The sequence below is a fragment of the Camellia sinensis genome, chromosome 7 (genome assembly GCF_055761805.1).
Source record: "Camellia sinensis isolate YWXY chromosome 7, ASM5576180v1, whole genome shotgun sequence".
Taxonomy (NCBI): Eukaryota; Viridiplantae; Streptophyta; class Magnoliopsida; order Ericales; family Theaceae; genus Camellia; species Camellia sinensis.
Window position 1 is genome coordinate 68531161 of NC_138967.1, and position 72089 is coordinate 68603249.

At 41.2% G+C, this 72089-nt stretch overlaps 2 protein-coding genes across 4 annotated transcripts; one reads left to right on the forward strand and one right to left on the reverse strand.

Moving 5' to 3' along the window:
• The first annotated feature begins 544 nt into the window (after nucleotides 1-544).
• LOC114277690 (uncharacterized) lies at nucleotides 545-16129 on the forward strand. 3 transcript variants are annotated; one of them, XM_028219621.2, is made up of 5 exons: nucleotides 545-3675; nucleotides 12470-12510; nucleotides 12601-12776; nucleotides 12861-12929; nucleotides 15634-16129. In XM_028219621.2, the coding sequence occupies exons 1-3, from the start codon at nucleotides 685-687 to the stop codon at nucleotides 12623-12625; spliced, it is 3057 nt and encodes a 1018-aa protein (XP_028075422.2). In that variant the 5' UTR covers nucleotides 545-684; the 3' UTR covers nucleotides 12626-12776; nucleotides 12861-12929; nucleotides 15634-16129. The 3 variants fall into 3 exon arrangements, with proteins under 3 accessions (XP_028075422.2, XP_028075423.2, XP_082734238.1); XM_028219622.2 differs by having other exon boundaries at nucleotides 12872-12929; XM_082878112.1 differs by lacking the exon at nucleotides 15634-16129 and adding an exon at nucleotides 13333-13489.
• A 51898-nt stretch (nucleotides 16130-68027) lies between these two features.
• Nucleotides 68028-68777, reverse strand: LOC145795873 (uncharacterized). Its single transcript, XM_082880801.1, has 2 exons — nucleotides 68438-68777; nucleotides 68028-68266 (listed from the first exon to the last, which is right to left on the reverse strand). The coding sequence occupies exons 1-2, from the start codon at nucleotides 68775-68777 to the stop codon at nucleotides 68028-68030; spliced, it is 579 nt and encodes a 192-aa protein (XP_082736927.1).
• Between the last annotated feature and the right edge of the window lie 3312 nt (nucleotides 68778-72089).

Here is a 72089-nt window from a genome sequence, read left to right on the forward strand (position 1 = left end):
TTTTCAGTGAATATTTTTAAAATTTTAAACATTTTTTTTTTTACTTTTTTAGATGTACCTTAATTAGATACATCTAAAAAATAAAAAATTTGTGAAAAAATATTTTAAAAAATTAACAAATGCATAAAAATACGAAAATATACTAAATTTTCGTTTTTTTTTTTTTTTGTATTTTTGATATTTATTGAATTTTTAAAAGATTTTTTCACAAAAATTATACTTTTTATGTGTATTTATGTTAAGTGTGTCTAAAAATTTTAAAAAATTACTTAAAATATTAAAAAAATTTAATAAAAACAAAAAAAATATAAAAAGCAATAAAGTAGAATTTTCTAAAAACTGTTTTTAGAAAAACGAAATCAAACAAGCTATTTTTTTTAAGTCTCCTAATAAAATTCTCCCCAAGTAAATCCACAATAATGTGATATTTATTATTCACTCAATTATGTAATAATTTACCACATCCTTATAAATAAATTTAAGAATCTCAATTGTGGGGGTGTCTAACAATTCTCTTCAAAACCCTCTCACAATTCTCACAATCATGGGTTTATGAGTTTTTAGACATTTTGGCTGTAATTTGTAAATAGCGACTCCCATTTCTTTGTGCTCATGCCACTCTACAAGTAATCTCCTACTTCACAAAACCCCTTACACACCCATTTCAAATTTCTCAAGCAGAGAATGAGCAAACTGGGACTTAGAGTCGCTCTCTCCCGATCAATTCCACACTCTCTTCGACTCGTTCTTCCCAAATCACATCCACCACAACCTCACCTTTCTCGCCCATTCCAAGTCTCCACTCAAAATTTCTTCTATAGCTTCAATAGACTCATCAACACTTCTTCCCCTGACGACCTCGATGGATTAATCGATCCCGACCTCAATTTTCCGGGAAACTCCAGCTCTTTCCCAGATAGTTCGCGGGTCGAATCGGAATTTGCCTTTCTGCGCGACTCGTTGGTGGACTCTGGTGCTGAATGTAGCTCTTCAGAGGACAAATTTGGGTCTGGTATGTACTCTAATGACGCTTTATTGATTTCGAATGCTATTAAGAACAGTGATGATGGGTTTGGGGATAAAACCCACAAGTTTCTTAGGCAGTTTAGACAGAAATTGAATGAGTCTTTGGTGGTTGATGTGTTGAAACTTCTACAGAATGCTGAAATGGGTGTGAAGTTTTTCATATGGGCTGGTCGGCAGATTGGTTATAGTCACAGTCTGTCTGTATATAATGCATTATTAGATGTATTAGGATGTGATGAGAATGATAGAGTGCCGGATTGTTTTCTTCGAGAAATTAAGGATGATGATAAGGAGGTGCTTAGGAAGTTGCTTAATGTGTTGATTCGGAAATGTTGCCGGAATGGGTTGTGGAATTTAGCATTGGAAGAGCTAGGGAGGCTTAAGGATTTCGGATACAAGCCATCACAAGCTACTTATAATGCTTTAATTCAGGTGTTTTTAAAAGCAGATAAATTGGATACAGCATATTTGGTTCATCGGGAGATGTCAAATTCAGATAGTCGCATGGATTGTCAAACGTTGGGTTCCTTTGTGTATTCTCTTTGCAGAGCAGGTAAGTGGAGAGAAGCACTAGATTTGATTGAAAAGGAAGAGTTTGTTCCCGATACGGTAATTTATACACATATGATATCTGGGTTATGTGAAGCTTCGCTTTTTGAAGAAGCTATGGATTTCTTGAATAGGATGCGGTCTAGTTCTTGCATTCCTAATGTTGTAACATTCAGGATATTGCTTTGTGGTTGTTTGAATAAAAAACAGCTTGGTAGGTGTAAGAGAATACTTAAAATGATGATGACAGAAGGTTGTTATCCAAGTCCTAAAATATTTAATTCTCTTGTTCATGCTTACTGCAGAGCTGGAGACTATTCCTATGCCTATAAGTTGCTCAATAAAATGGTAAATTGTGGTTGCCAACCAGGTTATGTGGTTTATAATATATTAATCGGTGGTATATGTGGCAATATGGAGTTACCAAGTGAAGGTGTTCTAGAATTGGCTGAAAATGCTTACCGTGAAATGCTTGCTGCCGGGATTGTACTAAATAAAGTCAATGTCAGCAATTTTGCACGGTGCCTTTGTGAGGCTGGTAAATTTGAGAAAGCATATAATGTTATTGGTGAGATGATGAGTAAGGGATTTATACCCGACTGTAATACATACTCCAAAGTTATTGGTTTTTTGTGTAATGCCTCAAAAGTAGAAAATGCTTTTCTATTGTTTGAAGAAATGAAACGGAAAGGTATTGTTCCAGATGTCTATACATATACAATATTAATTGATACTTTTTGTAAAGCTGGCCTTATTCAACAGGCTCGCAAATGGTTTGATGAAATGGTAAGGGATGGTTGTTCCCCTAATGTGGTGACTTATACCGCTCTTATCCATGCTTACCTTAAAGCAAGGAAGGTGTCCAATGCAAATGAGCTGTTTGAGAGGATGTTGTTGGAAGGTGTCATTCCAAATGTTGTCACATTCACTGCATTGATAGATGGTCACTGTAAAGCTGGAGACATTGAAAAAGCATGCAAGATTTATGCGAGAATGAGGGGAAGTGGGGAGATCTCTGATGTAGATATGTACTTTAGGATTGATAGTGACTCTCAGGAACCAAATATTGTTACATATGGAGCTTTGATTGATGGTTTGTGCAAAGCACACAAGGTTCAAGAAGCTCATCACTTATTAGCTGCAATGTCAGTTGAAGGATGTGAGCCAAATCACATTGTATATGATGCTCTTATTGATGGATTTTGCAAGGCTGGGAAGTTAGATCGAGCAGAAGAGGTTTTTGCTAAGATGTCACAACGTGGCTACAATCCAAATGTTTATACTTACAGCTCTTTGATTGACAGATTGTTTAAGGACAAACGGCTTGATCTTGCTTTAAAAGTCTTATCTAAAATGCTAGAAAATTCTTGCCCTCCCAATGTTATTATCTACACAGAGATGATTGATGGACTTTGTAAAGCTGGGAAGACTGATGAAGCCTATAAACTTATGATGATGATGGAAGAAAAGGGGTGCCGTCCGAATGTTGTGACTTATACCGCTATGATAGATGGCTTTGGTAAAGCAGGGAAAGTTGAGAAGTGCCTTGAACTCTTGAGAAAGATGGGTGCCAGTGGTTGTGCTCCAAATTATATCACTTATACGGTTTTAATAAATCATTGCTGTGCTGCTGGTCTTTTGGATGAGGCTCACCAACTCCTGGAGGAGATGAAGCAAACGTATTGGCCTAGGCATATTGCAAGCTATCGTAAGGTCATTGAAGGCTTCAACCGAGACTTCATCGTCAATCTTGGCCTTCTAGATGAGATAAGTGAAAATGACTCTGTTCCGGTTACTCCAGTTTACAGAATTCTGATTGATAGCTTTTGCAAGGCTGGAAAACTAGAGGTTGCACTTGAGCTGCATCGAGAAATTTCATCATCTTCATTACTTTTGTCTGCTGACAGGAATATTTATTCTTCTTTGATTGAGAGCCTTTCGCTTTCATGCAAGGTCGATAAGGCCTTTGAGTTATATGGGGAAATGATAAGGAGGGGTGGAGTACCAGATTTAACTGTCTTCTTTCACCTCATTAAAGGGCTTATTAAGGTACACAGGTGGGAGGAAGCATTTCAACTTTCAGACAGCCTATGCAATATGGTGCGTTGACTTTGACCCTTACCCATTTTAACAGATAGCCTATGTAATATGGTGCATTGACTTGGACCCTTATCTATGTCTCACTTTAAAGATGCATGCACAACTTCACTATCTAATGGGCGTTCAAAACTTCAAATACCAAGTCATAGTAATGCAAACTCCACTTAAATCAGCGTAACAGCATTCTATCCAAAATTCTGAACTTCACAGTATGTTTAAAATGTTCTTATTTATATAGGTTTGACAAATTTTATGTTGGGCATGTAACTGGTGGGGTTTGGGGACAATCTGCATATCTAAGTAGCTATAACCTTAAAACTTATCTTAGCTATTAATTGGCTTGGTCCTATTTGCTTATGCACTTTTAGCTTTGAACATAGGTGCATTGCCTCTTTTCTATGGTTATCAGTTTTAACTTTTTTATGCATCTAAAATTAAGGTTTTTTGGTATCCTGATCCGCACAAGTGCTTGAAACGCTAGCTTAAGAGTGACCTAGGTTTAACTATTTTACATGCTTAGAATTTAGGCTGCAATCTTAGACGTGGATAAGCCTAACCTTCTCATGATGATCCTATTTACATGGGAAATTAAGTCTATGATCCTCAGGAAATGAAACTATAGAAAATTAATAAATGGTAAAGAAGCCTAGGCTCAGGCTTAGCATGCCTATTGACAAGTATAGCTAGATATGTAATTAGGAATCCAAGAGTTCATGCTGAAGAAAAAAAAAGAAGAGCATTTCATAAAGGGAGCATAGTTTAAATTTAAATATTCAATTTAAAAGGCCACAAGGCATTGAAAGATGCAAGTAGATTGGTAGAATTCTGAGAATAGCTTAATCTGAAAATTATACGTTTATAAATCTGATGTGACACTGATTGAGGTAACAAAATTGAGAGAATTAATAAAGATGGTCTGGTGAGCCATTTGTAATGATGACCAGTTGTTGCCCTACAAAAGAATCAAAACGAAGTAGGATGAATGTGGCTCAAGAATGAAGGGACAATAAAAATAGTTGGAGTAGTAAGAAGGACATGGGCTTAAGATTTTTGAAGCAAATGTCGCTGTGCACAAATTGAGAAATAGGGCTTTTGTAGTTGACACAGCAGTGTAGCGGAAGGAATGACTAGCTATCGTTCTAGTAGACGAAGGGGAAGATATCGTTCTTCGGGCGGTAACAACTCAAATCCACGAGCAAAGATAAACAACCTTGTGTACAAGGAACATAGAGAAAACTCAACTATATTGATTAAAACTGATTTCCCACAAGGCTTACAAACATATTTATACTAGATAATAGAGACCCAACCTTTGATCTTCCCAACATAGAAATAAATACTAGAAACCCTCCCTTAGACGCTTGTGTCAAATACAAAGAACCTAATCTTTAGACTTAAAAATACTAGAAGCCCTCCCTTAGACGCTTGTGTCAAATACAAAGAACCTAATCTTTAGACTTAATAAATACTAGAAACCCTCCCTTAGACTCATGTCAAATACAAAGAACCTAACCTTTAGGCTTTTCCACTCATCAGTGGGGCGGATACGAATCTGATGGTAACCACTTTTCAAATCGATCTTTGAAAACACTTTTGATCCACTCAATTTATCCATCATATCATCTAACCTTGGTGTAGGAAACTTGTACTTCACTGTGATCTTGTTGATGGCTCTACTGTCAATGCACATCCTCCAACTCCCATCTTTCTTGGGAGTTAGTAAGGCTCGCACTGCACACGGACTCATACTCTCTGTGATCAGACCTTTCTGTAGCAAATCATTGACCTCGTCCTGCAAAATCTAAAACTCTTTCGTACTCATTCTGTAATGTGGCAGGTTTGGTAAGCTTGCTCCAGGTAGGGGTGTGCATGGGTCGGTTTGGCTCGGGTTTATCATTGGCCAGTCAGTCGAACCAACAACTTCAGGTTAGAGCATCAGCCACCCAGTATCGACCAAACTTTTGATCGAAATCGACCGAATAGAATAACTCGGTTTACCATGTCCATGCCATTACTTGATTTGTCCATCACCTCTCAGACGACATCACTGCTACTCATTGCAGTCGCAACTATCGCCGTTGTTGTTTACCTTGTCGACCAGTGCCATGAGAGAAGGGAGGGAAAAAAAAAAAAAGTGAAACAGAGATGAGGGAGAGAATGAGATGGGTTTGTCTCCCAAATGAAGAGAGAGAGAGAGAGAGAGAGAGAGAGAGAGAGATGGGTTTGTCTCCCAAATTAAGAGATAGAGAAGGGGGAGGTGGGTTAGAGAGGCAGGCGAAATGGTTGACAGAGAGAGATAGGTTTGTTTCCTAAATGAAGAGAGAGATGGATTTTTTTTATTATTTGAAGAGGGATGAAATGGTTGAGAGAGACAGAGAGAGGGAGATGAAGGTCTGAGGGAAAGAGAGATGTGACAGAAGACATGAGGATTGAGAATGAGGGAGACAATGGAGTAGATGAGAAGTCAAATCTCTATTGGGAAAAGTGTAAGTTTTGTATTGAAAAGATTAAAAAAAAATCTTGGCAAGACTCGACGGATAGAAATAATAGCTCTCTGCTTGTTTAATTTTTCTAGGCACGTCAGTCTTAGGCAACAATTAATATATATATATGCGGTCGGGTCGGTGATTTTTTTCCAATTAAATTCGATATCCGACTGAAAATCACAGAAAATTGATGATTTACACCCGTAGCCGACCGTAATATTGTTCGAAACACTTGTACCATAGACCCGTTGGACGGGTTGGGCTGGGTCCGCTGGTTATTTGGGTATATGCACACCCTTAGCTCTAGGAACAAAATCAATCTCATGTTGAATGTTCCGCATAGCAGGTAACTTTGCTAGCAACTTGTCTGGCACAAGTCCCTGAAATTTGGTAATTAACGGCTTAACTCGTTCTAGTATTGCAACGATAACTTTTTCTTGTTCTTCACCCTTGACCACTAAAGCGTAAACCAGCTGTGTCTCCTTAGCTTCTTTTGTAAAATCTGGTACTATGAGGAAAGAATTTGCTTTGGTTGGGGAGGCTGTTACTTGACTTGCACGCCCCATAGGAGCGAAGACGACTTTTACTTTATCCTTGTAAAAGGTGTAGGTATTCTCTTTCCCCCTATGCACGGTGTTCAAATCAAACTGCCACGGCCTTCCCAACAATATATGACACGCATCCATGTCAACCACATCGCACAAAACCTCATCTCTATAATTTGGACCAATAGAGAAAGGAATAACACATTATTCTGTTACCTTTGTTTCACTGACATCTTTGATCAAGCCAATACTATAGGGGGACGGATGTTTCTTTGTCGGATGCTTCAACTTGTCGACCATAGTCCTTGACACGATATTTTCGTTCTTGCCTCCATCAATGATCAAATCACAGACTTGCTGGTTGACCGTACAAGTTTTAAAGATATTGTGCCTCCGAACATCCTCTTTCCGCGGTGTGTACATCAAATGCTGCACAACTAGTGATACACCCTTATCTTGATGGGTCCACTCCACTGGACCTTCTTCTTTGAAATTGTCTTGCTCTTGTCCGCCTTCTTCTTCCTCATGCTCAACTACATTGGCAGTGTGGATAACAATTAGAATAGTGCCCAACTTCTCTGCAATGGTAACACTTATCACTTCGGGATGGAGCATAAGGGTCACTCTAATTTCTTGAACTACTTGCAATCATCTTTGCATTTGTCTGACCTTTCCATGGGGCCTTGTTTTGATTTTGAGAAGCTTGATTCTTACCCGCTTCAGTGACTGCCTTTACCTTACCCTGCTCAAACTGATTTTGTGCTGGTGAAGGGATGACTGTCCTGGTAGAGGGCTGATTTTGGAAAGCCCCCTCTTCTGGCCAATTGCAACTCGACCCTTGTTGCCAACTGAATGGCATCCAGCAATGTATGAACCGGTTGCATGTTAACCACATCCTGTAGATTCATATGCAATCCATCCACGAATCGCGCGACCAATTGTCCTTCCATTTCTAGTAAGTCGTTAATGGAGGAAAGTCGTTGGAATTTGGCAGAATATTCATGGACTGAGCTGGTACCTTATTGACACCACTGGTACTGATGGAACAGAACTTGATCATAATCTGGAGGAGGAAAACGCGCTCTCATCAATTGTTTTCATTCGGTGACAAGCTCGAATCTTATTCTTGCCTTACCACATCTTGGACAATTGCAATTGCTCCACGCAGAAGCACCACTTTTCAGTTTGTACGCGGCAAGTTTCACCTTCTTCTCTTCTTCGATAATCGATGAACCATTCAACTTCATTCAATCAATCCATGAAATCTTCAATGTTTAACTATCCATTGAAGGAAGGGAGGTCCATCCTTATGCGATAGTTACTGCTGTTATACTAGACAGCTTCTCTGGGATCCTCGTACATTGTGATATGCTCAAGATCATCATCTGTTGAATCACCATCGTAAATTGGGTTGTTCAACACGCCTAGGAGGAGCTCCTAAGCATCTTGGATTGTTGCCCACCCTTGACTCACGAGCTTGTTGGCCACGAGGTGCAATAGGATCCTCTTTTGTTGCTCTCTCGGCATTGAGATTCAATCCATTCAGAAGACCAAGAATCTGGTTCAACTGTAATTGTTGCCTGTCGATTGCACCCCACACAGCTTCAACCCCATCATTTTCATTGCTAGGTTTTGGTGCATTCTCACCATCATTGGGCATTGAGACAAGGGAGGACCTTGTTCTGATACCACTTGTGTTAAATACAAATTACTAAACTTGGAACTTTGAAGGATACTCTAATTAATTACTTCTTGGACTCTTAATTACTTCTTATTTGACTTGTGATAGTCCTCTTCAACAACCTGCTCTGCATCAGTAGTTGAGCTTAAAGAGCTAAAAGGTATATGACCATGGTTCACCATCCACAACTAAGATCTTTGGTTGTATACTTTGGATCTCTAATCTTAAACCAATATAACACCAACCACACCATTATGACATCCTATGTTACAAGGACTTGGGTGCGGGTGTCAGATATGGGTATGTGTCTAAGTGTCAAATTTGCATATTCCTAGAAAGTGAGGGTACGAGGACTTGGCTAAGAAGTGTCCAAAAAATAGATATGGATGTGGGGACACAACACATGAAATATTAATAGGATATTCTATGTTGTACCAACTACATAATGTATGCATCATGATCGATACCCAGGTAGTTAAAGTCTAACAAAAATACATAACTACAACAAAAGAAAAAAGTAGTTTATTATGAAATGAATGTAGGGCCTAGTCATATACCTGATTGCTTAGTGCTTGGAACCTCCCACAATTCACATGTTCACTATTTTAGTTGCATAATTCCTTATCACCATCAATTTAGGCACAAAATAAATAAATCACTGTATAAAATATAAATTAAGCAACAAACAAGAAAAGGATATGGATGCTTACTTAATCAAGTTTAAAATGTCTATGACTTTGATCACACCTATAATATTCTATATCATCATAGTTGTAGCATATTTTAAATTGTGAATGATGCCACAAATATAAACATTACTATAAAAATTACCTGCAAGTTGAGATGATCAAATTTAGATTTACAAAGTGATACTAAAGTTTTGTATGTCAACTATTCGTACAAGTTGACTGATCATCTCCCCCACAAAATGACAAAACAAATTATATATTTTATATAAACATCGATATATCAAAAGCCAAAAGATCAATTCAATCAAAGTGTAGCTAGTCCAAGTTAACCATCTAAGTCTTTGATTTGATGATCAATATCAGGCTGAACCTCCATTGCAGCTTGTGTTAGTTAATCTGATTCATCAACAAAAGTCACAAGCTCTAACTCAAGTTCATTGATGGAAAGTTTTGCGAGCTTAATTGGAGATCCATCAATGTCAAACCTATCTTCACCTACAACCATGCAAAAGTCAATCACTAACCTAGGAAAAAGTGTTTAATTATAAGAAGAAAACAAAATTAAAGAATTAGAAAACTTACATAAATCCTAATATTTTCAAGGCCCTTCCATGTACTCTTTTTTCTTTCTTGATAACCGCATAATGTTGCAATTGTCGAAGACTAGGTCTTTAGCTCTGCTACTTGCCAACCTATTTCTTTTCATTTTATGAATATGACCATGTGTGCTTCAATTTCTCTCACAACATGATGAGGATGCTGGTTGTGAACACAACTTAAATGCTAACCCTTGCAACAATGGTGTTGAAGCACCATGATTAGCCCACCAAGAAATTGGCTCCTTGTAAATTCTTGCTTCAATAACATGTGGCTTATTGAAATAGTCAAATCCACTTGAAAAAGCTCCATGTTCAACATAAATATTTCGGAGATGACTTGTATTTTTTTGAAACAGCTGTTCAAAACACTTACTTCGGTTAGTAGATACTTCATGTGGTGCGAATCGCCGAATTCCATCACTTCCACCTTGAAGCCAAGACTCATGATAATATTTAGGGACCAACGAATGAGCTATGCAATGCAGAGGTGTGTTGCTTTTGGTCCATCTATCTTCTAGAATTTCATGAATGGTGTCAAGGAAATCTGATTGTCCTATTAAGCATAATAAATTCTTTGACACCATTCATGAATTTGAAATAGGACAATCAGAACAATAAAAAGCAACACACCATTCAAAGAACTTATTATACACCATTCAAAAAATTTATTATGCTTAATAGGACAATCAGATTTCCTTGACACCATTCAAAGAACTTATTATACACCATTCAAAAAATTTATTATGCTTAATAGGACAATCAGATTTCCTTGACACCATTCATGAAATTTTAGAAGCTAGATGGACCAAAAGCAACACACCTCTGCATTGCATAGCTCATTCCTTGGTCCCTAAATATTATCACGAGTGTTGGCTTCAAGGTGGAAGTGATGGAATTCGGCGATTCACACCGCATGAAGTATCTACTCACCAAAGTAAGTGTTTTGAACCGCTGTTTCAAAAAAATACAAGTCGTCTCCGAAATGTTTATGTTGAATACGGAGCTTTTTCATGTGGATCTAACTATTTCAATAAGCCACATGTTATTGAAGCAAGAATTTACGAGGAGCCAATTTCTTGGTGGGCTAATCATGGTGCTTCAACATCATTGTTGCAAGGGTTTGCATTTAAATTATGTTCACAACCACCATCTTGATCATGTTGTGAGAGAAATTGGAGCACATATGGTCATATTCATAAAAAGAAAAGAAATAGGTTGGCAAGTTGCAGAGTTAATGATCTAGTCTTTGTACATTTCAACATTAGGCTCTTATCAAGAAAGAAAAAAGAGTACAAGGAAGGGCCTTCAAAATATTAGGACTTACATCAAAATATTGGGATTTATGTAAGTTTTCTAATTCATTAATTTTGTTTTCTTCTAATTATTAAACAATTTTTTTTCCCCCCCTGGGTAAGTGATTGACTTTTGCATGGTTGTAGGTGAAGATAGGTTTGACATTGATGGATCTCCAATTGAGCTTGCAGAACTTTCCATCAATGAACATGAGTTAATGATGAATCAGATTAACACACACAAGTTGCGATGGAGGTTCAGCCTGATGTTGGTCATCAAATCAAAGACTTAGATGGTTAACTTGCACTAGCTACATTGTGATTGAATTGATCTTTTGGCTTTTGATATATTGATGTTTATATAAAATATATAGTCTATTTTGTCATTTTGCAGTTGAGATGATCAGTCAACTTGTGTGAATAGTTGACATACAAAACTTTAGTATCATTTTGTATATCTAAATTTGATCATCTCAACTTGAAGGTAGTTTTTATAACAATGTTTATATTTGTGACATCATTCACAATTTATAATATGCTACAATTATGATGATATAGAATATTATAGGTGTGGTCAAAGTCATAGACATTTTAAACTTGATTAAGTAAGTAAGCATCCATATCCTTTTCTTGTCTGTTGATTAATTTATATTTTATACACAGTGATTTATTTATTTTGTGCCTAAATTGATGGTGATAAGGAATTATGCGGCTAAAATAGTGAACATGTGAATTGTGGGAGGTTCTAAGCACTAATCAACCAGCCAGATATGTGCCTAGGCCCTGCATTCATTTCATAATAAACTACTTTTTTTTCTTCTTCTGTAGTTATGTATTTTCGTTAAGACTTTAACTATCTAGGTATTGATCATGATGCATACATTATATAGTTAGTGCAACATAGAATATCCTATTAATGTTTCATGTGCTGTGTCCCCATATCCGTATCTATTTTTTGGACACCTTTTAGCTGAGTCCCCGTACCCTCACTTTTTAGGAATAGGCAAATTTGACACATACCCGTAGCCGACACCTGCACTCAATTCTGTGTAACATAGTTGGAACTCTTACTTCAGGTCTAGGTGTGTGCTGGTTTCAGTTTGCTTTCAGAAGTAGGACTTACCATAGTCTGCCAGTGCATATATTGAAGATGTTCTTCTATACTCTAATGTACTTGTCATATTCAAGTGGAGTGTTTCGAGCTCACCTTATACTGATAATGGTTTTAGATAAGAACTTTTGCTGTAGAAAGTGTATATTTTACATGTGCGCTTTGTATTATTTTCTTTTTAGAATTTGTCATTTGCATTGTGCATCAGAAGCTGTCATTTAAACGGTGGTTCTGCTGCCAATTTAATTTGATGCAATTTTTTATGTTGCCTGATTCACCGTCTAGTATGATTTTTTATTATTATTTTATTTTATTTTTAATTTTTTTTTTTTTCTGGTCTAATTTTATCGCTCTTTATAGTTTGAAACTTAGAAATTTTTCACTTGAGCAGGATATCTGTTGGCTCCCTATTGAAGATACATTCGAGGGAAGGTAGATCATACATACACACTACTATTTCATTATTGTGCTTGTATGTTCCCATGTGCCGCCGGGATGGATGAATCTGTTGAAATTCTCTAGGCATGCCTATCAAATACTCAACTGATGATAAATATCACATGCATGGAATTGGGCATTTAATTCTCAGTAGTCTTTTGTTCCCATCAAACAATACCAAAGTGAAGGAGATTTGTCTAGTGGGATTCTTGGCTTGAAGAATATAGATTCCATCCTTTGTTCTCAATATATGTGATCTGGTATGTCCTTTTTGACTCCTTATTCTTTTATGATATTAGTATTGCATCTAGTTTATTGCATGCAAACTTATTCTGTTGGTTTAGGGATGATGCAGGTTTTTTATGCTGTTTGATCTGAATTGTTTCCACCATTCCTTAATTGAGTATAACAAGGTTAGTTTTGTTATTTGTTCAATAAATAATAGATACAATGCTGTAGATTTACTTTGATAAATTATATTCCACTAAGCTTGCTTGGAAAATGTAGTTATGCTAATTAGCTTCTATGTTTAAAGTAATATTTGTTCCTCTTGCTTCTTTGGTATTCTATATAGGATTCAACTTAGGTTGGTAAAACTTTGAATTCATTTCCATTGATTTTTAATTAATTTCACAAGTGCTCAATTCTAGTTTTCAACAGATATGGTTCTTTCTAATGTTAGTTTTATATGATTCTCGTCCCATTTATCTATTTTACACGTTGCTTGAATGTTTGTTTCTTGTTTTATGATTTTATTGTTTCCCAACATTATACTGATATTGTTGTTGTTGCACATCTAAAAAAATCTTCTTTCAGTTTGAGTGGAAATAAGGATTGCCTGGCTTGTACAACAATTTTGTGGCTTTTTCATGGAACTCAATTGATTTCCTAGCTATTCAACTCGCAGTCACAAACGAGACAGAAGGATTTCTATTGGATGGTGTACTGGCTATTATTTTGTCAAAGGGATTAGGTATTCTATGTCAAGTTTTGAATAGTGATTTTATCCGAGCTGAGGATGCAAAAAGACTGAAGCATAGGTTGGAAAGGATATGGGTTGAGGCAGTGAAAACTGAAAAGCAAATGATGGCCTTAGATAATTAATAGAGCAGGTCCATCTTTTGTTGCATTGCTCTGTGGCATCTCATCTTTGGGGATTGATTTTCACTGTGTTTGGGTTGGGTTGGATGCAGCTGGGGTGTGTGGTGGCAGTTTTGTGTAGTGGGGGGGGAGGGGGGGGGGGGGGGGGGGGTGGGTTTCGGGTGGGGATGAGGTGTCGAAAAGCTTGGGATCTTGCGCCACTGTGTTTGATGTGGATGGTTTGGTTGGAGCATAATCGGCAAATTGTTCAAGGGGTACAGGTTTCGGTGCCTCTTTTGCAGAATAAATTTTTTGCTGATTATGCATAGTTGGGTGTCGGATAGTGTGAATCCGAATTTGTTTTCCTTTGTGGATTTCATTGATTTTTTGCATGTCAAGATGTAGGTGTGGGTTTGCTGATTGTATTTGTTTGCTATGCATTGTCTTGATGCCCTTTTCTAATAAATTTACTCTTTATTTATCAAAAAGAAAAAAATTAATAGAGCAAGTTGGACAAAAATGGATCCATGTAGTGGACCCAAGTAATTGGGTTTTGGACTTGTTGGGTTAAATTGAGTTGAGATGTCAACTTTTCGGTCATACTTGGATTTTGAAGTTTGCTACCTAATGCAATCCATAAGAGGCTCAAGAAGAAGAATTTTGTTTGAAAGAACCAAATTATAGGAAATTGGTTCTAGTTCAATATGGGGCTTCTTGGATTCAAGTCCAAGTTGCACTAAAAGTTGTATTTTCAACATTGGTTTTCGGCAAACATGGGCCAACGCATGTCGGACTCATGTCCAAACATGTTTTATTATGTTTCTTTGTATATTTTTAAATAGAAAATAATTTGTAGTTTGAACACATAGGACAAATGTGATTATTGCCTAGACACACATAAGACGTAGAGTGTTGGCACAAGTTTCAAGAAAATGGAAGCTAAATATAAAGGAATAAATACATTTTACACCTTGTCACTTTACGTTAAATCTCACTTTGGTTTGTATTCTTCCAATTGTGACAGTCAAAACTCGTAGTTTTGGACAAGTTGCAATGTGAATCATTGTTGTTCTGGTTTGGGATTAGGAGGGTTTTCTTGATCTAGTCCTAACACTATAAATTATTTTCAAAATTTTATTGAAAATTGGGTCCTCATTAGGTGGCAATCTATGAAGCACGAATACTCTACAAAAGGTGTCGTACGAGTATCGGATATGGATGCGCGTCTGATATAGCGAGATACGTATTGGATACGGCAAATAAATATTTGATATTTTTATTTATTTATTTATTTTGTAATTTTAGATATGGGAGGGATATGTGAAGGATACTTGAGGGATACGGCAGGATATGTGGGGATATGTGAGGGATATGCGAAATAAGTATCCAATTTTTTTTATATTTTAATACGCCAAATAATTATATAATTTTTTTTCTAATTTTTTTTTTTATATTTATATTTTTTCAATGGTCAATACTCTCTTCTTTTTTTTTTTTTTCTTTTTTTTTTCCTCTAATAGGCTACTTTATTTATTTATTTTTTCTTTTTCCCCCTACACTGTTTTAATATAAGTATTTCTTTACCAAATTTTTAATTTTAGGAACTTTAATGTTAGTATTTCTTTATTTAATAGGAATCTCTTTATTAATTTGCTTTAGGTTTTATTTTCATGCATATTACATTATGAAAATTATAAAAAATATATATTTTTTATTGTAAAACTTTTAGAAGTGATGTTTTCAAAACATGGGTTTAGGAAATAAGGTCAAAAACACTGGCGTTTAGAAAAGAAACTTTGTAATAGCTCGGGTTTGATAAAATTCCCAAGTCTCTTGTTTTTGAAAGCAATGTGGATTCATTTTAATTGAATTTTTAGATAATGGAAACATAAAAGCTTTCTTTTCAAGGGTGAAAGGGTATAGGCAAGCATGCCATTTCGTGGGGGTGTTTCTTTCATCATCCCAGAACTGTCCTGATTGCTGCAATTTGAATGTTTTCTTGTGGCATTCTTACTATACTTTTTTTTGATATCGTAGGTCCAAATCCTTCACTGCTGAATAACGCGAGAGGCACGGGGAGATCGGACATAGTTTACTCATCATAGCAAATCAATCGTGCAACTAGAAGAAATGACAGCAAGAGTAGACCAATCAACATCATCCCGTATTGAAGCAATAGCTGCACACAAAAGGTTTTAGGTTAAGACTCAAACAGAATATATAGAGTACTCGATGAAAAAATGTAAACTTTGCTGGGTAAGAGAAATGAGTGACCATTTTCGATATCTCAGATCAATTATTCATAAAGATGGAAAGAATGAAAAAGGTTGTGGCACATAAAATTAGAGTGAGATGGATGAAATGGAGGAGAGTTGTGTGACCTATGTATGGTACAAATGTTTGATAGTTAAAAAAAAATAATTGTCAAACAATGATTGTAAGTAAAACAAGAGTAGTGAGATGGATGAGTGGTGTTATTAGAAAAGATAGAAATAAAATGAAAAATTATTTGAGATCAAATGGACATTTGAATAGATGAGCTAAAAGGTATTTCTTGTGATAGTTGAGTTTTTTGTATGCTGGTGGGTATGTGTTAAATCTTCTTAGTTTAATTTAATCTTGATGTAGTTTTCCTAATATAAAAAAATCTTATACTTAATTGAGAATACAATTGTAAATAGAATCAATTGAACAAAACAATTTCATATAGGTGAACCAAATAACTGGGATAGAAATGAGTTGAGTTTGAACTTTGGCTTTTGGACAAATTACTACCCAGTCAACCTACACTCCTGTTCTGACCATAACCCACCTCCATTGAACAACCCATCAACACTATGAATTGCACACCAAATTTCAAATTCTATCAACCACAGCCACTAAATTCAATCACCACCAAATTTGCCATACCCATCTACAATTTTCCACAATAGATAACAACATAGGAAGAGTGAGTAAGACAGAGTTGAGTTGTTGGGGTCGGATTTTGCTGTTGATTCACTCTTCACCATGAGTAAGGATACATAGAATTTGACAACATCTAAGGTGGATAAAGAATTAATGGTGTCCAGATCTGAAAATCTATCATGAAGTCACTATGAGCTATGACTTGTCAACGCCAATCGCAACTCATCATCAATGGTTGCAACTTCATTTTTCCATCATTGATGATTGAAGCCTATTATCAACACCATCAACATTGACAGCACCCCATAGTAGATAGGGTAGGTTATTGAGGGTGGGAGAGGAGTGAGGAGTTGTGAGGGGAGGAAGAGGGAAGGGCAAAAGGAGGGGTGGGAATGGTTGGATAGGTTGTTGAGGGTGTGGAAGGGCGAAGAGAGGGTGGAGGTATGCCAGTTGTTGGGGGGATCAAGAGAGGGTTATGTGGTGGTAGTGATAGGGATTGGTGGCTGAGGGTGGAGTTGTGGGGTGTGGTGGCTGCAAAAGCCAACTAGGTTTGGAGATGGAGTAAAGAGATGAGATCAATTTGATATTTTTCACTTGGTATGAGAGGGTAATAAAGTAATTTTATTATTTTTGTTAGGCTTGTTAATAGACAAACTCACATGGAATGTGTAAATTTTTCTATGTAATTTTTTAAATGATAAAGATAATTTGTATTTTAAGCGAATTTTAAAAGAGTATTGATAATTTGCCGTTTTCTTTTTTATTGAACTAGTAATAGTACACGTGTGCTGCACGTAAATTGTTTTTGAGAGGTGAAAATACAAGTTAAAGTTATTGTTACCTTTGTGAGAGTTGAAAAATTGCATGTTAGGCATAATTTTTTCTTTTAAATATAAAAATTCTTAATATAAACTACTATTGCATGACATGTTTGTGATAAGGGAGAAAATAGAGAATAGTTTTTTTATTTTTACCTTTGTGGTCATCCAAAGTAACCATGTTTTGTTTGTTGTTTTCATCAAAATCTTCTTCCTTGTTTACTTCTTGTACTAGCACCATAGACGCCATTCTATTATTATCATTGTTCTTAGTGATCTTCGTAACAAAATATATATGTCTAGCTATGGGTGTTGAAATATGACCTTACAATTAGATCGGATCTCTTTCTCGAGATTTTGAGAACTAAGCCAAAGAGCAAGAGCACTAGACGAATCCAACACTTGCACATACAAAGATCAATACCAAAATCAGTAGTTGATCCACGTGGGGGCACTGTAACGATCAAGTCAGTAACAAATCTCTCGAAGATAATCAACTCAAATACAAAAACTCTTAAGCATATCTTAGACCCATGAGAGTGCCTACTTTATATAGTCAACTGTGCCCTCTTCCCTTACAATTCTTACTTCGTAGGACTCTCACCCCATTCAAGGATATCACTTATCTAGGACTTCTCTAATTCATAATACGATTAACTCTATCAAGAGTCCCAACCTATCCTAACAAAGAGTCTATCATCATCTAGGACTCTTAGTCATCATCCTATCATCTACGATTCAAGTGCGGTTTGACCACACCTTAGCTAGTCAGAACCACCCATGTGGCACCTCAACTAATCACCTAGGCCACGTGGACAACTTAAAATTATGTCCCTACAACTGCTCCTTAGGTTCTATTGCCTCGGCATACTGAGGTGATGAAACGTATAATGTTTAAACTTCCAATATGTCAGCTTAACAACATGCTGGATGTTACTCTGCCAATCGAGATCATGACTCGTCGGCTTCCGAATCAAAGGAACCCAAGCGCTTCAATCTACCAAACCCTAGGTCTGACATCCCAACTACCCCTGCCACATGGCACCCCATCACTGGCCCATCACATGTCGTTTCACTGCCATGAGTCTCTTCACCTTTGACATTAGTTGTAGACACCACATTTTTGACTAACCTTAAGAATTAGGAGCTCCTTTTTAAGCCCGCAATGATGAAGAAGAAATGTGCCAGAAGAAGAAATGTGCCAATCTTACAAGTTCTACGGCGAGAAGCCTAAGGATCAAGTTTTAAACCATCCAAAGGCCTGTTTTGGAAAAAATATTTTTCGACCAAAATGGAAACCTTCTTTCAAAAAACGAGTTTATTGGTGCAGTTTCAGACACTACCACAATGTTCTGAGGCTCATAGTTTCAAAGTCAAAGCCTTGTAATCTTTTAAACAAACTGAGCAAAGAATATAGGCCTAAATATTCTGAAATACCTATTTCTCCTTTCAAATAAGGCTAACCTTCTCTTGTTGATATGAAGATGTGCCTACTAACTGGCCGAACACCACATGGTGGCCGGCTACAAAAGCACTCGGCTGATCACCAATAAGAACAGCCAGTCGAATGTTCCGAGTACAAAACATTTTGAGAAATTTCAGCTTGTTTTGCCTACCTACCACAAATATCTCAAATATTTACACCTTGAGCTCACATATAGGGCTCGGCAGCTCATTTCAAAGGGTTGAAAATTTTGCCCAAAGCTTCTAAGAGCCTCTTGACCCTTCTCCCATATCCTACCTACCACCCTCTAACCTTGGACCTCCAAGCTCCATTGAAGTTTGATCCTAAGCACCTTGCTAAGACCTTTGGACATTAAAAAATACATCTAAAGTGGATTGATGGAGTTAAAAGGGAGTTTGTGAATCAAAGTGATACATCCTCTTAGGAGGAGAAATTCTTGCACCTTTAATCACTTTTCTCTTTTCATTTCTTCATTTTAAGTTTTGTTTTCATTATGTAATTGTTGTAAAGTTGTACTAGTCCTCATGGATGTGGATGGAGTAGCTTTAACCACCCATCCATTGAGTTGATAGCCTTAACTCTAATATCTAGTTGTCATGCACTTTGGACCCTTGTGGATGTGATTAGGAGTAGTTTTAGCCATCTATGCACAAGTTCAATAAGTAAAGTAGTTTTCTTTCTTGTTACTACATTTCGCCTCTTCTCATAGCTTATCTCTTAAGTATCTTCAACTTATGTGTTCCAACCTATCTTCAACTTATGGGTTGTTTCATAAGGTTGCTTGAGTGATTCTTGGGATTTGATGCTGAGAGAGTTATGTTATCTTCCTTTTGGGTGTTTTTTTTTTTTTTTTTTTTGATCAGCAAAGAAAAATTTCATTAAACAGCATGAAATTAAAAGTACAGGAAGATGAGATGCATCGAGAGAGATTCGAAAGTATAAAAATACCCCTACTACTGCTACTCGCATCCATACAACCAACCCCTAAGCCTCTCGATTTTTTAAAATTAAAAGTTAAGAAGAACTTAACTAAGAAATTTAAATACATGAATCCCCACAAAAAAACCCACAAAAACACCCAAAATAAACTAAAGAAACAAAACAAGACCCACAAACAGCTGGTAAAACAAACTAAATAACGAGAACTAAACTAAAACACCCAAGCAGCCCGAAGCCCTCCAACCAACGTCCAATCAGCAACCCACGTCTAATCTGCCAAGACCCACGGCTTAGCTACAACTCCCCATGCCCTAATTTAATATTTTGATTTACTGAACTAAACAGGGGTAAGGTTGAATAATGTTTGTGTTTTGTTAATATGGATTGTGTAATTGTGTTAATAACTAAAAGGGAGAATTAACCATGGTATTGGAATTATTTTGGATTAATCATGTTAAGTTGAGTTAGATTATGGCTTTGATATCCATGGATTTAGTTTTTTGAAATGAAGAGAATGGATCTTGTAGAAAGATTGGAGTATGGTAATTTGGAAAATGAGAGAATTGATTTTTGAAAAGAGAAAGAGATCATAACACTTTGTAAATTTAGAAATGAGCTTGAGGTTGGATTATGGATGTTTTATTTCCCTTTTGTTGTTGTTGGACTTAAGGTCTCATGGAAATTGAATTATTATATTACATGTATTAAGTACATGCATTTAGAGGTTTTGTCCTTGGTCATTGGTAGAGGATGACACTGTTGTGTTGAACACATTATGTGTATGTGTTACACTTGTGTTATTTGTGCTTTTAACATATTGTGACGGTTGGTAACGAATACTGTGCTTAGAATGAAAGGTACCACTACCTTTCAGCTTGCGCATGGAGAATTGGTTGCGCTTAGAATAAGAAGTACTAGTACCTTCTAGCTAGCGCCTGGAGGACTTGGCAGGGGTACCATTACCTTCCAGCCAGTGTCTGGTAAATTGGCATTTCGTTATGGAAAAGTGTATCCTTGGCTTATCGTGCTTAATGCAGGTAGATCAGAGTTTTGTTTATCATTGTTGTCTCAGGGTGTCTGTGTATATCAAGCGTTATGATGGTTATGGTTCAGGAAGGCCAAGTTGTTTTATATGTTGAGTAGGTAGTCGTTAGGTGTTTGTTGTTTTCATTTCCGTATTAGATGTTTATATGTACATGTGGGAGTATCAAATTAATTGTTAAAAATATTGTTTTAACTTGGGCTTAAGGCCTAGAAATGTGCTGAACGTATTGGAGACGGACGTAGATTATGTATTGAGTTTGTAAATAATGTGAAGAAAATCGATTTTTGTGAACATGTTTCAAAAACAAAACGGTTGTTATATGATCTTTTTGAAATGGAAAATGAGAAAGAAATGTGAATCGTCTGTATTGTTGAAAGAATTGGATGGTTTTGAAAAAAGTACTTATGTAAATATACTTTGATTACAAAACGTCACATTATTTATATAATATGAGTTGAAGCATTCATGATCATAACTATCCGTAAGTTGTTATTGTTTAGGATTATGTTGGGATCCCTACTGGATTTTATGTCCATCCCACGTTGCTAATCCCTTTTTAGGTGAATGTCGAGAAGTGGTTCAAAATCAAGGATCTTCTTTATCTGTTGGCCACGGGGCCTTTTGTTTGTTGGCGGAATGCCTTTGATGTAAAAGGGTTGAAGCATTTCTTTTATATGTAATGATGTAAGCCTACGAGCAGTGTATTTTAATTATAACTCATGTTGCATTCATTATGTATTTTGAATGAGAGAACCATTATTTATTTATCATTGTTAATGTTTAAAATTTCTGTACATTATATATGGATTTGTATTATAATAGTGGTTTTGCTAATGTTATCTGTGAAATAAAAAGTGGGGTGTTACAACTTGGTATCAAAGCGAGCCAAGTTTGAATACCTTGGGCTCGTGAAGATTGGTTTTTACCACAACGGGTTTGCTATGCTTGGTGAGGACATTTGCATATAGTTAGGATAAGTATTAGAACTTTATGTGTTGTATTTATGTGAGCATGGGGTCAAGTTTCCTGGATAGTGCTTGTAACCGGTGAACTTACTTTAAGGTCTTATTGGAAGCATGCTTGATCAACGTGGTTTCTGATAGGAATTCCTTGAGAGTTCCAGAGCGAGTAGTTATCTTGTGGACTTGATTCGAATATGTGATTAACTGTTTATATGTAATAGAATTGTGTGTTTGGGGACTAAGTGTGTCTTGTAGCCTAGCGGTGGTGAGTGTGCGCCTTGGGAAAGGCTATTGTGTTGTGCACTAAGTTTGGTTTTGTTTTTGGGTTTTATACGATGACTACACGAGGGAATAGAGGATGAATTAGGAGTAAGAGTGTCGGTAGGGACACAATGGTTCCTTTAGCACATGTTGTTGCAACATTGGTTGTCAACGAGAAAGTTGCATGCGAGATTATAAGAGCAGTGCATGAGGCTCTAACTCGTAATGAGGGGGACAACATGTGTACCCTCAAACTCACTAAGGAGTTTTTTTCGCTCCAATCCACTAGAGTTTTTTGGAGAGGCTAAGCCGCCGGAGGCGGAGGATTGGTGGGAATAGATTACTAAAACTCTTGATATGCTCAAAGTCGAAAATTAGGGGTTAATGATCTCTTTGGTACTTTTTAATAGAAGGGGGATGCGGGTTATTGGTGGAAGTATGCTAAGGACACTGTAGGTAACATGTGGGTTGTTTTTACTGAAGCCTTCTTGGCCAAGTACTTCCCTCATTCAGCTCAGGAAATGTTGAGGGAACAGTTTGTAGAGTTACGCCAGGACGTTATTCCTTTAGCACAATTTGAGATTAGGTTTACTAGTTTGTCGAGATTTACTCCAAAGTTGGTGGAAACAAAAGAGCGTCGTTGTTATGAGTTTGAGAGGCGGTTGCGTGATGATATCCAAGAGAAGGTAATGGGGTCTAGGTGGAAGAATTATTATGCTCTAGTTGAGGCGGCGGCCTATATGGAGTCTATGGTTAAGCGAGTTGGTCAGGATAAAGAGAAGGCCACTTCGACAACTCTTACGGTTCATAAGCACTTTAGGCTTAGTAAGAGGTGGAGGCGAGCGTAGGCTCAATCTCAAGCTCAGTCCTTGTCTTCATTGGGGGTTTCGAGCTCGTATGTTGGAAGGCCTAGTGAGATTCAGGCTTCAAGCCAATTTCAGAGTAGGAGGTCTACTGTTTGTTTTGATTGTGGTCATCTGGGCCATGTTAGACGTTTGTGCCCTTTACGTGTGAATTCTTCGGGTGTTTCAAAATCTAGTCGGACTCAGTCTCTTCAATCCAATCGAGGGTGGTATCGATACCAAAACCGGGCAAGCCAAGCTTCGAGAGCTTTGCGAGGGTCAACTTTTCAACCATCATAGTAGAGTATTACCTTGAGAGGGGCTTTTGTATTAGAGACCAGTGATATAATATTTGAACTTTTTGTTGTTGGCTGATGTGTTGTTGGGTGCTGAGTCATCATGATTATATGTTGTATATATATGTTGTTGTTGTTTGTTATTCCTCATGTGTTGGAGGCTTATGATGGATTTTGGGACTCTTTTATATATGTAATGAGAAGTCGTTAATGAGATTGATGATCCTAGTGGTGTTGTATACCTAATGTTAATTTGTGAGATGGTTATATGATGGCCTGTGATTTGTTTGGAAGTGGTTTGTTGAGAACAAGAAATTCGTGGGTTATTGTGATTGGTGTGGTGGTATCATAAGGGCTGAGTTATAAGATTTTAAATGTGTTGAGTCTAAGGGAATATGAGATTTTAGAGCTTTGTAGAATTGGTGAAGGTTATGTGAGAATGTCTGAGGGAGTGTAAGATTTGTATCTCGGGATAGTGAGAATGATACTAGTGTGTGTTGTTTAGTGTTTTGGGTTTTATTGGTTACTGAGTTCGTTGTGGTCCTATTGATTATAAGTAGGGAAGTGTTCATGTCATGGTTAGTTATGAGTTAGTATTTATGTGTGAGTGAAATGGTTCGTCGTGTTATTAGATATTGGGCAGAGTTTATGAGTGGGAGGAGAATTTCGTAGGTAGATGCTAGAAGTATTTCTTGGAATGAAGAATGTTTTGTGTTCTCGGGTAATGAGTGTAGCATTGGTGAGGTTTGTCTTGTATGACTGGGATCATGTGATCGTCATTGACCATATCAGTCTTGTGTTTGAGATATAAGGATGTATTTGCCATATAAGCCTAAGTGGTGATTTCTTTGGGAACAATGGTGGTGTGGTTTATTTTGAGGAATCCGATGAGATTCTGGAAATGTATGGAACGGTGTATAGAGCCCTATCTCGAAGTAAACAAGGCGGGGCAAAAATGTAGATGTTTGAGTGTCAGGGGTGGAGTTTCTTGAGTAGTTAATCAGTTGGTTGATATGAAGGTTGGGTGACAAACAGTCACTTTAGAATGGTTTGGATGTGAGTTGTGAGGTTTGGCATTAGGAAGTCTAGCTCAGACTCAAGTATGATGTTGGTGTGTATTGAACCCTAGATAAGGGTGATTGGTGTTGGTTAGTATGTTGACGTTTGAATTGTGAGAGTAGAGAATTGGTGAATTAAATTGAGTCGTGTAGAGAAAACGGATCCTTGTTGCCGATCTCTTTTGATGGGACTTAAGGCATGGTTTGGTTTAGTTTGGTTTGGAACTGGTGGTTTGAATGAGTGGTATCCGAAGTTGATTGACACATAGTCATCTCAAGAATTGTTTCAGTTCGAGTAAATTAGGTAGTACTTGAGGACGTTGAACCTTGCTTGTGTGTAAGTTGTTGGAGTAAATTTGTGGAATCCCTCGAGTTGGGATGACGTGTTGGAATCTACATTATTGCAAGAGCACTTGTGCCAAGGTGTATCATTAATTATTTGTGTTGATGTACGTGATGGTTTGGAACTTCCAACTTTTGGGAAGTCGTGTGTGTTATATTATCTCTTGTAGCACCGTGATTGTTTTTATTCATTGTATTATAGAAATGTGGTAGATGTGTTGTAATGTCACCAGTTGTGTGATGGAAGTTGTTGGGTGATGGTTGGGATTCACCGGATGTTCGTTGAGAAAAGGAATTGGAAGGTGATTTTTTTTATAACCTCTCACAGCATTTTAAATTTCAACTGAAAACTTTGGGGTTAAAATTTACAATTTGTTTTGAGAAAATTTATAAGTGGGAGAAGAGTTTTTATTAAGATAATAAGAAAACTCTCGTTTTAACAAGTTTATGTGACCGTTTCCTTATCTCGTGTGGATAATAATTTATGAAAGTAATGATAATGGTAATGATAGAATGAAATTGCAAGATTGTAAATTTCTGTGCCTTATTGTATTGATAGCACATTTGTTATTGATGTTGGTTGTGGCATCACCATTTGACTGATGGGCGTTGTTGGGTGATGGTAGAGGCTCACCAGTCATTATATTGGAATAGAATTAGAAAATGCATTTTCCTCGTGTTGTAATGCTCCGAAAATATAACGATAGCTTAAGATGTATAATCAAATAAGATAATACATTACCAAAACAAATATTCTTTCCATCCATATATGATTTGAATTATACAAAATATAATACATGCATTTAGGCATTCAAAAGTTCTAAATTTAAATCTGTAGCATGTGTTACAATAAGAGATGTGGTATGAAAGTAAGACAAATAATGAATGCCCTAAAAGCTTACAACTTTCCAAGACTATGTTTGGTTACCACAAAAGTGGATTTAAATCCAATACCGTTAAAGGCTATTGGCCTGTACAAAACATATATGACAATTGAACAAAATGAAGCTTTTGCTCCAAGTCCTCCCAAGCTATTGTCTTGGTGGAGGCAAGTTATCAACACCTAAAAATGTTTTTCCCACGTAGGGTGAGACAAAACCTAGTAGAAATAATCTAACACAGTATATAAATCTTAACAAAAATATAAGTGAATGCATATACAATGCTCGTGTCAAAACATTTTATATCTCTTTCCAAAACCATGTAATGCTAGGTTAATATTAGAATTCATAAATCACTTCCTTTATAGTAGAAAACAGGGCAGTGAATCACACTTTGGAAATCTCAAAACAATTCTAACTTTTCGTGAAAATTTCGTCCTCGGGAAACCGTAAACCGGCACCTATGTAAATGTAGGCTCTACAAGCACTATTATTGCCATTTCACGGAAATTTTGTTCGTGGGATCAGCACTCATGTATACGCACCATTTTTTGGACTTTCACCTTGGACACTCACGCGCGATTTTTTGAAGTATGATGTGGTTTGAAAGGCAGATTTGTGTTCTTGGTTCACAGGTTATGGAAGCCTATGTTTTGTTCATGTCCCACATCCTTCTAGATGGGGCTTATGGAAAATTCACAGTCTAACTTCATTTGTTTTGTCTAGCAGTGTTTGTTTCTAGATTGGGGTTGATAGTCTGTTGGTTGTATAGTGTTGTTAGGGCCTGGGGTATACCCCTTGTAAATATGTAAATTCGCTTTACCCACAAAAAAAAAAAAAATTATTTCAACGAGACAGCACATACTTCCCAGATTCACCCCTTTTCTAAATACGATAAACATTTTCAATGTATAAATGTGAAATAATGCTCGATGCAAATGGATGAGACAGTAGTTTCAATTCTCCTAATTCTCATGCAATTTCTATAACAATCATAACTATTCTCCACTGATAACCCAAAACAGATATTTCTAAATAGATAAACAATTTTCAATAAAGGTAAACTTTCCAAATTTTAAGATGTGAGTGATAATACATATCCAACTCCACCATCCTCATCAATACCAACCCAATTCTACATTTCCAACCTCAATTTCATTTATCCTTTCAAAATCAACATTTGATATATTTAGGACAAAACCCTCATTTCTTTATAAACCAATTTCAAAGGTAAAAATCCACTAAATCATCATAACTCAACAATAAATACCTTCTCTTAATCATTTAATTGATGTGTTTGTACATATGCGCAAAGTTGTTTTTCGCTACGACGGGCAATTCCATTGGGTGGGCATTTGTTCGGGTTATAGATAAGTTGGAGACATTACGTTTGAATGATTGGACATCGATGATCCGGAACGCACTGATTTCTTCGTTGAATGATGCGCGTAACCGGCTGACACAGGTTACCGGGTGTGTGGTTGCATTACTAGTATGTTTTTATGAAAATTATTGAAATACCCATATGGTACAAAACAATAAACATGAATCATTGGCGTTGTGTTGACTATTATCGATTTATTATGTTTGTAGTTCCTCCTCATGCACACAAGCATTGTATAGCCGGATAGGCGCAATGTTTCACCACGGTTTTGCCAGTGGAACCTTGGAAAACGCATCGGGAAATTGAAAAGCATGGAGTTATCAGTGGGGGGTGCCATAGAGGTATGACATACAACTTGTTCTCGAGTTGTGTTACATGTTTGGTTCGTCTCTAATTAATATACGTTACCGTTTATTTTTTTTCTAGGTTAATCTTGATAAACTTGCTGGAACTGTCGTTGAAAGGTATTTCGTTAAGCTATTGGCAGATGCACAAGTCCGTGTGGAACAAGGTGTGAAGGTGTTGAAAGTGGAGCCGGTGAGTACTTGGGATGAGTATGCTGCTACTGCGGCAATTAACGCTACGAGCTGTGGTGAACCGAGTTTGAAGTGTTAGCAGCCAGATTCGCCACATGGTGGTGGGGTTGAATGGACATCGAAGACTAATAAAGAAGGCATTCACAATGCGCAATCATATGGTAGGAACCATGAGGCTGGAAAATATCGACAGCTAGGGAAGCATAGCCGGTGTTATTCCCCGATCTGCTTAGACCTGTCATGCGCACCACCACCGCTTGTGAAGACACCAATGATGCAACGAAACAGTTAAAAAAAGCTTTGAACAGAATTAATGAGTTGGAGACAGAAGTTTGAGCAAAGTCTAGCTATGTTCATGAGTTAGATGGTAAAGTCGAGGCCATAGAGAGGATGGTAGGTGCACAGGCCAGCAACCTATTCATTGGCTTTGATAGTGTCATTGTTGCAAAAGATGCTGAAATTGCTCATCTGAGAACACAAGTTAGCAAGTTGGAAGCAAGGATAATGGCATTGGAAGACCACGTGGACAACAGTGAAGTCCATGAAGTGACCCAGTCAGTTCTGAAGGATAATTCCAACCAACGGACGACATCGAAAAATCGTTCGGGGAAAAGTAACGAGTCAGGAAATTTGTTGAGCCGTGCCAGTGGTCAACGGTCATTGGCAGATGTTGAAAAATTTGTCCACGTTGTGAAAGGTTCGACGGAGTGCATTGATGGTATGTATTGGGTTACAAATTTGGGTCATGAATGTGTTGACAATGAAAAATGTGATACATGCCAGAGAGAGAGTGACGTTGGTAATTCAGGTGTTGGTGCCCAAGTAGACACTGTCGGCATTGATGAAGGCATTGGTTCGGAAGTGATGGGCAAGGTTAAAGACATTAGTACTAGTCCGAACACAACATCGTTGGTGAGAAGAGTCAAGAGTAAGGCACAATATGAATTATGATTAAGCAATTACTAGTATCCCAATGTATGTAGTCGTGGCAAACAGAGATGGAAGATGGGCAATAGGGAGACCATTGGGCCTAAAGTAATTTATGATGTTGAGGATGTTGAAGTTGTAAATAAAATGTGGCAAGGTTTTGGAATGAGCAAAAAGCATACTGTGTGGAACATGCTTGAGCAGGACGAAATCAAACTTCTAGAAAGAGTGTACACCTTTGATGGCGACGGGTAATCATTGACAATATCACTTCATATTTGTTTTATTGTGTATGAGGAACGGTGTAATTTTGTAAATTGGTAATGATGTGAAATTGTTTGCAGGGCTGTAATCTGGGATGGAGGTGAAAGTGGTATACAAGTTAGGTTCGTAGATATTCGTGACCTAGTGCAGCGATCCTCTATACAAGGGAACATAAGTAAATTGTGAATCAAGCTTATACTTTGTAAATAAGTAGAAATGATTAGTAATGATTTTGTTTGGTATGAGATTGTAGTTTGACGGAAGCAACATTGTCGGTGATTGGCATAGGTAATCAACGCATATGTAGCCATGTTGATGGATTTGCAGGGAAAAACAGTTGACAGAACCGAGACCATGGACACGTCTTATGTTTTTAGTAGCGTATGCTCGGTAAGTGCATGTACTGTAAGCGCACGGACATATACATAGACATTCCCACCTACCCAACATTGTGATAGTCAATTGGGTGTTTTGAACATTTGAATCTTATTGCGTTTGGGGATAAGATGTGATGAGGAATCCAAGTGCATTGTCACGGGCGAAGTATCTAAATGTGTAAACCAAAGCCACGAAAGGACACAGATACACACATTACCCGGTGTATCATGCCAAATACTAGACTATAATGGTTTACGACATGGTCAACGGGACGTGGAAACATTATAATTCTTCGAAACCGAGATGAGGAATGCGTGATGAACATTACAACAAATTGCTCAAAGTGGTAAGTATATGACCATTAAATTACTTGTTAGAAGGCGTATTAGTTTCTTCCTTTCGTTTGAAGACAGATAAGAAAATTTGTAATTTTTTCGCGTTCTTACATTAATTATGTCTTTTGGTTTGAAGTCAATACGTGTGTCATACATTTGATGTATGTGAAACTTTGATTTTGTAGAAGCAATGGGTGAAAAAGTATTGTCTGGCCACGGTTGGCAGTCAGTAGTGTTAAAACGCCGGATTTTAACGAACCACTTGTTTCAATCATGGATTGCCCACGACTGCGTCCGAAAACGTAAGTTTTGATGTTGGTTTGGGGTTTGTTTTGTTTTTTAAATACAACCGAATTGTTTTCCAATCATGGGGGTGTTAAGATGGTTGCTTTTTTGTTATTTACCAAATCGGATTGTGTGATTTTCGTCTGCTTCATCATAAGGCAGTACATTCATGATTGCGACATTACCGACACGATGGATAGGGTAACACCACTCGATTTACGTGCAACAATTGTTAAGATGTTCTTGAATGACTTGATTAGAGGACTCTGTGCTATAATACGTTGATGGCATTGTCCTACTCCCACCCTAATACACTGCTAGTTGCACATAGATTTTGCTTTGAACTATTTTTATTTTATTTTTACTATATTGCTGGACGTAAATAACAGCTAGTTTTTGTCACGACCCAAACCCGGTACCCCAAGGGTTTAATGTCGTAACAAGATAAATGAAATAAAATAAGGAAATTCGGAAAATTTTACAACGCAAACGGATAATTTAAATAAATTAGAATAAGTAACTGGGTATCAACTGTTTATTTTAAAGGTAATAAGCATAGTCATTGGAGCTTCATAGTATTACAAGAGTTTAATAATAGAAGACAGAAATCTAAAAAAAAACAAAATAACATAGCGATTCATTTTCCATCTTGATCCCGCTAAATCTCGTCACCTGAAAGAGGTAACAGCTATAAGCACATAGCAGAGTGAGAAATATTATACTATGAGGGCACAAAATAGCCATGGATATTTATTTAAGCTAAAAACATTATAAATTGAGTTGAATTGAATACATAATTTAATTAAGTGCCAGAAACTGAAATAATCACTATAACCACGGTACATCACTAAGTGACTAGCACTACACTGGTCAATGGATCCATGACAAACACTGGGCCACAAAGTGGTCAATCACTAAGCCAATGGTTATTTAAGTCCCCCAAGGCATGGGACTCCCGTGGTGGTATTCACAAAACATATTTTCACATAAGGTTATAGCCAAATATTCTTTAAAATAAAAACAAACATATCCATGAGTTTCCTTTTAAGCAAATAGGGTTCAGAAATAAAACCACGTAACTGAAATCTTTATAAAACATAACTTTTATTAATATACTAATAAAATATAACTTGTATAAAATAGATTTTGGTAAATAAAATACATTTTGGTAACTCAAGGTATAATATAACTCACCTTAATAGTGACCCTTAGCCTTACTCCACTAACCCAACTTATTTACGTACTTCTCCCACTCTCTTTTCTTTCTTTTCCTTTCTTCTTTTCTGTTTCTTACATCCACAGATTGAACAACTTCTCACTATTTATAGTGAGATGAGTCCACCGATTGGCCGACACGTGGCCGATTCGAATCGCTCCCCAGATTATTTCTGATTCACCCGAGATTCATACCTATCTTAAGAATTAATTAGGATAACAATTAAGATAATTACATTTGACCCAACAATTAAGATAATTACATTTGACCCAATATTTTAATATAATTATATAAGTAAATTAATTTTTAATTAAATTACACATTAACACATACCAACAGAAAATTAATTATTTATTTTATTACCATACCCATTATTATTATTGTTTATATTATTATTTATTCCCTCTTTTTTTCTTTTTTTCTTTTTTATTTTTTTTATTTTTATTTGTACTATACATTTTATAGTTAGCCTCAAATAATAATCCCTAATTAATAACCCAACACCATTCTAGATTTATACATTTATTCATGTAATAATCTATTATCACGTGTATTTATATGGACTTGACTAAACGTTCGAGGTGTCACAATTCTCCCCTTCCAACAGAAGTTTGTCCTCAAACTTGACGTACCTTAACCTTCGAAGAGTGTAGACACCCCATTTTTGACCGACCTTAAGACTCAGACGTCACCGATTGAGCGCTTGGTGATGTTGCATATTGTGCTCGTTCAGAAGTTTCAGAGTTGCGGCCGTGAGCCCTGCCTCCGGACTTCCGAACCCTCTTTTGTACTTTGCCTCGGTTTGCGAACCAGGCTCGGTTTTCTCTGTTTCTTTTCCTGAGGGAAGGGAGAGGTCCTATAGACCATCTCTCAGTGGCCGTAGGCTACATTTGGTGGCCGTAGGCCATTTTGCCCGTTTCGGAGTCCGGTTCCCGGTTTTCGGGACCGTCAGGCCGTGTGCCTCGGTTCGGGACCGCTTAACCATCTCCTATTGCTCTAATTTTTGGCATACATCTTATTTGCTCCCTTTTGAGGGACACTGGGGGCTGAGAAGCCCACTTCGTGGCCGAACGCCACTTTCGGTGCTTAACAGCCCATTTTCGGGACCCCGAACTGCGTGTTTTGGTCCCCGAGCATTCGTTTTGCAACGGTTTTTGTTCATTTTTGGCAGGTACCTCTGTTTTATCACCGGGGAGGTCACTGAAGGGTGGGAGGCCAGCAATTATTGCAGCAGCCAGTTATACATCCTCCGACGCCCTCCGGCGCCCGTTTTTCGCACTTCCGGGCTAATGTTGAACACCTTGGGCCCATTTTCTTGAACTTTGAACCACATATTTGTGATGTACACACATGAGAGGACCCTAAAAGTTCATGGCCGGCCATTAATTCAACTTGACCCTTTTGACCCCCTCCTTCCGGGCTAATGTTGAACCCCTTGGACCCTTTTTCTTGAACTTTGAACCACATATTTGTGATGTACACACATGAGAGGACCCTAAAAGTTCATGGCCGGCCAGTAATTCAAATTGACCCTTTTGAACCCCTCTTTCTGAGCTAATGTTGAACCCCTTGGACCCACTTTCTTGGACTTTTAAGCACATGGTTGTGTTGTACACACATAGGAGTACCTCACCAGTTGCTGGCCGGCCAGAAAATATGATTGAACCTTTTGACCCCTAGCCGGCCGGCTAGGGGGTGTGGCCGGCCGGCCACCTGGAGCAAAAGTAATAGGCCGGCCGTGTTCCTTACACTGTGCACTTTACAGCTGTGGGGCAATATCCCCCAGAAAAGATATTTACCCGGGGGATATTTTGTGGGGGAATTTTGCTCTCCTTTTCCCCCACCTTTACACCCCCTTTTGAACCCTTATAACCAGCTGGTGGCTTCACTTACAAGGGTTAGAAAAATTGTTCTTCAAGTCTCCATACACAACTCCATCTCCATAGCTCACATTTCTTTGAAAAACCCTAAGTCCCTAACCATCATTCCTTCTACACCACCAAGCTCTACCACCACTACCTCATTTCCAGCAACAAGGAAGGTTTCTCAAAGGCCAAAGAAGCTGCAAATTGGTCCAAGAAGCAACAAAAGTTTGAGTCTTCAAGGGTAAGTAATGCTTTTACCCTTTTGACCCTTTTTCTTGATCTATTTGTAAGCCCCACTTGCTTTTTGTTTCAAGCTCCAGACCTAACTGAAAAGGGCCCTATTTTGAGCTCATCTTCACTTTTCATTAAGGGCTCAACCCTGTTTGAGCCCTCCATAATACACTTGCTTCATTGATCCTCTTATATGTCATGATTTTGCATGCTATTTTTGGCCCATGAGCAATCTGTTTTTGAGCATGTTGTAAACTGATATTAGGCTTATTTTGAGCCCCTCTTCAATATTGGAGAAGGGCTCAACATTTTTTAGTGCCTCCATGTGTCACTTGTAGTTATATCCCTTATTTGGCCCCATTTTTGCATAAATTGGCAGCCCCCTTTGCTTCTGTTTTTGAACCTTGGTCTGAACTGAAAGTGGCCTTATTTTGGCCTATACTTCATGTTTCATTAACACTTTTTTTCTGTTTGATGATTATTTTGTATACTTCATGTTATAGCCATTTTTTAGCCTTATTTTGCATCACATTTCTATCATATTTGTATACTGATTTTGAGGCTTCCATAAACTGTAAATATTCATATTTTTGGTCACTCTTCAGTGTTGTAGAAGGAAATTTTTCAGTTTGAGTTTTTCTTATATCACTTGCTTCATTACCCCTCTTTTGGCCCCTATTCTTGCATGCTATTTTTGCCATACCTATGCTTGCTGTTTGGCCATGTTTATAACTGTGAAAGTGCCTTTTTTGGGACTGTCTAGCTTCTGTCTTTGCATTGCATGTCCATATTGTGCATGTTTGGCATAGCTATAGGCTATTTCGGGTGCCTAAATTCGCATTTCGGGACAATTCCATGCATTTCATGTCATTTCGCCTCATTTCGGGACTGTTTTCCCCCATATTTTACTGCTGAAATTCCATTAGAATGATTGCATACGTTTCCATGTCATTTCATCGCATTTTGCCATCGCCTCGGTTTGCGTGCCTGTGTGCACGCATTTCGAGGCACTTCATTTTCATCAACCGGCATCCTATGTGAGTGTGGCTGAGGCTCACTCATGTTGGTATAAGCCCATATCATGTTTCCATGTCATTTCATCGCATTTTGCCATCGCCTCGGTTTGCGTGCCCGTGTGCACGCATTTCGAGGCACTTCATTTTCATCCGCCGGCATCCTATGTGAGTGTGGCTGAGGCTCACTCATGTTGGTATAAGCCCATATCATGTTTTCATGTCATTTCATCGCATTTTGCCATCGCCTCGGTTTGTGTGCCCGTGTGCACGCATTTCAAGGCACTTCATTTTCATCCGCCGGCATCCTATGTGAGTGTGGCTGAGGCTCACTCATGTTGGCATAAGCCCATATCATGTTTTCATGTCATTTACATCGCATTCTGTCATCGCCTCGGTTTGCGTGCCCGTGTGCACGCATTTTGAGGCACTTCATTTTCATCCGCCGGCATCCCATGTGAGTGTGGCTGAGGCTCACTCATGTTGGTATAAGTCCATATCATGTTTCCGTATCATTTCATCACATTCTATCATCGCCTCGGTTTGCGTGCCCGCGTGCACGCATTTCGAGACACATATCATCGCCTCGGTTTGCGTGCCCGCGTGCACGCATTTCGAGACACATATCATCGTCTCGATTTGCGTGCCCGCGTACACGCATTTCGAGACATGTCATTTTCTCGGTTTGCGTGCCCGCGCGCACGTACTTCGAGGCATCTCATTTTTCACAGCATAGTGCATACTAGGTTGTATCTTAGATTGCATTTTGCCATTTTCTCGATTTACGTGCCCGTGTGCACGCACTTCGAGGCATCTCATTTTCATTACATTTTGTCATCGCCTCGGTTTGCGCGCCTATGTGCACACACTTCGAGGCATCTCATTTTCATCGCATTTCGTCATTACCTCGGTTTGCGTGCCTGTGTGCACGCATTTCGAGGCATCTCGATTTGCGTGCCCGTGTGCACACATTTCGAAGCATCTCATTTCCATAGCATTACGTATGTTAGGATTGTATCTTAGTCGCATTTCATCCATATCATGCATATTGCATCATGTCCGGAATAGGAGTTAGCCCGGGCACGGGAAACGAGGTACATTTCGTACTCCGAGTGACGGAATGTGTCTCAATTCCCCAGTCACCGACACTCCGGATTATCCATGATGGAGTTAGGTTTTAGCTGTAGTTTCATGTGCATTCATCCTATATTGAGTTGTGCATTTCGACTCCTCTGCCATCATGCCTCGGTATGCGTGATTGGTGGCACGAGGATCGAGACATGCATATATCTGTGCAAATACATTGCTATGCCCCTTTCCTGCTCTCTGTTGCAGCAAAACGAAGAATCAGCAACCTTTCGGGGCCTGGCACGCATTTCAAGAACAGGTGTAAACAGAGGCTAATTGGGGCATTCTGGTGGATTTCCGCGCAAGACAATCCGGACATGCATCATCCACCAGAAGCAAGGCAGTCCCTGGCTTGCACGCCAGTTTTACAGCTTTCTTAGTTAATTTGTTAATTAATTAGGAATTTGTACATTATTCGGACTGTAATATTTTGGACTGTAATATTCTTTTATTCGGGACTGTATATTTATTTGGACCCTCTGCGCGAGGGCATAATTGTAATAAGTGTGCGTGAGTGTGATGTATGTCTTCCAACCCCACGTCTTTCTTCCCTTTTATTTACCAGCTTACGATGGTTAGATTAGGGCATGTTTCAATTAGCATACAGTATGATAGCATGTTTGCATTCATTTATCTGTTTTGCATGCACCGGGCTCGGCGCACCATACTAACTGCATCGTACTTTCAATTCCAAATTGAATACATGTTAGTTGTAGCATTTCATATGCCATGTTTAGAATAGCCGAGCCTGCTATAGTTGCATTTTTGCATGTGTTGCATTAGGCATTTCTGTATATTTAGGATCATGCATGATTTCTAATAAACTTCTTTTTTTAGCTTGGAGTACTCGGTGAGTTTTATGCTTTAGCATCCTTGCATGCGTGTGAGTGACTGCCATGAATAGCATGCTTACCATGAGGCTATGTGCTTATCTGATATAACTGCCTGAATGCCTGTGGGTGAAGGTTAGGTTATCTGAATTGGAATAAATCATCAAATGTTTCAAGCCTACCTGCGGGTAGCAAAACCTCTTTCAAAAACAAACATGAAATGTTTTGTTCCAATTCAGGCGATTCAGTCTATACTTGTATGCTGTGCGCATCACATAGTAACCTAGGCTAATAAACCGGAATAAGAACTCACAATGTTTTCAAAAATTGATATCATGGTTAGTAGAGGCCGGTCTATGACCGAGCGAGCGGGGGTGCTCACGAAGTGACCTTCCCCAATCGTACCCAAGTTCCCGAGCCGAGGCAACTTTGGTGATGATGGACACGTGGCCTTTTGGCACCGAGTCAGGGTTTCCTAAATTTCCCAAAAATAAAATATTTAGGTGGCGACTCTGTATCTGGCAAAGCAGTCCATGTTTGGCACTACTTTTTCAAAAATCAGTCTCTCAAAACGATTTGCCGGATTTGGACTCTTTGGTTCAGATTAGGAACCGTGACATTTAAGAGTCCGAGCTGTAGTGACCCCAAATGAACAGAACGGGACTAACCCTCCCGGGGCGTTCGGGGACGTCTACAGTTTCTGGCGACTCTGCTGGGGATTTAGAGAACTTGACTCGAACTCATGATATCTGTTTTTGACTACACATGTGTGTTTCTTTGCATTGCATTTGCATTGGTGCGCCTAGGACACCGTGTTTGCCATCTGCTATTCCTGAACGGTTTGCCGGAGGCTTGTCTTGTCAAGGCATGACCATAAGGCTGACCGGTTGTGGGCTCTGCCAGTATGGGAACACAAACCCCGGTTTTACCGGGGCACCCTCTTTGACCATTCGACCTAGTGCATATTCGGATCCATAGTGACCATTCCAAATTAGGACAGGTTGCTTACCCGTTTATAGGTTGTTTGAAACCGCTGTGTGCGTAGTGAAACCCTAGCTCTTGACACAATAGGACAGGGAAACCCTACCCCAATATAGGGGTGTTTTGGCTCTCACTTATCTGTTATGTGCTTTAGAGTGCGTCTCTACAGGAATGCATGTATCAGTATATGAGTTTGGGTATCAAGCTTGCGGGCTTCAGTTCAGTATTATCAGTATCAAGCCTGCGGGCATCAGTTCAGTATTGTCAGTATCAGGCCTGCAGGCATCAGATCAGTATATGAGTTTGAGTATCAGGCCTGCGGGCATCAGTTCAGTATTGTCGGCATCAGGCCTGCGGGCATCAGTTCAGTATTATGGGTATCAGGCCTGCGGGCATCAGCCAGTATTTGAGGATTAGTTATCTGCGGATATCAGATTCTGTTTTAGGGAACAGTGATACAGGGATAATAATAAGTGTTTGAGGACAGTTTGTATTCAGCTTATTGACTATGTGTTGATTATGCCCGACTGTGTGTCTTGCATTTTATTTTAAACTGTTATGCTGTCCGTTTATCTGTTTATTTATTTCCTTTTCGCTTTATTTATCTTTTGCTAGGTCAGTTTTAGCACGATTGCTTCCAACCCAACAGGCATTCCCCAAGCACCTTGGACACGAGGTCGTCGACTCCATCGATCTGAGGATCTAATCGACGGACAGCCAGTGTTCCATTCTCTACCCCCTGTTACCAGAAGGAAGCCGAAAAGGCGCAGTGTGTCAGAACAGAGGTTGTCAGAGCAGTGGGTTACTTCATCAGAGGACTATAGGACTGAGGTCTCAATTACTGCTGTAGAAATAGACATACCAGTTAGACAGATGGATCAACAGAATACATCAGGGATGGAGGCTCTAATGCGCCAGATGCAGGAAAGCATGAGACAGATGCATGATGATGCCACTCGTCAAACGGAGTTCTCCAAACAGCAGGCCGCGATCATGGCCCAACAGGCCGAACTAATCGCCAGATTGCAACAGCAGAATACAGCATCTGCTTCACACCAAATCCCTCATTCGGCAGGGGCTCCGTTACCTGAGCAGGCACCTACTGTTCAGAACGCCCTACCAAATGCCCAGAATACCCTACCAAATGTCCAAAACTTACAAGAGGACACGAGTCTTCCAACGGAGCCAGCTCCGCCCCCGCTTCCACCACAACTGTCCAAGGTCCATACATCCAATCACCCGGACTCTCCCTTCGAGGTCGAGGTTGATCATACGGCTCTGAAATTGAGCAAACTGGAGAAGCTCTTCAAGAAATCCCAAGGGGTCAAGGCTATGCCGGATATCGAAGATGGATATACCGAGGAGGCCGTAACACTCCCCGATAGGTTCAAAATGCCACAAATCGACCGTTTTGACGGGACCGGCGACCCCATGGTCCATATCCGACTGTTTGCGGATGTCTTGCGGCCAATGGGCCTTACACGACCACAGAAGCTCTCACTATTCGGCCGAACCCTGTCGGGTGTGGCCTCCCATTGGTACGCAAGATTACAAGATGAAGTGAAAAAGAATTGGGATGAAATGGCTGAGGCCTTTGTCGCGCAATATTCATACAACACTCAGATCGAGATCACAACCCGTGATCTTGAAACGACAAGGCAAGAGCCCAAGGAATCTTTCTCGGACTTTGTGATCCGATGGAGGGCAAAAGCGTCAATGATGACTTTAAGGCCCACTGACAAAGATCAGATCCGGATGATTGTGCGCAATCTCCACCCGAAGTTAATGCAGAGAATGATTGTAGTCCCCTTCCCTACTTTCGCAGATTTACATGATATGGGGGTGCAAATCGAAGATGCAATGAAACAAGGTTTGTTTGACCACGACAGGGAACAACCGAGGAGGACCTTCAACCGTAACAACAATGCGGGCCCGAGTGGCGCTGCAAATACAAGAGCCTCGGAAGTTAGTATGGTCACCACCACTCCCCCTCCCCCTCCAAGGCCCATGACTGCCACACCCTTTTCCGGCGCGTCCGGAAGCAACACACAAGCCAACAGATTCCAACCACGAGGCCAAAGAACCTTTACCCCACTATATATGCCTCTGACCAAAGTTCTGGGGATATTGATCAGAAAGAATCATTTAAAACCCCTAGAACCAAAGCCATTGCCGAATCCACTCCTCCCCTCTTACGACCCGTCAAAGTACTGCGCATATCACCAACAACACGGTCATGACACCGACCGTTGTTACAGATTGCGTCATAAGATCCAAGATCTTATTGACAAACAAGTGATCGCACCTCCTGATAAACCCAATGTCACAACCAACCCTCTCCCACCACATAACCAAGCTCCTCCTCCCAAAAGAATTAACTTTATCCAGACTGGGTCGCATCTTACGATCCTAGCATCTATATTACGCCCACCCACCTACCCAAGCCAGAGGTGCTCCTCCCCGATTGCACTGATTTCTTGTGCATGGTGGACATCTCCAAAACCCAACCAGAACCAATGGCGGTGACCGTCGAAGACGGGGCAGGACAGATTTTGGGAGGAAATGAGATTGTTGAATCTGAGACTGGACAGAATTTTGTTGGGGGAGCCTATGATCCAAGCAAGCACATCCTATCACCGAGCCGAATTGGGCTAAACGTAGAATTGCCAGAGACAGGAGAGCTATGCATGATCCGGGGGGATGGATCTGGGCTATGGGCAGACGATTTGACAGCCGCAGGGGAGGACTTTGCCAACCTGCAATTTCTCGACGACCAGGAACTGGGGGATGCGTCGATTAATTGGTATGATTATGAGGGATCAGAGGAGGCCACGGGATGGCTCGAAGATCAACCGGATGCAGTGGGGGAAACCCAACCAGAACAGAGCCCGGCAGGGGCAGAAATATCAGTTGTGGCCGGAACGGCCGAAAATCAAGTTGTACCGCCGGAGAGCGCCGGTGTTAAGAATTCCGCTCAAGACATGGGCATTATAGATATGGGAACTGTTGAACAAACAGCTGTACTGACGCAGCTGGAACAAGGAAAGTTTGAAGAGGCCGAGAGAATTAGAAAAGCTAAAGGCCCTGAGGGGACCGAAAGTGCTGTGTGCACAAAGACAGACAATGCTGCGAGCATATGGACAGAGAGCACTGAGAGTGCGAGTGGACCAGAGCCAGACAGGTGTCTGTTGGCTGCCAGCGGAATATGGTGGGAAGATGACGACTTGTGTCTTGCCCACACCGATGAAGACTGGGGAAATGGCCAACCGGATGATACTTGGTACCTCGATGAGGTTGACCATATGACAAGAAGTGGGCGGTACTTCAAGCCCCCACACCTGGACCAACCCGAGGCATCCGGGAAGGATAGAGAAGCGGAGAGACAGAAGGAGAAGCAGATTGAAGATGAAGCTGTGCTGAAACAGTTAAAGAAAATACAAGCGGACATCTCCATCTGGGGACTGCTAATGGCATCACGAGTACACAGAGAAGCTGTCCTATCTGCTATGGACAAGTCCAAACTCTCCATAGACACCACGCCTGAACAGCTGGTTGGGCTGGTTTTTCCGGGAGGAGGCTCCCCGGCATTAACCTTTTCGGACAAGGAGCTACCGCCTGAGGGCACAAGTCATAACAAACCTCTCTATATCTCTGTGGAATGTAGAGATAAGTGGATACCGGTGGTACTTGTTGATACCGGGTCTGCGATTAATGTCTGCCCGACCAGAATGGCATATGCGATCGGGTTAAAACCCGCGGACTTCGTCCCAACTACCCAAGTGATCAGAGCATACGACAATACCAGCAGAGAAGTGATGGGGACTGTTAAAATTCAAACCAAGGTTGGTCCAGGACAACACAGCATTGAATTTCATATCTTGGACGTTCCCGCAACCTTTAACCTACTTTTGGGGCGACCGTGGTTGCACCAGGTCAAAGCAGTCTCTTCCACTCTACATCAGATGCTAAAGTACCCCCACGGGAAAGAGGTAGCGATCGTTTTTGAGAATTCATCAATCCATCCGCCGCCGGAAGTGTCTACACCCGTCTTGGAGATTGAGCACAACACGGAGGATGTGTTTTTATCGGGGTTCACTTTGGCCGAGGCTCAAGTGGTGCAGAATGTCATGGCTGTGAATGAGGGCATGTATGTTAGTGCACAATCTATCTACCTCATGAACAAGCTAAAACATACCCCTGGGATGGGATTAGGGAGAAGCGGCCGGAAGGGCGTCTCAGTGTTGGCCGAAGTGCCACACAACCCTCATGCCTTTGGACTGGGTTATCTGCCCACCAAAGAAGACTGGGTAAGGAAAGGAAAAGAAATGGCCGGAAGGGCCAGGGCAAAGAAGGCCGGGAAGCCATTTGAGTTAATGCATAGGCCCATCTGGGGTACCCTAAACGGACGCTTCGTCCGGGAGGGGGAAGATTTTCCATTCTGCGGCTTCCCGGAGCCATGGCTAAACGCGGAAGGGACGCGCGTGCCTGGTTTTGAAATCTTCTTCGACATACAATTATCTGGGGATGACGTTGCCGAAGCGCAGACAGACCCACCAACTGAGGTTGAGCAATGTGAAACAGTGGATCCTGAGAGCACAGAGCTTGAAATGGGGGTAGCACTGGCGAGTCTACTATCAGATCCTCCGATCGGCCAAGAGTGCTTGGGGGATAACTCTTCGGTTTCTGTGATTGGAGATGAAATAGCTGCGGGCTTTCCAGCGCCGATCTTGGATGCATCTATCGCACCTTCTCTCATCTGGCAATATGAAGAAGGCTTTTTATCTAGCAGTTCCGGGTCAGGTAGTGAGCCGGAATCTGATTCTACCGAATCTTGTGCGTCAGAATCAGATTCCAGCTCGACTGAGTCTGAGTCCGGTATTCCGGGGGGTGATAACCCGGATACCACAGTCCTGTCTAGGTCGTCTTTTTCATTTTCTTTTGAGTCTGTTGTAACAGAGGAATCTGACGGCTAGGAAATATTTAATGAGAATGATGTGGATGTGGTTTCCGAGTATTTTTCTGTGCCTTTGATTTATTGCTTAAATCAGGATTTTCAAAATTTTGATGAAAACAGCGAGGGAGAAATTCCCCCAGTTTTGCAACGATTAATTAATCAAGAGCAGGAGAGATTTGTTAAACCTTTAATGGATGAAATCACTACTGTGAATGTTGGTACTGAGAAGGACCCGCGGCTGGTCCAGATCGGGTCCACGTTGTCTTCAGAGGAGCGCGAGCGCTTAGTCGCTTTATTAAAAGATTTCAAAGAAGTTTTCGCGTGGTCCTACGAAGACATGCCTGGAATCGATCCTGAGATTGTACAGCACCGGATCCCTCTTGATCCCGAGGCCCGCCCTGTCAAACAGAAACTCAGAAGGATTCGCCCAGACTGGGCCCTCAAAATTAAGGAAGAGGTCACCAAGCAAATTGACGCAGGGTTCCTGCTGGTATCAGAATATCCAACTTGGTTGGCCAACATTGTTCCGGTGCCAAAGAAGGATGGCAGAATTCGGGTCTGTGTAGACTTCAGAGATTTGAACAGGGCCAGTCCGAAGGACGACTTTCCCTTGCCACATATCGACGAATTGGTGGATTTCACGGCAGGACACGCCTTGCTTTCATTTATGGATGGTTTCTCAGGCTATAATCAGATAGTGATGGCACCCGAAGACCGGGAGAAGACTGCGTTCACTACCCCGTGGGGGACATATTGTTATCGAGTGATGCCATTCGGATTGAAAAATGCTGGAGCTACGTATCAACGGGCAGCAACTACAATATTGCATGATATGATCCATAAAGAGGTCGAGGTGTATGTGGATGACATGATTGTCAAGTCCAAAGATAGAGAGGGCCACTACACCTCCTTACAAAAATTCTTTCAAAGGATCAAAGAGTTTCGGCTGCGACTGAATCCCCAGAAATGCACGTTTGGTGTTACAGCAGGGAAGATGCTAGGGTTTCTGATCACACAAAGGGGCATCGAGGTCGACCCTTCCAAAATCAAGGCCATCTTAGAAATGCCACCACCAAGGACTGAAAAGGAGGTGCGAGGCTTTCTGGGTAAAGTGCAATTCATAAGACAGTTTATCTCTAAATTAACCTTGACTTGTGAACCACTTTTTGGTCTCCTGAAGAAAGGAAAGAAATTCCAATGGGACGGCCGATGTCAAGCAGCTTTTGAGCAGATCAAAGAGTATCTACAGAACCCACCCGTGTTGTCACCGCCAGAGCCGGGGAGACCGTTGATACTGTACCTTTCAGTAACTGAAACTACCATGGGCTGCATGCTCGCGCAGGAGTCAGAAGACAAAGTGGAAAGAGCCATCTACTATCTGAGCAAAAAGATGCTGGATTACGAGACCCGCTATACACCGCTGGAGAAGGCTTGTTTGGTCTTGGTATGGGCAACCAGGAAGCTGCGGCACTACCTGTTAGCCCACTCTGTAATGTTGGTTTCGCGTTTGGATCCCATCAAATATCTTTTCGAGAAACCAGCACTTACGGGTAGGCTAGCTCGATGGCTGCTGTTGCTCTCCGAATTTGATTTGAAGTATGTAACGCGCAAGTCAGTAAAAGGGAGAGCGGTAGCGGAGTTCCTTGCCGACCACCCGGTTGAGGGGGATGAAGCGGTTGAGTATCTATTCCCAGATGAAGCTATTCTACACGTCGAAGATGAAACTTGGACGATGTACTTTGACGGAGCGTCAAACCAGTATGGGTATGGGATAGGGGTGTTGCTGATAGCGCCTGATGATTCCCGTATTCCTTTAGCATTCAAGCTCCGGTTCAAAGTTTCCAACAATGAAGCAGAGTATGAAGCATGTATTGCTGGCCTGGAAGCAGCCCTAGAACTAGGGGCAAGACGGTTGGACGTCATTGGGGACTCGAACCTTGTTGTGTCTCAAGCAAAAGGAGATTGGAAAGTCAAGGAGGAAAGGATGATAATCTACCACCAAACCTTGGATCTGCTAATTCCTCGGTTTGATAAGCTAAATTTCACCCACCTCGTAAGAGAGAACAACAGGTTTGCAGATTCATTAGCAACTCTATCTTCTATGATAGACATCCCGTCCGGAGTCCGGATGCGTCCAGTCATTATTGATCAGAAGTTCGTGCCAGCATACGAGTCAATTTCCGCCATAGATGAGGTTCAAGACGGCAACCCCTGGTATTACAACATCTGGAACTTCTTGGAAAAGGAGACATATCCACTAGGGGCAAATGCCAAGGATAAGAGGGCTGTCAGGAGAATGGCTGCTCAGTTCATTATCTGCGGGGGAAAGCTGTACAAAAGGGGTCATCTGGGAATGCATAAGCTCTGTGTAGAAGCTGAAGAGTCGAAACGCCTGATGGAAGCCATCCATGGGGGAGAGTGCGGTGCACACATGAATGGAGTAATGCTGGCCAGAAAGATCCTCAGACAGGGCTACTACTGGTCAACCATGGAGGAGGATTGTATTAGTTTTGTTCGGCGATGCCACAAGTGTCAAATTCATGCAAACCGCATGAACATCCCGCCGTCAAAACTGTACAACATGACTTCCCCATGGCCTTTTTCAGTCTGGGGAATTGATGTGATCGGAGCTGTTACCCCGAAGGGGTCAAACGGGCATGAGTTTATCCTAGTAGCGATAGATTATTTCACAAAGTGGGTTGAGGCCCAATCATACGCGGTGTTGAAGGCGTCGCATGTCGCAAAGTTCATCAGGAACAACATCATCTGTCGCTACGGGGTGCCAAACGAAATAATTTCAGATAATGGTTCCCACTTCAAGAAAGAAGTGATAGACTTGTTGGAGAAATACAATGTGGCTTTTCATAAGTCATCTACATACCGGCCGCAGACCAACGGAGCGGTTGAGGCCGCCAACAAGAATATCAAGCATATACTACAGAAGATGGTGGGAACCTATCGGGATTGGCCAGACAAGCTGCCATTTGCTCTGTGGGGCTACAGGACTTCAATCAGAACTTCTACTGGAGCAACTCCATATTCATTGGTCTATGGAATGGAGGCTGTTCTACCCATTGAGATTGAGGTCCCATCGTTACGAGTATTGGCTGAATGCCAGATAGCTGAAGCAGATTGGCAGCAAAGGAGATTCGAAGAACTCATGCTCTTTGATGAAAGAAGACTGAAAGCACTGTACCACATCCAAGGCTATCAACGCAGAATTGCCCGGGCTTTCAACAAGAAGGTTAAGTCCAAGAATCTGAAAGAAGGAGATTTGGTGCTCAAAGACAACCGAGCTCCCATCCACGACCCAAGGGGCAAGTTCAAACCTAATTGGACTGGTCCTTACATCATCAAAGCTATCTGGTCAGGTGGAGCTGTGGTTCTGATGGATCTAGATGGCTTGGAGTTCTCACAACCGATCAATATGGACAAGTTGAAGAAATACTATCCTTGAGAGGCTCGCTAGGCCGAAAACCCGAAAGGGCGACCTAGGCAACAGTCAGAGCACAAAAAAATTAGAAAATATAAAAACTGAGCTCGCAAGGTTGAAAACCCGCAAAGGGCGGCCTTGGCAAAAGTTAGAGCACAAAAGGAGAGTGAAAATACTCGAGTGAACCTTAGCCTGAACTACGTAAGGCTTGATTCCCATCTTTGGGATACGTAGGCAACTTCACCTTGAAGTTCAGCCATAAACTTTTCCCCGATCAACTCTGTCCATTTTGATCATCTCAGTCATCTTTATCCATCAGCATTTATCGTGATCTCCGGTACAGTGCTGTTCAGACTAGGGGCAACTTTCCGTTGCCGCGACGGTGCAAAGTTACTCAGACAAGGGGCAACTTTCCGTTGCTATGAAGTGCCGCGTCGTTCTTCAGACTAGGGGCAACTTTCCAGTTGCAGGGATCTGGGGTTGTGCATTTCAGTGACAGATCTCCGGCGTGTCCAGTTCTGATCCACATCGAAAATAGTTTTGAAAAGTTTTAATAAAAGTTGACTTTGTTCAAATCAATCTTTTTACGACTAAGACCATTTTTGGACCAAAAGCGGAAAATTTTCAGTACCACAACTTTCAATTTCATTGATTTCAAAACTGAGTTCTCCTGCTCTTGCATTACAATCGAGGTTGCTTTTTTTGGTACATTCATAACGAAAACTTGAAAATGCTAAATAAGCAATAAATTTGGGGCATAGTTGAATCAAGTATCTCTGCGTCCCCTCCCAGAGCTGGACGGAGCGTCTGATGCCAAGCTAGGCCCAACCTGTGCCTCCTCATTGAGCCAATCCAAGCACTCATCGGACAAAGTGCAACTGAAAGTTGAAGCAGGGGCCAGGAGCTCTCTAGTCCTCCATGCCGTGGCATATCGGGCAAGCTGTACACCCCGGACCGGGAAAGCGGCTGGGTACTCAATCCCCTCCGGTGGGCAGGTCTGATCATGACCAAACTGACGCAGGAACCGGAACGAAAAATAGAATACGCAGTGGGTTAGACCAATCAATTGGATCCCAATCAGCCGGGACATACTGTAGCTCATTGCCGGGAGGTTAAGCCAAGGGCAACGCCAGGCAATGCCATCTGCGGACAAATTGCACATCCAATCGAACCACCACCTTTCGTCAAGAGCATTGACTAGGCGCTGCCGAAAAAAGTAGCCTCGAGCTGAATAAGCTGGGTAAGAGTCCATAACCTGCAACTTGTCCATTAACCATACTTGGGGGAGGGATGGAAAATGAGAGAATAAAGAACAGAGAGATGTACGATGAGAGAAAAGTAAGACAAGGGTTTTGTGAGAAAAAGAAAACCGAGCCTGAGGGTCGAGTGATGTGAGCAAATATATATGTAAGGTTGGGTGGGAAACATTACCTGCAGTAGCAGTGGACTCCCAGCAAACCTAGTCGCCTCCCGGCGATAGACAGAATCTAAGCCCATCAGTGTCTCGGCCAAGGTCATGGCAATACAGCTCTTTCCTTCTCTCAAGCCTTGGGCAACTTTAATCAGGCGAATGCTAGCCCCGCCGAAGCCCGAGGAAAGCAGAAAGTGAGACAACATACACAAGCAGAGGGCGTGTTGCCGGAAACCCTGCCAATAATGGTTACTGCGGTCACCGGCGTCGGAAAAACGATGGATCAAGCCGAGAATGTCCAGCTCCCCACTGCAGATCAGAGATCGAGCGTCATGCGCTGTGAGCCCACACATCCGCCCTAAAGCCTGAGCATGGCCAAAACGGAGCTGGGGCAAGATCACTTCAGAGCATTCAGACTCCATCAAAACCTGAAAATCTTCGAAAGTGGGACACATCTCTTGGCCGCCAAAGCTAAAAACGTGCGTCACTGGATTCCAGAACCTTGCCGCGGCATGGAGAAAAGGAAGCTGTAGCGGAGTACGGCTCAGCGTAAATAGTGCATTCAAGCCGAAACCCCGGAAATTCAACTTTTCCGAGCCATCTAGAGAAGAGATCCAAGATGTGATATTTTCTGCGAGAAACGCCTCCATCTTTGGCTAAAACTAAGATGAAATGAATGTTCCTAAAGTTGAAGCTTTTATAGAAGGAAAGACACTATTCACGGGGACACGTGTCAAAAATCTGGAGGCTGCAGGACTGAATGGCCGGCCAGCCACCTTTTCTGGCTGGCCAGCCATTTACTTTTTGCAGAAATGGCCGGCCAGCTGTCTCTCTCTACAAAAAATGGCCGGCCGGCTCCCAGGGATGGCCAGCAATACTCCAGTGTATCCCCTTGGCCCTGTTTTACTCTTCGAGGGAAAGTTCCAAGTATTTCCATGCAACGGGAAAGTCAAAGGCCTCCATCTCCCTCCGTTTCGAATGCGTTCCGATGCCCAGATCGTCAGAAGTACACTTTGTTGTTGTTGAGTTTTGTTTATCGAGTTGTTGTTTTGCTTATCGAGTTGTTTGTCGAGCGGACGTGTTTTGCGTTTTTGAGTCATTGTGCTCTGTTTAAGCAATCTTTGTTAAAGTCTTGTTTATTTGCGATGTTGCATTTTGCTTAGCGAGTTGTAAACTTTCTAAGGTCCTGTTATATCTTAGTAAGTTGAGTTGTTTAGTTTGTTGCGTCGGTTCACTACCTGACTTGGTGATTACACAATGCGCGTTTCCATTCAATTTCATTTTTTGTGCAAAATAAATTGATGCGATACGATGTTAAAAGTTTAAAATACAAACGCCTTTTCAAAAGCTATTTCATCTCATCATGCTTTACAACAAACAAAGGTACAAGTTTTACAAAAAAATAAAGCTGCCTAACAATGTGCAAAGTGCTACAAACTATTAGCAAAAAGAAAAATAAAGCAGGAAATAACAGCATCAAAGTCCTCGAGAGTGGGAACGAGAAGCACTCATCATCCTCTTTTGCGGGACAATCTCCGCACCACCATCTGAGTCGGAGCTGTCATCCTCAGGATCCCCCTCGGCCTCGTCTCTATTCCCCGAGCCAAAACCGGAGCCCCCCTCCTCAGCAGATGTCTCTGACTGACGGTCGGTAGCCTCCTCCTCCTCCTCAGCATCCTCCTCCTCCTCATCAGGCTCCACCTCCACAACGTGAGCCCTACGTCTGCGGACAGGCCCTCCTCGAGCTCCTCGAAAAGGCCTAGATGGCCCGGCTCCTCGGGAAAGCCGAGATAGCCCCGCCCCCTGAAAAGGCCCAGATGGCCCAGCTCTCCAAGAAGGCCTAGGTGGCCTGGTCTGCGGCTGACCGGACCATGAAGGCATCTGAAAACAAAGAGTTCAATTCAAATACATCAGTCCAAATATATACATCAGATGCAGATACAAGCAAAGGATACATAAAGTGAGTGCATGTAAATACAGTGTACAAGTGGGGTGTATGTCAGATGTGCTCTACACAAGTAGTCTATCGATGCAGTAGAAATCAGCATGTCATCAGAAGTATGATAAATGCCAAAAAACTGAAGGGTACCTGAATGCCCGCGACAGACAACTGTGCCTCCCTACGCAGGACCATACCCTCGAGTGTGGCCACCAGTCCAACCACCTCCTCCATGTACCCTCGCGATGGCTGCAAAAATGAGCTCATAATCATCAGTAAACAGAAGAGTGTCTAAACATCTGAATGATGAGTGAAAAAAAGTGGAGCATACCGGCGGTGAGTCCGGATCAATGGCGTATCGATCACTGGGCATCGGAGGCTCTAGTGGAATCGGAGTCGGAGAGCTAGCCCCATACTGCCACGCCATCAACTCAGTAGGCATATCTGGCCATCCGGGATGAGGATGAACCGACGGAGCCGGAGGAACCGGTCTACTCCCACCTCTAGATGTACTGGCCCTGCTAGTAGAAGGGGCGTCTGCAGCCCGAGCCCGAGCCTGGCCCGAGGATGACATACCAGCAGGCCTCATCATCGGGATACGAGCTTCCGTCAATGGAGGCATCAAATATATGTGACGGTAAGTGGCGTAGTCCCCCTCCTCAATGTATAGTAAAGCATCACTGCCCAGCATGGCGCCGACTACCTCTGAGTAAGAGAGCCTGTCAGCAGTCTGCATACTGGCTGGGGGTACTGCGGGAATGTCCTGAGAAAGATACCCCCATACCTGGCGCAGAAAGCGTTCCCCCAGGAACCATGCCCTGCCAACCGGCCCTTCAAGCAGGACCCTATACTGGGAGATGTCCGACGCTCCGGTATACTGAAGTCGGAGACCATCACCCAGGGACACCCAGGGCTGCTATGTGATCTGCGGATGATGAATGCATAAACCAATCAGAAATCAAGAATATACAGAGCAAATCAAAGATGAAAATGAAAAGAACTGAAAGTTCTGAAGTACCTCTGAATGTCGCACAGTGTCGAAGTACTGTCGCAGGCGAATGAGGGTCTCTCGAGGCCTCGGCCGGTGTGGGCCCTCGAACACCAATGAATATGGGGTCATGGGAATCCCTACCACCTCCAGCTCTGGGGCTAATGATGGGAAGTATACATAGACCCATAGCTGAGAAAAGCAATGCAGAATGTAAGTACGAAATGCTGAGAGCAAAATGCAGACTGTAAAAGTGCGCTGTGTGTGTGCAATGTACAAGTAATGAAAAGCAGAAATGTAAATCAAGGGGACAGAAAGTACCTCCCAGGCTCTCCAGTAGCCGCCAAGCAAATCGCCCCGCCCGTGGGAGGTCGCGCTCATATAAAAGTAAAGGGTAGCCAGGCCGGCGCCACCCCAGTCATATTGATGGACCTGTGATAGGTCGACTAGAGCGCTCAGCAGGTATAGCCCAGCGGTGTTCCCTCTGTCGGTGAACAGGGTAGTCCCGAAGAGGAACATCAGGAAACCACGGGCATACTGCTCTGTCTCCTCGGGAGTCTCAGGCACCATCTCCGCCCGCCGGAAATGGGAAGAGAACCAAGTGTATCGGACTCTCCCAGAGACCCTGTCAACAGGTGGGTGAGCCCCCAATAGATACATCCAGGCGGCCTCCCACTCGCCCATATCCTCATCGTAGGGGATGGACCAACCTCCGACGTCTAAGCCGGTCAATACAGCGAAGTCAAAAGGGGTCATGGTCATATCCCCGGTAGCAGAGAAATGAAAGGAGTTGGTGGTGTCCCACCATCTCTCTACCAAGGCTGCCATCAGCGTCCTCCTGGCAGAACAACGTGACAACCCGACGCAGAAGGGTCCGAATCCTGCCAAATCTACCAAATCTCGGACGGCCTCCGGGAGCTCGGCATACCAATCCCGTGCGATGGTAGAACCATACCCTCGCACACTACGGGAACCAACCTGCATTCAGAATGAATACATGTGTCAATAATGAAATGAAAGGGCTGTGTGCCAATGAAATGAAAGGGCTGTGTGCCAATAAAATGAAAGGGCTGTGTGCCAATGAGATAAATAGGTTGTGTGCCGATGAAGTGAAAAAAGCTACATGCAAATTCTAATCTGGGCTGCGTGTTCAGAAAATTTAAATTGTGGGCTGCGTGTTCACTATCTATCTGGGCTGCGTGTTCAGAAAATTTGAAGTTTGGGCTGCGTGTTCAACTTTCAGTTAAATTGTGGGCTGCGTGTTCACTATCTATCTGGGCTGCGTGTTCAGAAAATTTGAAGTTTGGGCTGCGTGTTCAACTTTCAGTTAAATTTTGGGCTGCGTGTTCAACTTTCAGTTAAATTGTGGGCTGCGTGTTCACTATCTATCTGGGCTGCGTGTTCAGAAAATTTGAAGTTTGGGCTGCGTGTTCAACTTTCAGTTAAATTGTGGGCTGCGTGTTCACTATCTATCTGGGCTGCGTGTTCAGAAAATTTGAAGTTTGGGCTGCGTGTTCAACTTTCAGTTAAAATGTGGGCTGCGTGTTCACTATCTATCTGGGCTGCGTGTTCAGAAAATTTAAATTGTGGGCTGCGTGTTCACTATCTATCTGGGCTGCGTGTTCAGAAAATTTGAAGTTTGGGCTGCGTGTTCAACTTTCAGTTAAATTGTGGGCTGCGTGTTCACTATCTATCTGGGTTGCGTGTTCAGAAAATTTGAAGTTTGGGCTGCGTGTTCAACTTTCAGTTAAATTTTGGGCTGCGTGTTCAACTTTCAGTTAAATTGTGGGCTGCGTGTTCACTATCTATCTGGGCTGCGTGTTCAGAAAATTTGAAGTTTGGGCTGCGTGTTCAACTTTCAATTAAATTGTGGGCTGCGTGTTCACTATCTATCTGGGCTGCGTGTTCAGAAAATTTGAAGTTTGGGCTGCGTGTTCAACTTTCAGTTAAAATGTGGGCTGCGTGTTCACTATCTATCTGGGCTGCGTGTTCAGAAAATTTAAATTGTGGGCTGCGTGTTCACTATCTATCTGGGCTGCGTGTTCAGAAAATTTGAAGTTTGGGCTGCGTGTTCAACTTTCAGTTAAATTTTGGGTTGCGTGTTCAACTTTCAGTTAAATTGTGGGCTGCATGTTCACTATCTATCTGGGCTGCGTGTTCAGAAAATTTGAAGTTTGGGCTGCGTGTTCAACTTTCAGTTAAAATGTGGGCTGCGTGTTCACTATCTATCTGGGCTGCGTGTTTAGAAAATTTGAAGTTTGGGCTGCGTGTTCAACTTTCAGTTAAATTGTGGGCTGCGTGTTCACTATCTATCTGGGCTGCGTGTTCAGAAAATTTGAAATTTTGGGCTGCGTGTTCAACTTTCAGTTAAATTGTGGGCTGCGTGTTCACTATCTATCTGGGCTGCGTGTTCAGAAAATTTGAAGTTTAGGCTGCGTGTTCAACTTTCAGTTAAATTGTGGGCTGCGTGTTCACTATCTATCTGGGCTGCGTGTTCAGAAAATTTGAAGTTTGGGCTGCGTGTTCAACTTTCAGTTAAAATGTGGGCTGCGTGTTCACTATCTATCTGGGCTGCGTGTTCAGAAAATTTGAAGTTTGGGCTGCGTGTTCAGCTTTCAGTTAAATTGTGGGCTGCGTGTTCACTATCTATCTGGGCTGCGTGTTCAGAAAATTTGAAGTTTGGGCTGCGTGTTCAACTTTCAGTTAAATTGTGGGCTGCGTGTTCACTATCTATCTGGGCTGCGTGTTCAGAAAATTTGAAGTTTGGGCTGCGTGTTCAACTTTCAGTTAAAATGTGGGCTGCGTGTTCACTATCTATCTGGGCTGCGTGTTCAGAAAATTTAAATTGTGGGCTGCGTGTTCACTATTAATCTGGGCTGCGTGTTCAGAAAATTTGAAGTTTGGGCTGCGTGTTCAAAATTTCAACTAGTGTGGGCTGCGTGTTCACTATCTAATCTGGGCTGCGTGTTCAGAAAATTTGAAGTGTGGGCTGTGTGTTCACTTTCGAATTCGGGCTTTGTGTTCGACAAATCAGTATTTGAGCCGTGTGTTCTATTGTGGGCTGTGTATTCGCAATTAATTAATGAGCCGAGTGTTCAGAAATTCGAATGTTGAAATTACATGTTCAAGATGCAAGCAAAGTACTATGTCATAAGCTAAACTGCATGTTCAAGCATAGCAAATGTGCGAAATGTAAAATACAGAAGATGAGGTAAATACCTCTCGGGCCTCATGAGAGAGATGCTGCTCCGGCTCTCTGAGAAGCAGATCCCCGGGTGCTCGCTCGTCAAAACTGGTAAAGTGACGGAAGACAGCGCGCGGAAGAACGTGTGCTGGCGGACGGTACCTCCCGGGAATGAAAGGTCGGGTCCTTGGGGGTAGAGTCATAGGATCGAAATCATCTCCGGCACCTGGAAAACCTCCGCCGTGAGGAGAATTGCCCGTCATTTCCAAAGAATCTGCAAAAGGGAGCAAAAATGAGCAAAATGGGCCAAAATTGGAAAAAGTCAACAAAAGTCAAACTCTCGGGAAATGAAAAAGTCAACAAAAGTCAACTCCCGAGAAAATCTTCCAAATATTGAGACAAACTTACCTCAAGTGGCGAAAATGCAAAAAGAAGCTCCGAAGCCGGAATTTAATTGCTTCAAAGTGCTTGAAACTGAGTGTTTTTACGGAAACAATTTGCGCGGGGCGTTGGAAAACGCGCGTGAAACTCAGATCTGGAGAGGAAAGTGTTGTAGAAGGCAAGAAAAGGAAGGGGCCTCGGCTGCCTTTTATAGGCCTCAAGTCTTGGTTGAAGAAGCATGCAAAAAGGGAGTGAAAAGGACCAAAATACCCTCGGATCTGGCAAATGGCCGGCCGGCCCCTATTTCTAGCCGGCCAGCTATCTGCTTTTTGCAGAAATGGCCGGCCAGCTATCTACTTTATTGGAAACCGGTTGGCCACCTCCCCTTGGGAAGATAAACGGCCGGCCATGTTCCCCACATGCCCACCTAGCTCTCTGCAAATTTTGAGGAAGATCGGAGTTCACGGAACCTGAAAAAGTTAAAGAAAAGTACACTTCCGGTCGCGAAATAGCTCCGCCGGGACTTCAGCTTCAAGTTCTGACATATGTCTCATCATCATTCATCGAAATCAAAGTGTATCCTTTTTGAATGAGTTGTAACCTTTCAGGGAAGTGGATCGGAGGCCGCGATTGAGTTACCTTCGCCGAAACACGCGTTTCCGTACTCATTGTTTCATGACAAACGGGCACCCTGATTCATGCTCGTGTCACATTATCTTGCATTCTCATGAGCATACCTGCATTAACATGCACATTTCTTGATATTGGCATACCTCCATGTTTGAGCATGTGTTGTCACGCATGTTCCACTCTTGCATTGCGATGCATACACTTGCCGGCACTGCGTGTGTCGAACTTTCGGAATCACATTAAATATATGTTGTTAGCATATTGTACTTGTTGCAATTTCTCTCTTTTGCAAGCACGATATTGTATGTACGGTTCAATTGAGGCTGGTGCGACCAGACGAATCGCGCAGGTATCGTATCTTCTCCGTGTGAGACGTGGCGGGGATTGAATAATCCTCCGCATTCTTAACTGCATGAAATGTAGTTGTTGCTTTGCATTCTTGCTTAAAACTGTTGCATCTATTTGCGAATACTTGCTTCATTACAGCTTGCTGCATTTGCATGATCATTGAGTTACCTTCGGCTTCTTGCATATCATTTGCATTTTGCCCTCTGCCTGCGGGCATGCCTGCGGGCACATCTCTGTTTATCTTGTATGTTTGTCTAAGTCTTCGGCCTTGTCAAAAATGGGTCGTCTCTGGGCTTTGACATTCACTCTCGTTACTTGTGACTTCCGAGTTCTGTCAAAGAGGGGCAACTGTAGACACCCCATTTTTGACCGACCTTAAGACTCAGACGTCACCGATTGAGCGCTTGGTGATGTTGCATATTGTGCTCATTCAGAAGTTTCAGAGTTGCGGCCGTGAGCCCTGCCTCCGGACTTCCGAACCCTCTTTTGTACTTTGCCTCGGTTTGCGAACCAGGCTCGGTTTTCTCTGTTTCTTTTCCTGAGGGAAGGGAGAGGTCCTGTAGACCATCTCTCAGTGGCCGTAGGCTACATTTGGTGGCCGTAGGCCATTTTGCCCGTTTCGGTGTCCGGTTCCCGATTTTCGGGACCGTCAGGCCGTGTGCCTCGGTTCGAGACCGCTTAACCATCTCCTATTGCTCTAATTTTTGGCAAACATCTTATTTTCTCCCTTTTGAGGGACACTGGGGGCTGAGAAGCCCACTTCGTGGTCGAACGCCACTTTCGGTGCTTAACAGCCCATTTTCGGGACCCCGAACTGCGTGTTTTGGTCCCCGAGCATTCGTTTTGCAACGGTTTTCGTTCATTTTTGGCAGGTACCTCTGTTTTATCACCGGGGAGGTCACTGAAGGGTGGGAGGCCAGCAATTATTGCAGCAGCCAGTTATACATCCTCCGACGCCCTCCGGCGCCCGTTTTTCGCACTTCCGGGCTAATGTTGAACACCTTGGGCCCATTTTCTTGAACTTTGAACCACATATTTGTGATGTACACACATGAGAGGACCCTAAAAGTTCATGGCCGGCCATTAATTCAACTTGACCCTTTTGACCCCCTCCTTCCGGGCTAATGTTGAACCCCTTGGACCCTTTTTCTTGAACTTTGAACCACATATTTGTGATGTACACACATGAGAGGACCCTAAAAGTTCATGGCCGGCCAGTAATTCAAATTGACCCTTTTGAACCCCTCTTTCCGAGCTAATGTTGAACCCCTTGGACCCACTTTCTTGGACTTTTAACCACATGGTTGTGTTGTACACACATAGGAGTACCTCACCAGTTGCTGGCCGGCCAGAAAATATGATTGAACCTTTTGACCCCTAGCCGGCCGGCTAGGGGGTGTGGCCGGCCGGCCACCTGGAGCAAAAGTAATAGGCCGGCCGTGTTCCTTACACTGTGCACTTTACAGCTGTGGGGCAATATCCCCCAGAAAAGATATTTACCCGGGGGATATTTTGTGGGGGAATTTTGCTCTCCTTTTCCCCCACCTTTACACCCCCTTTTGAACCCTTATAACCAGCTGGTGGCTTCACTTACAAGGGTTAGAAAAATTGTTCTTCAAGTCTCCATACACAACTCCATCTCCATAGCTCTCATTTCTTTGAAAAACCCTAAGTCCCTAACCATCATTCCTTCTACACCACCAAGCTCTACCACCACTACCTCATTTCCAGCAACAAGGAAGGTTTCTCAAAGGCCAAAGAAGCTGCAAATTGGTCCAAGAAGCAACAAAAGTTTGAGTCTTCAAGGGTAAGTAATGCTTTTACCCTTTTGACCCTTTTTCTTGATCTATTTGTAAGCCCCACTTGCTTTTTGTTTCAAGCTCCGGCCCTAACTGAAAAGGGCCCTCTTTTGAGCTCATCTTCACTTTTCATTAAGGGCTCAACCCTGTTTGAGCCCTCCATAATACACTTGCTTCATTGATCCTCTTATATGTCATGATTTTGCATGCTATTTTTGGCCCATGAGCAATCTGTTTTTGAGCATGTTGTAAACTGATATTAGGCTTATTTTGAGCCCCTCTTCAACATTGGAGAAGGGCTCAACATTGTTTGGTGCCTCCATGTCTCACTTGTAGTTATATCCCTTATTTGGACCCATTTTTGCATAAATTGGCAGCCCCCTTTGCTTCTGTTTTTCAACCTTGGTCCGAACTGAAAGTGGCCTTATTTTGGCCTATACTTCATGTTTCATTAACACGTTTTTTCTGTTTGATGATTATTTTGTATACTTCATGTTATAGCCATTTTTTAGCCTTATTTTGCATCACATTTCTATCATATTTGTATACTCATTTTGAGGCTGCCATAAACTGTAAATATTCATATTTTTGGTCACTCTTCAGTGTTGTAGAAGGAAATTTTTCATTTTGAGTTTTTCTTATATCACTTGCTTCATTACCCCTCTTTTGGCCCCTATTCTTGCATGCTATTTTTGCCATACCTATGCTTGCTGTTTGGCCATGTTTATAACTGTGAAAGTGCCTTTTTTGGGACTGTCTAGCTTCTGTCTTTGCATTGCATGTCCATATTGTGCATGTTTGGCATAGCTATAGGCTATTTCGGGTGCCTAAATTCGCATTTCGGGACAATTCCATGCATTTCATGTCATTTCGCCTCATTTCGGGACTGTTTTCCCCCATATTTTACTGCTGAAATTCCATTAGAATGATTGCATACGTTTCCATGTCATTTCATCGCATTTTGCCATCGCCTCGGTTTGCGTGCCTGTGTGCACGCATTTCGAGGCACTTCATTTTCATCAACCGGCATCCTATGTGAGTGTGGCTGAGGCTCACTCATGTTGGTATAAGCCCATATCATGTTTCCATGTCATTTCATCGCATTTTGCCATCGCCTCGGTTTGCGTGCCCGTGTGCACGCATTTCGAGGCACTTCATTTTCATCCGCCGGCATCCTATGTGAGTGTGGCTGAGGCTCACTCATGTTGGTATAAGCCCATATCATGTTTTCATGTCATTTCATCGCATTTTGCCATCGCCTCGGTTTGTGTGCCTGTGTGCACGCATTTCGAGGCACTTCGTTTTCATCCGCCGGCATCCTATGTGAGTGTGGCTGAGGCTCACTCATGTTGGCATAAGCCCATATCATGTTTTCATGTCATTTACATCGCATTCTGTCATCGCCTCGGTTTGCGTGCCCGTGTGCACGCATTTTGAGGCACTTCATTTTCATCCGCCGGCATCCCATGTGAGTGTGGCTGAGGCTCACTCATGTTGGTATAAGTCCATATCATGTTTCCGTATCATTTCATCACATTCTATCATCGCCTCGGTTTGCGTGCCCGCGTGCACGCATTTCGAGACACATATCATCGCCTCGGTTTGCGTGCCCGCGTGCACGCATTTCGAGACACATATCATCGCCTCGGTTTACGTGCCCGCGTGCACGCATTTCGAGACATGTCATTTTCTCGGTTTGCGTGCCCGCGCGCACGTAGTTCGAGGCATCTCATTTTTCACAGCATAGTGCATACTAGGTTGTATCTTAGATTGCATTCTGCCATTTTCTCGATTTACGTGCCCGTGTGCACGCACTTCGAGGCATCTCATTTTCATTGCATTTTGTCATCGCCTCGATTTGCGCGCCCGTGTGCACACACTTCGAGGCATCTCATTTTCATCGCATTCCGTCATTACCTCGGTTTGCGTGCCCGTGTGCACGCATTTCGAGGCATCTCGGTTTGCGTGCCCGTGTGCACGCATTTCGAAGCATCTCATTTCCATAGCATTACGTATGTTAGGATTGTATCTTAGTCGCATTTCATCCATATCATGCATATTGCATCATGTCCGGAATAGGAGTTAGCCCGGGCACGGGAAACGAGGTACATTTCGTACTCCGAGTGACGGAATGTGTCTCAATTCCCCAGTCGCCGACACTCCGGATTATCCATATTGGAGTTAGGTTTTAGCTGTAGTTTCATGTGCATTCATCCTATATTGAGTTGTGCATTTCGACTCCTCTGCCATCATGCCTCGGTATGCGTGATTGGTGGCACGAGGATCGAGACATGCATATATCTGTGGAAATACATTGCTATGCCCCTTTCCTGCTCTCTGTTGCAGCAAAACGAAGAATCAGCAACCTTTCGGGGCCTGGCACGCATTTCAAGAACAGGTGTAAACAGAGGCTAATTGGGGCATTTTGGTGGATTTCCGCGCAAGACAATCCGGACATGCATCATCCACCAGAAGCAAGGCAGTCCCTGGCTTGCACGCCAGTTTTATAGCTTTCTTAGTTAATTTGTTAATTAATTAGGAATTTGTACATTATTCGGACTGTAATATTTTGGACTGTAATATTCTTTTATTCGGGACTGTATATTTATTTGGACCCTCTGCGCGAGGGCATAATTGTAATAAGTGTGCGTGAGTGTGATGTATGTCTTCCAACCCCACGTCTTTCTTCCCTTTTATTTACCAGCTTACGATGGTTAGATTAGGGCATGTTTCAATTAGCATACAGTATGATAGCATGTTTGCATTCATTCATCTGTTTTGCATGCACCGGGCTCGGCGCACCATACTAACTGCATCGTACTTTCAATTCCAAATTGAATACATGTTAGTTGTAGCATTTCATATGCCATGTTTAGAATAGCCGAGCCTGCTATAGTTGCATTTTTGCATGTGTTGCATTAGGCATTTCTGTATATTTAGGATCATGCATGATTTCTAATAAACTTCTTTTTTTAGCTTGGAGTACTCGGTGAGTTTTATGCTTTAGCATCCTTGCATACGTGTGAGTGACTGCCATGAATAGCATGCTTACCATGAGGCTATGTGCTTATCTGATATAACTGCCTGAATGCCTGTGGGTGAAGGTTGGGTTATCTGAATTGGAATAAATCATCAAATGTTTCAAGCCTACCTGCGGGTAGCAAAACCTCTTTCAAAAACAAACATGAAATGTTTTGTTCCAATTCAGGCGATTCAGTCTATACTTGTATGCTGTGCGCATCACATAGTAACCTAGGCTAATAAACCGGAATAAGAACTCACAATGTTTTTAAAAATTGATATCATGGTTAGTAGAGGCCGGTCTATGACCGGGCGAGCGGGGGTGCTCACAAAGTGACCTTCCCCAATCGTACCCAAGTTCCCGAGCCGAGGCAACTTTGGTGATGACGGACACGTGGCCTTTTGGCACCGAGTCAGGGTTTCCTAAATTTCCCAAAAATAAAATATTTAGGTGGCGACTCTGTATCTGGCAAAGCAGTCCATGTTTGGCACTACTTTTTCAAAAATCAGTCTCTCAAAACGATTTGCCGGATTTGGACTCTTTGGTTCAGATTAGGAACCGTGACATTTAAGAGTCCGAGCTGTAGTGACCCCAAATGAACAGAACGGGACTAACCCTCCCGGGGCGTTCGGGGACGTCTACAAAGAGGTGCGGGTATTTAGCTCGCATTTGTGCTTCGGTTTCCCACGTTGCTTCTTCGATGTGATGATTTTGTCATAAGACCTTTACCAACGGTATGGTCTTATTTCGGAGAACTTGATTACGATGATCGAGAATCTGCACTGGTTGTTCTTTGTAGGTGAGATCTTCTCGAACCTCCAGGTTCGCATAGTTGATGACATGTTCTGGGTCCCGGAGATATCGTCGGAGCATTGAAACGTGAAACACGTTGTGGATATTAGATAGCTCAGGAGGTAGTGCAAGGCGATAGGCTACAGGACCAATTCTTTCTAGTATCTCGAATGGCCCGATGTAACGTGGGTTTAGTTTCCCGCGTTTTCCGAACCGGATTACTCCTCTTGTTGTGGAGATTTTGAGAAACACATGGTCCCCTATTTGAAATTCCAAGTCTCGTCTTCGAGTATCTGCATAACTTTTCTGGCGGCTCTGAGCGGTGCGAATTCGCTGTTGAATGAGTTGGATTTTCTCACTGGTGAATTGCACGATTTCGGGGCCTAACAATTTCCTGTCCCCGACCTCCGTCCAGCACAGAGGTGATCGACATCTTCTTCCATACAGAGCTTCATACGGTGCCATTCCAATGCTTGCTTGGTAGCTGTTGTTATAGGCGAATTCCACCAAAGGTAGGTGCTCATCCCAGTTACCCTTGAGGTCCAACACGCATATACGTAACATGTCTTCCAACGTTTGGATTGTTCTTTCGGATTGCCCATCGGTTTGTGGATGATAGGCCGTGCTGAATTTCAGTGTAGTTCCCAAAGCTTCTTGTAATCTATTCCAGAAATGAGACACGAAACGAGGATCTCGGTCAGACACAATTGATACTGGGATACTATGCAACCGAACAATCTCTTTGATATATAAAGTGGCAAACTTATTTAGAGGGTACATGATTTTGATTGGTAGAAAGTGTGCTGACTTTGTCAATCGGTCTACTATAGTCCATATTGCATCATTCTTTGAAAAAGATCGTGGTAGCCCGACCACGAAGTCCATAGTAATGTGTTCCCACTTCCATTCAGGTATAGGGAGTGGTTGCAACATTCCTGCAGGTCGCTGATGTTCCGCTTTAACTTGTTGACAACGCAGGCATTTGGAGACATGGCTTGCTATGTCTTTCTTCATTCCGGTCCACCAAAAGTATTCCTTCAAATCGTGATACATCTTTGTATTGCCAGGATGGATTGCAAACCTCGAGTTATGGGCTTCTACTAATATCCTTTTCTTGAATTCTGGAAGGTCGGGTACGCAAATTCGATTTCGAAATTTTAGTATCCCATTGCTAATTTTAAAGTCAGGATCAGGCGTATTTCCTTGTTCTTCGTATTTTTTCTTCAAAAGTTTGTCTTCACATTGGCGGGCTCTAATTTCTTCTATCAACTCGGGTTCCATGATTATGTTGGCGAGCAATCCATGGATCTTGCGAGGAATGAGTGTACATGCCAAACTTTTGGTCGTTTTTCGACTTAGTGCGTCTGCTACTACATTAGCTTTGCCGGGATGATGATGAATCTCTATATCGTAGTCCTTCATGAATTCTAGCCATCGTCGTTGCCTCATATTCAATTCCTTCTGTGTAAACAGATATTTGAGACTTTTGTGGTCGGTGTAGATTTCGCAGGCTACCCCATAGAGATAATGACGCCAGATTTTGAGGGCGAAGATCACCGCAGCCAATTCTAGATCGTGAGTTGGATAGTTCCTTTCGTGAGTCTTCAGTTGGCGAGAGGCATAAGCAATGACCTTCCCGTTTTGCATAAGAACGCAACCCAAACCATTGTATGAGGCATCGCTGTAAATTATAAACCCTTCTGCCTCCGCGGGGAGTGCTAGTATTGGAGCCGTTACGAGTCTGTCCTTCAAGTCTTGGAAGCAACGTTCCTGCCTGTCCGTCCATTCAAAGGGTGTGTTCTTTTGAGTTAGCCGGGTCAATGGTGAAGCTATCTTCGAGAAGTCTTGCACAAAGCGCCGGTAGTAGCCGGCTAGGCCCAAGAAGCTTCGAATCTCGGATACGTTAGTAGGTCGTGGCCAATCCACGATTGCCGCAACCTTTTGGGGATCAACTGAAATGCCATCTTTGTTAATGACGCGACCGAGGAAGTGTACACTAGTGATCCAGAATTCGCATTTCTTCAACTTGGCATAAAGTTTGTGGTCACGTAATATCTGTAGGACTTTTCGTAAGTGGTGTTCATGATCTTCTGGCGATTTCGAGTATATAAGAATGTCATCAATGAAGACAATGACGAACTCATCAAGATAGGGTTTGAACACTCGATTCATGAGGTCCATAAAGGCCGCTGGAGCATTGGTGACGCCGAATGGCATGACAAGAAACTCGTAGTGTCCATAACGGGTCCTAAGGGCAGTCTTTTCGATGCTTTCCATTTTGACTTTTAGTTGATGGTAACCAGAACGCAAATCAATTTTTGAGAACACTTGGGCGCCTTGCAGTTGATCAAACAAGTCGTCGATTCGTGGCAAGGGGTACCGATTTTTGATGGTGACTTTATTTAGTTCTCGATAGTCGATACATAACCTCATTGTACCATCCTTTTTCTTTACGAACAGCACCGGAGCTCCCCATGGTGAAGTACTTGGTCGGATGAAGCCTTTATTCAGTAATTCTTGGAGTTGAGTTTTTAGTTCTTTCAATTCTGCCATGGACATGCGGTAAGGGGTCTTTGAGATTGGTTGGGTACCAGGTTGAGTTTCAATGGTGAACTCGATTTCCCGATCAACTAGGATGCCAGGCAGGTCTTCAGGAAACACATCCGGAAATTCTCGAACTACGGGGATCGCATCAAGTGTGGGGGTCTCTTGTTGAGTATCAATCACATAACAGATACAACCACAACAACCCTTTCTTAGCAGTCGTTGGGCTGTTATGAAAGATATAATACAGGGAGGGGGAGAGGCCCTAGTTCCTTCGAAGACAAGCTCGAGTTGGTTTGGTGACTTGAGGAACACCTTTTTGGCTTTACAATCGATAGAGGCACGATTAGCAGCTAGCCAATCCATTCCTAAAATTACATCAAAGGTACTAATGCCAAGGGGTATCAAGTCTACGTGTAAGGTTTCACCTTTTAAGGATACAGTGCAAGATTTGTATACATCAGTACTAAGAGCGGAATTTCCAGAGGGAAAAGACACAGATAGTATGTATCCTAAGGGTTCGGGCATTGGCGTTAACTTGGTAGCAAAGTGTGGTGTAACAAAAGAATGGGTTGAACCAGAGTCAAAGAGAACATGGGCTAAGTGACCACAAATAGAGAGTGTACCTGACACAACATTTTCAGTAACTTCTGGGTTTCCAGGCACCAGGGCAAAAGCTCTTCCTTGGCGTTTTTGGTCTTTTCTCGCTCCTTCAGGTACTGCGGGTTTTCGGACTGGTTCAAAGGGGCGGACGAGCTTTGGGCAATTTCTCAATAAATGACCAACTTGGCCGCACCTAAAACATGCTCTCGTATCCTGGCGGCATGGTCCCCAATGAGTTCTTCCACAGGTAGAGCAAGCTGGAATAACGCCACCTTTAAGGTCTGTAGGACCTTGATTGCTTGGACCGATTGAACTGGTTGTGCTTGTAATTATTCTTTTGGGGGGTGCTACATTGGGTCTTCTGTTATCTCTTTCCAAAAATTGTTTCCTCTGACTTGGCTCTCTAGATCGCAAAGCTTTAATTCCTTTTTCCGCAATGTACGCTCGATCTACCACCGCCGCGTAGGTTGGTAGTTTTAGAACCTCCAGTCTGTCCTTAATTTCAGGATCCAACCCTGCTTCAAATTTCCTGGCCTTTCGGGCTTCGGTGGGAATGACATATGTCGCGAATCGTGCCAGCTGTGTGAACTTACTTTCATATTCGGCCACTGTCATGGTTCCTTGCCTTAGATGTATGAATTCTGACGCTTTTTGTTCCCGTAGTGAATCTGGAAAGTACTTTTCATAGAATACTTCTAAAAACCTCGCCCAAGTCACAATATCTTCCTTTTCCAAGGTAAGGAGCCACCATTCTTGTGCATCGTCTTTGAAGGTGAAAGTGGCAAAAGTCACATTCTGTCTTTCTGTGCAAGGTAGTGCGCGGAAGATTTTCTCCATGTCCCTGACCCAAGCCTCTGCTACTAGTGGGTTTGGACTACCGATAAACGTGGTGGGTTTCAGATCTTGAAATTGTTTGATCGTAGTTGATCCTTCTTGTCTTTCTACTGTCCCATTGGTTATGCTGTTTTGCAAGGCCTGTAAAAAGTTGGTGACTGCCCTTTCCATGTTCTGTTCTGTTGGGATGGTACCGCTGACTGATGATCCGTTTTCGTTTCCTTCGTTGGCCATTACTACAAGGTAAAATGATGTAAGTGTGATATCATATTGAAACAATTTTTGATATAACGTCATATGTAACATATTAGTTCTATTGTTACCACATTTGTATATATCATTTTAATTTTGCTATAATATCACCACCGTATCATCATGTTAACATTACCACATATACATCACATTAATACTAGATAATATAATATCCTTATCATCATGTTAACATTACCACATATACATCACATTAATACCAGATACATCATTATTACCATATATAAGGTGTCAGTCTGGCGGTCACAATCAATGTCTAATCTTACTAATACAAAAGGATTAGACTACTCGTGGTCAGCTCACAAAAAGGGTCTTCTGGTCAGATATCTAAAATGATCCATTAGGCCATCAGGGAAACTGGCCTCGGAAAACTGGTCCATGAAACAACTCCGGAAACTCACTTTGCATGCTGGACTCAAACTCCCACCCACTAAGCTCAACTCCGAAGCAGCTCCATACTATCTGAACCATGTAAACAGGAGCACCGTGATCATAACCCCAGAATTCCCGTCCAGTAATCCGTATCGGTGTCTCCAGGTATGATGCACCGTCGGTAAAGTCCACAGCTGGGGTATAGACAATGTGCTGGGGAAGTGGTGTCGTGGTGCGAAGGTGGCTACTAGGATATGCAGGTCCCCTCCTCTCTGCAAAGCCTACAGGTAGAGGTGCGACCAGAAAATGTGGTGGTTCTATATCTGGAGCAAGACCAACAACGTGGGTTGGTCCTATGTACCTTTCGCGGGTGCTATCTCGGCTAAGTCTCCAGAATAATAGGTCCTCATCGGGGTCAGCCTGTAAGTAAACGGATCTTTCCATGAGATGGTCAAGTGTTGGATGGGCTTGCCTGATCAGACTCTCTGAGTCACCCCAGCCCTCTAACTGGTTCGGGAGGAGATGAGCTTCTGGGGGCTCGTACCAGAATAGCTCCAATAGGTTTGCCATGTCCTACAACACAAGAAAACTTAGCCTAGACATATATATAACATGACTTATATGCGTTAGACATATAATAATGCAAGTTTAATACATTTTTTTTTCTTCATTTATTTATTTATTTATTTTCTTTCTTTCTTTATTTTTTTTTTTTATTATTATTATTATTATTATTATTATTATTATTTTGTAAAAGAACCATTGCTCTGATACCACTTTTGTCACGACCCAAACCCGGTACCCCAAGGCATGGGACTCACTAAGCCAATGGTTATTTAAGTCCCCCAAGGCATGGGACTCCCGTGGTGGTATTCACAAAACATATTTTCACATAAGGTTATAGCCAAATATTCTTTAAAATAAAAACAAACATATCCATGAGTTTCCTTTTAAGCAAATAGGGTTCAGAAATAAAAACACGTAACTGAAATCTTTATAAAACATAACTTTTATTAATATACTAATAAAATATAACTTGTATAAAATAGATTTTGGTAAATAAAATACATTTTGGTAACTCAAGGTATAATATAACTCACCTTAATAGTGACCCTTAGCCTTACTCCACAAACCCAACTTATTTACGTACTTCTCCCACTCTCTTTTCTTTCTTTCTTCTTTCTTTCTTTTCCTTTCTTCTTTTCTGTTTCTTACTTCCACAGATTGAACAACTTCTCACTATTTATAGTGAGATGAGTCCACCGATTGGCCGACACGTGGCCGATTCGAATCGCTCCCCAGATTATTTCTGATTCACCCGAGATTCATACCTATCTTAAGAATTAATTAGGATAACAATTAAGATAATTACATTTGACCCAATATTTTAATATAATTATATAAGTAAATTAATTTTTAATTAAATTACACATTAACACATACCAACAGAAAATTAATTATTTATTTTATTACCATACCCATTATTATTATTGTTTATATTATTATTTATTCCCTCTTTTTTTCTTTTTCTTTTTTTATTTTTTTTTATTTTTATTTTTATTTGTACTATAAATTTTATAGTTAGCCTCAAATAATAATCCCTAATTAATAACCCAACACCATTCTAGATTTATACATTTATTCATGTAATAATCTATTATCACGTGTATTTATATGGACTTGACTAAACGTTCGAGGTGTCACAGTTTTTCAGCTGACTTTGCTTACAGTTTGACTTGGTTATTGATTATGTTGTCATTTGCGAATAATTTACATATCATTATGGGTTAAAAGTTTTTGTGGAACTTGTTTTGGTTGACTTTCCTGAAGGTTTGGGACAACGGCAGAATGTTTCAATGTGGTTAGTCGCTTTTTGAATGCGAGCGTGATAACGTTAAGACGCACGTGTAAGTCAAACAGCATAGAGAGACACAATTTTTTAAACACTATAAGACGTTTGAGATATGCACATTGTTGATAATGTTTGGAGTAATGTAACAAGCGTTACGATTGTTTGCACTGTTGCCACCGTTTGTTGTTCACAGTTTTGTCTGTGTTATAGTTGATGGTGTGATGCTATTAATGAATGAGTTCTTCGCGTATTTGGCAATGATAATGTCGTAGGTTGATTTGTTATTATTTTGTACGAAAATTTTATTTATGAATAATTTAAACATCTTTGTGTGGGGTAACTTTGTTGAATGTAATGAAACGTTTGGTATAGTTACTTCCGAAATAATATTTAGAACAATATGTTAATCGTTAGGATTGGTTGTAATATAGCATATCGTTGCACAATATGTCAATCGTTAGATAGTTTCATAAACAGAAGCTGCGTAGCTTATTATTGGCAACAATATCTATTTTTCTTAAGATAAGTTTGCGATTTTGTAACATCTCACATAAAAAAACTTGTATCACTCCCGTTCTTGTGTAGGAGTTAAATGAAAGCAATGTAGCAGCGCACTGAGTGATGTTAAAATGTACTGTAATTGATTATCAGCTTTTGATGTTATGGAACCATGTAATATAGCATAGCGCTGCACAAAAAAAGGTGTCCCACAAATAAGGGGCTGCATTGTGAAGTAGGTGGAGGGTTTGGCGTAACGACCAAGAAAGTGATACAGTAAAACAACCAATGAACTCATTGTGACTAGACGGTGTTTTTTTTAGTTCACGTGTTTCACGATTTGAGCCAAACATAACAAATATATAATATTTCATAAACTTCCATCAATTCAAATGTAATAAATATATAATTTTGCATAATGTTCGCAAAGTAAGGAAACTGTTAAGCAATTATTTCAGCAACGGTTTGTGACCAACAAAAAAAATACGAGTACGCTTCATTGGTTCCTTGCATGTTTTCCTATTATAGTGACCCATTTTGCCACAATGGCCACACCGAATAAGTTGAACAACCTCACCCTTTGATGGAATTCTTTTCTGCTTGGGCCTCCCGGGAGGACGCTTGTAAATAAGTGGTGCAATGAGATAGTTTGAGGTTGTGAACTTGGGTTTTTCTACTGTGGGAATTGGGTGGATGGACCCTGCATACGTTGCCTTATACTTCACCACGTGATAAAATGACTCAATGTAACCGTAAACATTCTTACCACTATTTCGAAAAGTAACAACTGCGTGGGAACATGGAAAACCATTTAGTTGCCACTGAAAACAAGAACATGAACGACTGCCAATGTCAACAAATACCGATGGCTGGGAACAAACGTCGAAAATGTTGTTGTCCGACTGACTAACAATCCACGACCTGCTATCTTTAAACTCGGACACCAAAAGTTTTTCCATTTTGGGACAAATTCCGCCCACCCAACCGCTAGATTTAACTTTCCGATTTGAAATTTTTTCCATGATTTTCCCTCTAATCGCATCGACCAATTGAGTAATGAGCAGGTGATGAGCTTCACGAATCCAGTTGTTGAATGACTCCGTAGCGTTGGACCACATCTCACCGTAGCAACGACCCCTGTGGATAGGAAAAAAATAATTGATGTTGATAATATGCAATGGGCATTACTCAAATGCTTAAAATAATGTAACACAAAAAAACAAAAGGCACCTGAAATACGCGTTGGCCCAATGTTGGGGATGCAAGTCTTTTAAGAAATTCCCAACAACCACTGGGCTACGTTGCTTCAAAACATCAATTTTCTGATTGAATGAAGTAACTGTAGGTGCGTAAGCACATTCCCGTAACTTCCGCATTAGACCAATTTTCTAATCAGCGCTAACATATTTCATCCGGTCTCGGAGATTCATCTGATGATGTAGCAAGCAAAATGCATGGTGTGCTGCTAGGAAGACGGTGTGCATTGATTGTATCAAACACGCATTACGATCAGACACAAAAGTTAATTCCCGTGAACCATCCACAATTTTTCCCATATGACGTAAGAACCACTCCCAGTTGGATGCGTTTTCTAAATCGACAATAGCAAATGCGACGGGGAATAACCCTGCATAACGTGCATGTCCATAACGTATAAATGAAGCAAGTAGTGGTTCAGAATGCAATATAAAATAATAAATTGGAAAAATTGTGACCCACATGTTGTGTTATAATGACAAAGGTGTAACATATTCATGAAATTGTACAAAAAAAACCCATTACAAATTGTAAACCATACCTTGGTTCCCATCCTTAGCTGTAGCCGCGAGCAACGTACCCTTGAACCTCCCCTTCAGAAAGGTCCCATCCAAAAATAAAAGTGGACGGCAACTGTTGAACCCATCGATGCTTGCACGAAAAGCTATAAAATACCTAACAAACATCCCAGTTTGGTGATCGAAATCCAAATTAATGTGACTACGTGGGTTGTTTTGCATAACAACATCTTTATACCACCTGAGTTGGTTGAACGACATGGCGTACTCGCCAAACACTTCACTTCTCATTTTTTCCACCCTTAACCAGGCAACCTGATAACTAATATCTAACCCGTAATCGTCCTTTATGTCAAACACCATATCTATTGGGCAATTGAGTAGTTGTTCACGCACACGGTCTACGATGACATCGGACACCAATTTTGACCTAGTTAAACCTCTTCAAATGCAAAATTTCATTCGAAGCAAATACTTGTGCGTGAACCAACCACCCACACCCGATTGACATTGCAAACTTGCAGACAGCCATGACACGTAGAGAGTCGTTTTTCACGTACTTTAATTGAAATCCACATTCCATGGCATACTTGCAGAGTACCCTCCGGAATTCATGTGTGCCCCCGAGAAAAGATTGACCAACATGTGTAATACCGAATGCCCATCCAGTAAACAATAACGTCTTCGTTCTATGTAGATAGTATGACACCACTAAATCCCTCCAATCTTCTATATCGGACATACGATAATCTATGGTTTCACACGCCCCATCATTGGGGGACACTGTCACACCACATTGACTACCCAACCCATTACACTGCCTTTGAATTAGCGCATCAATATGGTCAAGATCGAATGACTTTGCAAGTGACAACATGTTTTGCACATCATCATCGCAATCAACCTTAAACTTATTGTATCTAGGAATGGTGAACAAGAAATAAACCAATCTCGGCTCGACCATATCAAACTTGTCACAAACACTAGCAACCAATTGTGCAAAAGTGGATGTCTGATGAATACGGAACACTGCGTTTATCTAGCTGAACGTATATAACAACAAACTCCATGCCTGCGGGAAAAAAAAAAACAAACAAACAAACAAACACATTACAAAACATAGCTTCATAAACGTAACACTGGACATGGTTATGCTACGGTAATTGAGCCGACTGAGCATCATCTAGATGTTACAGTGTCACAATGCCACCTAGATGCAACGTTAGAAACTGAATCGTCATATGTTACAAATTGCATCAAAATATGTTAACAAACCCCTACCCCATCATCTTATGTTAAGCAATGTAACACAATCACAACTAATTGATACAACATAAACGTACAAAAATGAAAATTCTCACAAAACCCTCACCTTTGGCACATTGTCAATACCAAACGACCACAATCGATACCGAAATACACATTACGATGGGAAATCCCACACAGGGACACCAAAATCAAACTCTGAAACCCATTTTGAAAAGGAAATGTTTATCCAACGCCAAACTACACATTATACACACCAATTCCCCCACAAGAACACCAAATCAAAATCCAAATCCCGTACACAAAAACCAAAAACCACATTGCAAAAAAAAAAAAATGTTTATCCAACACCGACCTACACCTTACAAACAACCCTTCCCACAGACGAACACCATAATCAAAAATCCGAAACCCCCCCCACCCCACACAACCCATAACCCACATTGCAAAAAAAAAAAAAAACATACTATACCAAAGTACACATTACAAACATCAATTCCCACACAAAGAACACCAAATTAAAATCCAAAACCCCCCACACAAACCCCATAAACAACATTGCAAAACCAAAAAAAATAAGCAACAAAGACAACGTATAACCACAACAACCATGACTAACACAATAGTCCAATAAACACACCAAAACATCACAAACAAAAACTGAAAACTAAAAATAACAAGTAACCTGACTTTTTCACACAAATATTCAATCGGAAAGAACTCAAAGCATCAACCAGCAGCACCCAAACACCAGCTCCAAAATCAATCAGCAATACACACCCAAAGCAACATTAACAGCACACATCACCAACTGGGAAACCTCATATGCTTTGATAGGAGTCCAGAAAATCCCCTCCTAGAAAATAGTAATGTTACAGCATTCCTTAACCGCCTAAACCAGTAAAAAATGGAAAAAAAAGAAAAAAAGAATCACAATATGGGCATAGAGGTAAACTCTATACACAATATATCATAAATATATATTATACCAAAAATAAAAAGGACTAAATGGTTTAAGAAAAAACACTCAGGACTAAATAGAACAACATTTTCTAAAGTGAGATTTATGAGTAATTTTTCCTAAAATTTAAAACATATTCACTAAAAACAAAAAAAAATGAAAAATAAAAAACTTAATTTTTAGAAAACTGAATTCAAAAAACTGAAACCAAACACATTAATTATTATTATTACCTTTATATGTTTCATTATTATTCCTTATTCCTTTTGTGCTAAGAATCTCCTTATGCTTATATATTTTTCTCCTTTTTTATTTGGGGAAATAATTGTGTTAGTTTGTAAATTAAAAAAAAAAATCAAATTAATAATAAAACTTACAAATTTTAATTATTAATATTATAAAAAAATTATAAATCAATAATTATTTTTAAAAAATAACACTGATAAATAATTTTTCCTTTTTATTTTAAGTATATGCTAGTCAATACAACATTGTATGTTATGATTACAATCTGGCTCCACCTGGATCCAATCAATTATTGAAGTCTTTGCCGAGTCTTAAAGTTAATTCATACCGAACTTGAGGTTTTATTCTTATTAGAAGTAAACACTTTCCAACTTTCCATATCTTTATTTATTATGATGCGTGTATAATTTATATAAGTAAAAATAAAATAAAAAAATTATTATATATTATTTATCACTCAAGTGATAAGAATATTTTTTGGTAAATTTAAAGGTTAAAGGTTTGAGTCTCACTTCTTACATTATGTAACTTTGTTTGTTTGTTTGTTTGTTTTTTTTTTTTTTTTTGGGTACAACGGAAATAAAACAACAAAAGGAGGAACTAAGTCCTCTTCCTGCCCAAGCCTATCATATCAGATACAAGCAGCTCTCTTAACTCAGCTGGTGGATCATTCATCACCAATATTTCTTCGGGTTGGTTGGCTCCCATTTTTGCCAAAAAATCAGCACAGAAATTGCCTTCTTTCCAGACATGTTGCACAGAGCATTCATACCCTCTAAGTAGAATTTGGGCATCCTCCACCAGGTTCTTGAAAGGGCATCTATTACCTAGTTCTTCTTGTAGCAATTGCACCACCTGTTCAGCATCGGTCTCAATTATGACCTGGTTCATTCCTTTTTGTAGAATGAGTCAACCCTTTGTATACAGCCCACAATTCAGCTTCTAGACTGTTCCACTGTGCAATTTTCCATAGTAGTGTAGACGCGCCCTTGGGCCCCACGCTATAGTTCAGACTCCATTTTAGTCACGGTTCTTAATCTGAACCAAAGAGTCCAAATCCGGCAAATCGTTTTTGGAAAACAGATTTTTAGAAAGAAGTGCCAAACATGGTCTACTTTGCCAGATACAGAGTCGCCACCTAAATATTTTATTTTGAGGGAATTTAGGAAACCCTGACTCGTTTGCCTAAGGTCACGTGTCCG

Bases quoted from the DNA above. Each gene is read 5' to 3' on its own strand.
- LOC114277690 (XM_028219621.2), top strand. From the start codon at position 685: ATGAGCAAACTGGGACTTAGAGTCGCTCTCTCCCGATCAATTCCACAC. The intron at 3,676-12,469 runs GTGCGTTGACTT...TCACTTGAGCAG, and splicing joins CAGACAGCCTATGCAATATG to GATATCTGTTGGCTCCCTAT. The intron at 12,511-12,600 runs GTAGATCATACA...GAAATTCTCTAG, and splicing joins GAAGATACATTCGAGGGAAG to GCATGCCTATCAAATACTCA.
- LOC145795873 (XM_082880801.1), bottom strand. From the start codon at position 68,777: ATGGTGTTTGACATAAAGGACGATTACGGGTTAGATATTAGTTATCAG. The intron at 68,267-68,437 runs GTATGGTTTACA...CACGTTATGCAG, and splicing joins AGCTAAGGATGGGAACCAAG to GGTTATTCCCCGTCGCATTT.